Genomic DNA, 70,502 nt, shown 5'->3' with positions numbered 1-70,502 from the left:
ACCAGTTAATGGCCCAGTACCTGCATCCGCTTCAGATATATATATATGCTTAAGAATATTTAGCCAAGATACCCAACTGGATGACCCTCCTTATGTGATTTACTATATATACTGTACAGAAATATATCACATCACCAGTGACTGTTAAGATTACAAAAAATTAAGAAGACAGGAAGTCTTTTGAACCAGGGCCAGCTCCAGCATTTCTGCCGCCCCAAGCAAAAAAAAAAAAAAAAAGCTACAATCGCGACCGGCGGTGGCAATTGGGGAAAAAAAAAAAAGCCGCGATCAGCAGCGGCAGTTCGGCGGCAGGTCCTTCGCTCCTAGAGGGAGTGAGGGACCTTCTGCCCCCGAATTGCCGCACATGCCGCCCCTCTCCCTTGGCCGCCCCAAGCACCTGCTTGTTAAGCTGGTGCCTGGAGCCGGCCCTGTTTTGAACAAAGTCCACTCCACAGGGCACAAGAAGTGGAGTCTAACTTCCATGCCCTTTTTGAAGCTCTCATGCACTTCAATTAATGCCAGGTATAGTATTTATCTTTGGGGTTCCTCTTGGGATGTTCAGACACTCTACCTCACTACCATTTCTGGGCTCCTAACCTCAAGTAATCTCCCACCAATTGAGCTCCCCAGGTTCACCACTGAGGCTCAGTGGAAACTAATGAATGTATATTAATAATTCCCACAGTAGCCCATCTCAACCCTCGATGGGCATACTATACTAGAGGGTCTGGAGAGAGAGGGGACCTGATTGTATTTATCTCCCCCTAATTGGTCTCCTAGCATCTGAAATACCATGAGAAAATTAACTGTTCCTTTAAGTATATTCCACTTACTCCTGCAGTTTGTGGTGTACCTATAGGCATAGGCCACCTGAACCCGCAATGTGACAAGCATCAGCAACTGAGTGACACTTTTCCCATGGAGCCAGCACCAGAGACTAAATCCAAGGGATTAAAACATTTTAGAGCATCAATCTTTCTCCACCTTTTAGCAGCCTACATAACCCTCAGACCTTCACCTTCAAAACAGAACATGCTAACACCTTTCACTAGCGAGTAAGACTAGCTATGAGAAAGGACTTTACAAATGATCTCTTTCCAGGGCCTGGATGAAAGTAGCCACCATTCTACAGCGCAGACATTTACCCTCTGCCCCACAGCCTAGTCCAAATTGATGCCAAGGTTTCCATGGATCCTTAGATTATCCCAAGGGAAAGAGAGGAGGTTGTACCGTAATTAGCACCTGTATCCAGGGCTCTAGAGTTTCTGTTGTCACCCCCACCTCCCGCAGGGTGCCCCACCACCCCACGCCAATTTCACCCCATGCCACCCCCAGGTGCCGGGCTACTCTCTACCAGCACCCGCTGCCCCCCTCCCCCCACATGCGCTATGCCCGGGGGTCTCTCCCGCGGCCCCAGAAGCCAATCGGGACCCCATCCCCGCACGGGGAGGCGGGTCCGAGGCCTCCCCCGGCAGGGCGGAGCGAGCTCCGGCCGGCCCCGGCGGGGGGACAGTGGCGCCCAGCCGTGTGCTCCGAGCGGGGAGCCCGAGCCCAGGCCCCGGCCCTGCCTCCCGCTCAGCTGCGTACCTGGTCCAGGTTCTCCTCGCTGCCGCTGTCCTCGGTGTCGGAGTCGATGAGGACCCGGCCTTTCCGCTTCTTCACCATGGCGGGGCCGGCTCCGCCGCGCTGAGGGGCCCGCGGACGGTGCGGCACTGAGAGCGGCTCGGCCTCCCCCGCGCCGCCCGACCGCCCTGGACACAAAGGGCACCGAGCATGCGCCCCGCGCCGCCCCGCCCCCCGGGGCGGGGCCTCCGCAGCCACTGGCGGAGGGGGGCGGGGCCTGGGCCGGGTGCACGTGCCGGTGGAGGGCTGCTGGGACGCGGTGTCACCCGTGGGGCCGGGGTGTCTGTCACCGCCGCGCCGCGCCTGCCGCCACGACCCCTCGGCGCCCCGGGCCGCCCATGCGCTGCAGCTCGTGGCTACCGGGTGACTGCGGCCGACAGGGATTGCGGAGAAATATGTTCTCCTCCGTTTTCCAGCGCGGGCTGGGGTCTCAGTGCATCTGGCAGCGCTCTGAGCGCAGACACGTTCACTGCCGCCCCGGAGAGTCAGGCCGGTTGCCCCCGTGTCGGGGTGGGGCTTTCATACAGCAACTGGGGAGAGAAAACATTTAAAACACGGGAAAAGGTGACTCTGAAGTCTCCAAACTGCGGGGGAGGGGCGTTTGTGTGTGTGTAATACACAAAAATAATTTGAACTGAGGCTTGAAATTGACTAAATAGCAAAGTAAGCACCGACACCCTGGGCAAAGCCCCATTGACGTCAGTAGGGCTCCTTAGGGGTGCAAAAGTCATGATGCAGAACTTGTTTCAGGATTAGGGCTCAAGGGCTCGATCCTGCTTCCACTGAAATATTGAAGTCAGCGATCTAACTCCGACGGACTTCACTGGTGCAGGATCAGGCCCGAAATGAGGACAGACTGTATCCTGTTGTTTTTATATTATAACTGAATGGGTTCAATCATGAGAGCGGGTTTGCAGCACGTTTTATAAAATAACCGTTTAATAAGTAAAGGTATAGAGAATTGCAGCTTCATGACCACACAGACATCAAAACAGTCAGCTAGCTGTACGTATGAGAGTACAGCCTGAAGTTTTTACCTAGCTTGTACTTGGGCAAATTTCCCATTGACTTCAGAGAGATTTGACTTAGCGAAGTGCTCAGATACCATACCATGATGATAGGTACCATATAAGAAATATTATAGAATTCAAGATTTGCCCCTGGAGAATAGAATATAATCTTCTTTTCTAAAAACACAGATTACATACTTCGTCCCTGATTCTGCATGAGGCTCTGCGCAGGCACAAGATACATTTGTATGGAGCTCATTGTCTCTGTAATTGTCAAGACATTTTCTTAGCTGTACATAACTTTAGATAAGGACTAACGGTTGTAATTAATAATTATTTTTGTGGTCAAGACAAAAGTCTTAAATAAATGATAGTTAAGATTGTAAATCAGTATCTATAATCTAAGGGGGTTCCATTAAAATACCATTGATATTGGAAAGCCATGAACATTAAGGTAATGTTTAAAACCCCCCTACCCTCCCAAAAAAACAAATGTTGAGATGTATCAATGATATAGTTAAGGTACTCTAAACAGCCTTTACTCTGACCTTCCCTAACACCACAGAGTATCATCGTTACTCTGGATACTTTCAATGTACAGTAGTATAAATTAGCCTGTACTATACTAAGTATCACACGCCTAACTAGTTAACAGTTCATATAATGAAAAAAAATCCTTAATGCTGTTCATAGCATACAGAAAAAAAAAACTTTTGGTGTTCCAATAAAACTACATGTAAAAATTAAATAATACTTTGCACTTATAAATTTCATTTAAAAAATTTCAGCTGAGGATCTCAAAACACTTTGCAAGCATTAATGATTTAACCTTAACAACCTCTTTGTGGCGTAGGAAACGTTTAAGAGAAACCTGACGCACACCGGTGACTTGATCAATGTTTATCACACCTGGAGACAGTGATACAGTTGGGACTAAAAACCAGGAATCCTGATCCCAAGTCCTTGCTCAAACCAGTAGGTGATGCTGCCTCCTGGCAGAGGGATCTGTGTCATGGAGGGACACACACACAGTAGGGAACCCAGCAGCAGACAATGACGTGCAGGCTGAGCGGGGAATGCGGTGGGTGTAACTGTGAGCACTGAGGTTCCAAGTGCCTCGCTGAGTCCCACATGAAGCTAGACCGCCAAAGCGTTGCAACGCCTCAGGGGAGTGCGGAACCTTTGCGACGCGGCCAGAGTTCCCCTGACGGGGACTGAATTCGGCGGACCCGGTCGCTAGAGGCTGAGCGGCCTGCGGTGAGGGGGGAGCCTGCGGTCTCTGCTGTCAGGTGAGGCGGGGGGGAGCGTGGCTGTCCCACGGCGGGCTCACTCGGGAGCAGCGGGGGGCTAAGCTACCCCCGGGGAGTGGGGCTGGTCTATGGGGAGGAGGTTCCTGACTCTGGCATCGGCCCGTCTCTCCTCAGCAGCGGTCAGCGCCCCCAGCCTGGTGTTCCCCAATGAGCTGGTCTGGGCGCTCACCCTCGCAGATGTGTCTTGCTGCAGCTGGGCGCCATGTGATTGTGACAATCACCGTGTCGTGACACGATGCTGCCGAGCTAGCCCTAGAGTAGCGTCCAGGGCCGCTGTAATCATGCCTGGCAGGGTCGGCCCCTCAAAGGTAAATGGCGGAGCTCCTTTGTGCTATTTGGGCATAAGCTTTCGTGGGCTGAAACCCACTTCATCGGGTGCATCGGGTTTTAGCCCACGAAAGCTTATATCCAGATAATTTGTTAGTCTCTAAGGTGCCACAAGTACTCCCGTTCTTTTTGGTACAGACTAACACGGCTACCACTCTGAAACCTTTGTGCTATGTGTCATGTCCCCCTGCCCTCACACATCAAGGGGATTAGAAAAAGCAACGCTTCAATTAGGGCAGTGCTTAAAACGCATATGAGTGTAGAGGGGAGCATGGTGGGAGTGCTTGTGTGTTAAGGGTGAGTGAATGCATGGGAATTATTCAGCTATGGATGCATTTGTATAGTCACAAAATGCTGCATTCCTATGAAATGCTGCAGATTCAGTAGAACTCCAGCTCTTCAAATGTCTTTGAGGACTCCTGAAGACTGGGCAGTGAAGTGCCTGCTGAGGCAAACTTTAAAGGTAACCTGCAAAGAAGAATAATTGGGCTTTTGCTCTGATTTGCTTTTCTGTGATCTATATAAAAAAGGGCTGAATTTTTTTTATTTATTTTTTTACGATAGTTTTCTCACTTCTCCCCTTCCCTGCTTGTGTTTTACTTTAGAAATCTGGGTTCTGCTTCCACTGAAAAGTCTATGATGACCAGCAAACTAGTGAAATGGTATCATCACAAAGGTCAAAAGAGTAAAAACTGAGCCCTTTAGAGAAGGGGTTTTTAGCCATACTGTTTAAACTCTCTTTTGAGTTGTTTTAACATCTGTGATAAATTAACATTTTGGAAAAAGGATGTCTTTGCTAAAGAGTAAAAGAGCCCTCCACTAATATATGTGCTGAAATCTGATGTTACTTATAAAAATGTATGCAATAATTTCTACTTAACTGACTCAATTGAAGTTCTATAACAGTTAAGTTTTATGAGTACTCTGTCTCTTAGATCAGTGTTTACATGCTTTTAAAGTGGAGATCAGAACTGTCATGTAATTTATAGAATGAATAGTAAACTTGCCCATCACTCCCTCTCCAAAGCCTATGTGGGGCCAGGATAAATCTGTGTTGAGCCTGGCCTATTAATCTTCACTGCACTTCGGAAGGCCTGAGGGCTGCATAACATTCCCAGGACTGTCAATTCTCTTTTAGTTAGTAACTGTATTTTTACTTCATCCCTAGCCAGCAGGGAACTGCAAAACTTGAGCGCTTTCCTTGCCAGCCATTCTGATTGAACAGTAGTGTTTATGTTTATGGGGTGGGAATTCCTTGTCATGAAAATGATTTTAGGCTACAATACGTATTCCCTTGGTCTGTCAAGAAGCAAACATGGGACATGAGAATAAAAAACGGCTACTCACCTTTGTAACTGTTGTTCTTTGAGATGTGTTGCTCGTATCCATTCCAATTAGGTGTGCGCACGCTGCGTGCACTATTGTCGGAGAATTTTCTACCCTAGCAACACCCGGTGGGTCAGCTGGGGAGCCTCCAGGAGTGGCGCCTTCATAGCTCTGTATATATACCCCAGCCAACCCAGTGCCCCTTCAGTTCCTTCTTGCCGGCTACTCCGACAGTGGGGAAGGGGGACGGGTTTGGAATGGATATGAGCAATACATCTCGAAGAACAACAGTTACAAAGGTGAGTAACCATTTTTTCTTCTTCGAGTGCTTGCTCATATCGATTCCAATTAGGTGACTACCAAGCTTTCCTAGGTGGTGGGGTTGGAGTGAGACATCGCTGAGTGCAGAACCGCTGATCCAAATGCAGCATCGTCTCTAGACTGCTGTACAAGTGCATAGTGAGCGGCAAAGGAGTGAACCGATGACCAAACTGCCGCTCTACAAATGTTATGGATTGGGACGTGAGCCAGGAAGGCAGTTGAGGAGGCTTGAGCCCTTGTGGAATGGGCGGTGAGGCGCAGCGTCGGGGCACCGGCCAAGTCGTAGCAAGCACGAATACAGGACGTGATCCAAGAGGAGATACGTTGCGAGGAGACCGGTAGGCCTTTCATTCGGTCAGCCACTGCAATGAAGAGTTGAGTCATCTTCCTAAACAGCTCCGTACGCTCGATATAGAAAGCAAGGGCCCTCCGTACATCCAAGGAGTGCATACGCTAGTCTTGTTGCGTAGCGTGTGGCTTAGGATGGAAGACCGGGAGAAATATATCCTAGTTCACATGAAAAGCTGATACCACCTTGGGAAGAAAGGCAGGGTGGGGGCAAAGCTGTACCTTGTCTTTATGGAAGACTGTATACAGAGGTTCGGATGTGAGGGCTCTGATTTCAGAAACACGCCTTGCTGAAGTGATGGCTACAAGGAAGCCTGTCTTCCAAGATAGATAAAGGAGAGAGCAGGTAGCCAATGGCTCGAACGGGGGCCCTGTGAGCTTGGAGAGAACCAGGTTAAGATCCCACGCCGGAACCGGTTGACGCAGCTGTGGGTATAGGCGATCTAAGCCCTTGTGGAATCTGACGACCATCGGGTTAGAGAAGACCGAGGAAGCGTGTTCTCCTGGGTGGAACGCCGATATAGCAGCCAGGTACACCCTGACCGAAGATATCGCCAGGCCCTGCTGTTTTAGGGATAGGAGATATTCAAGTATAAGTGGGATCGACGCCCGCAAGGGGGGCGTGGCTCGCTGGTCGCACCAACAGGAGAAGCGCTTCCATTTGGCCAGTAAGTGGCCCGTGTAGAGGGTTTCCTGCTGCCCAACAGAACCTGCTGCACGGGATGCGAGCATCGTAGCTCCGCCCGAGTTAGCCATGCAGCATCCACGCTGGAGCGATTGCAGGTTGGGGTGACAGAATCGGCCGTGGTCCTAAGAGATCAAGTCCAGGCGCAGTGGAAGCGTGATCGGAGTCTGTACCGACAGCTCCAGGAGTGTGGTGTACCAGTGCTGTCTTGGCCAAGCTGGAGCGACTCGAATCATACGTGTCTTGTCTCTGCGTAGCTTGAGCAGGACCTTGTGGACCAGCGGAAATGGAGGGAAAGCGTAGAACAGCTGGTCCTTCCACGGTAGCAGGAAAGCGTCTGACAGGGAGCCCAGAGATCGCCCCTGGGGGGAGCAGAACACGTGGCACTTCCTGTTGGCGTGTGAGGCAAATAGGTCGATCTGGGGAAATCCCCACCTCCGGAAGATGAGTGGATGATATCTGGGTGAATCGACCACTCGTGTGTTTGGAAGGACCTGCTGAGACGGTCTGCTAGAGTGTTCTGGACTCCAGGGAGGAACGATGCCATGAGATGTATTGAGTGGGCAATGCAAAATTCCCACAGGCGAATGGCCTCCTGGCATAGATGAGACGATTGGGCTCCTCCTTGCTTGTTGATGTAGAACATGGCCGTGGTGTTGTCTGTGAGGACTGCCACGTAATGGCCATGTAGGAGACCGTGAAACGCCTGACAGGCTAGGCGCACTGCCATCTGCTCTCGAACATTGATGTGCAGAGCTAGTTCGGATGCGGTCCACAGGCCCTGCGTTTGGCGCTCTCCGAGGTGAGCGCCCCAGCCGAGAGATGTTGCGTCCATGACCAGGTACAGGGAGGGTTGTGGGGTGTGAAACGGCACTCCTTCGCACACCGACTTGTGGTTCAGCCACCAGTTGAGAGGGATCAAGACTGAATTCGGAACCATGACCACCATGTTGAGGCTGTCCCGACAAGGACGGTACACCGATGACACCCAGGCCTGAAGCGGGCGGAGCCGAAGTCTGGCATGCCTGGTTAGAGAAGTGCAAGAAGCCATGTGTCCCAACAGGCCGAGGCACTTCCTTATCATGGAAGTCGGGAAGCCCTGGAGGCTGCAGATGATGTTTGCAATGGTCTGAAACCGAGTGTCTGGCAGAAGAGTGTGGGCGAGTCTGGAGTCTAAGACTGCCCCGATAAACTCTATTCTCTGGGTTGGCTCCAGAGTAGACTTTTCTTTGTTGAGTAAGATGCCCAACTTGTGGAATGTTTGTAGTGTGATTTGGATGTGGGGTTGAACCTGTTCCCTGGTGTGGCTGCGCACCAGCCAGTCTTCTAGATACGGGAACACCTGTATCCTTTGTCGACGAAGGTAGGCTGCCACGACGGCCATACATTTGGTGAACATTCTCGGAGCCGTGGACAAGCTGAAGGGAAGGACAGCAAATTGGTAGTGTACGTTGTTTACTACAAATCGAAGGAAGCGCCGGTGCGGAGGGGTAGATTGCTATATAAAAATATGCGTCCTTCATGTCGAGGGCGGCGTACCAGTCTCCAGGATCCAGGGAAGGGATAATGGTCCCCAACGAGACCATGCGGAACTTCAACTTTACTATGAATTTGTTGAGTCCACGTAAATCTAAAATGGGTCGAAGACCCCTCTTTGTCTTGGGGATCAGGAAGTAGCGGGAATAAAACCCCATGCGCCTTAACTCTGATGGAACCTCCTCTATAGCCCCCATAGAAAGGAGCGTAAAAACCTCCTGTGTAAGGAGTTGCTCATGAGAAGGGTCCCTGAAGGATCTGTTGCAGTTCTGGCGGCAAACCAGACACCTGGAGCCAGGAAATGCGTCTTATGGCTATACCTGACGCCAGTGTCCTAGTGGCAAGTCCGCTATGTCTAGCGAGGCTTGTAAGGAGGTCCTAGCCACCTTTTTACCTTCCTCTACTAGGGCCCCAAACTCCTCTCTCGAGTCCTGGGGGACCAACTCCTTAAATTTACCCATGGAGTTCCATGAGTTGTAATCGTAGTGGCTCAAGAGCGCCTGTTGGTTTGCGGCTCTGAGCTGCAGACCTCCCACTGAGTAGCTCTTGCGTCTGAACAAATTGAACCGCTTGGCATCCTTCGATTTGGGCGCTGCCGCCTGTTGACCATGGCGCTCTCTTGCGTTCACTGAGGAGACCACTAGTGAACACGGGTGAGGGTGGGTGTAGAGATACTCATGGTCTTTAGAGGGGACAAAGTATTTCCTCTCTGCCCCTCTGGCAGTGGGTGGGATGGAGGCAGGGGTTTGCCATATGGTGTTGGCGTTAGCCTGGATCGTGCGGATGATGGGCAACGCCACTCGGGATGGGGCATCAGCTGAGATGATGCTCACCACCAGGTCCTCCACTTCCACTATCTCCTCTGCCTGTAGATCCATGTTCCGTGCCACCCTATGTAACAGGTCTTAGACTCATAGACTCATAGACTTTAAGGTCAGAAGGGACCATTATGATCATCTGGTCTGACCCCCTGCATGCTGCAGGCCACAAAACCGTCCCTACCCCTTCCCTTGACTCTGCTGTTGAAGTCCCCAAATCCTGTGTTTTAGTGACTTCAATTGGCAGAGAACCCTCCTGCTAGCAATCCCTGCCCCATGCTGCGGAGGAAGGCGAAAAACCTCCAGGGCCTCAGCCAATCTACCCTGGAGGAAAATTCCTTCCCGACCCCAAATATGGCGATCAGTAAGACCCCGAGCATGTAGGCAAGAGTCTCCAGCCTGACCCCTGTTAGCCATTATACTATTTACCTGCCATTGCTTGGTATTTCTTTGCTAATATGTTTTACTATTAAACCATTCCCTCCATAAACTTATCTAACTTAATCTTAAAACCAGACAGGTCCCTCGCCCCCACCGTTTCCCTCGGAAGGCCGTTCCAATATTTCACCCCTCTGACGGTCAGAAACCTTCGTCTAATTTCAAGCCTGAACTTCCCCACGGCCAGTTTATATCTTGATGGGCATGGAGGTCTATCGGGGGTGGGCCCGAGGTTGTCGTGCCCGCCACCGCCTCATCTGGGAAAGATGAGGAGGATGCCTCAGGCGGTAAAGGATCCAGAGGTGGGTCTGGGTCCGAGGGTCCCTGATGTCCAGGATCCCCTGTACCGGGGTCTGGGGCCTGCGTGGGTGTTGGCACAGGAGCCTCCATACCCCCTGGGGGAGGACAGGTAATGGTGGCCGCCGGTACCCTGGGCTCTGAGTGTGCCGAGCGAGAGGCCGCTGGTGGAGCCCCTTGTGCCTGGTGATATGCCCATGGGGTCCAGAAAGACCAATGTGCAGGGTCCTGTCTAGGGTCCTCTGCCCCATCCTGCCAATGGCCCAGGTTGTCCGCTGCCTGACCCTGAGCAGGATAGGCTGAGATCTGCTTCTCACTTCAGAAGAGTGAGACGCAGATCTTGAGGGCCAGGGCGGTGCCGAGCGTGATTGCATTGGCTCCTTCTGGAACGGTGCTGAGCAGTACCGGTCCACGGGAGAGTGGTCTCTGCGCGGTGCCGGGGAGCGGAACCGGGAGCGAGAACAGTGCCAATGGCCATGCCGGTACCAGGATCCAGATCTGGATTGCAAAGAAGACCGTCTGTAAAATCGGTGCCGGGAGTGGCCTCTCGAACGGGATCGGCACTCATACTGGTGCCAGGAACTGCATTGGGACTCTGAGCGGTACCGATGCTCGGGTCGGTGCCGAGAGGTGGACCGGCGCCGTGATGAAGACCGGTGCCGGGACTGCGAGCGGCATCGGGACCTGCTCCGAGACCGGGAGCGGTGCCGAGAGTCCATGCTCGGAGATGGAGGGCGAAGCAGGGCAGGCTTGCCCCTGGATTGCACCTTGCGGAGCGGATGCGGTGCCGCGGTCTGAGACAGTGCCAATTCCGTGAGGGCAATGAGGTCTCTCGCCGTTGTAAATGTCTCTGACGTAGACGGGAGACACGGCTCAACCACGGAACGGGGCGGGGAGCCAGTCCGCACCGGACTCAACGGCCCTACTACTGGTGCCGGAGTTAACAATGTCAATGATGGCGCCTGTAACCTCTGACGTTCCGATTCCGGACGCGACTCCGCGGCCACTGCATGGGGCGCCGGTGCCTGCTGTTGCGTGGCAGTCTCCTGTGTTTTATGGGGTCTCTTGTGACCGGGAGACAGGGAACGGCGCCGAGGGGCTTGTGGTGGACGCGGTGCCGATGGAGGACGGTGCCGTGGGGTCTTATCTGCGTCTCCTCGTGCTGCAGTACCCGAGGCCGCCGCTGGGGCACTGCGCACTGAGGCGTTTGGTGCCGGAGCTTGGCATGCCGAAGGAGGGTCTGGGCTAAGTGCCGCCTCCATAAGGAGCTGTTTAAGGCGAAAGTCCCGCTCCTTTTTGGTCCTGGGCCGAAAAGCCTTGCAGATCCTGCACTTATCAGTCTGGTGAGACTCCCCTAGACACTTTAGACAAGAGTCGTGGGGGTCTCCCGTTGGCATAGGCTTAGCGCAGGTCGCGCACGGTTTAAAGCCAGGAGCCTTGGGCATGAGCCCGGCTGCATGCCGGGGGAAAAGGGGGAGATGAAAACCCCCTTATCCCCGCTAACTACTTATAACTACTCTGTATCCGCTATTAAACTACTAAACTATACTAAATCTATAACTATACAACTAACAACTATCTACAACAATAACTAACAAGGAAAGCTAGGGAGAGTGGAAGACAGCTATGCCGCGCTCCACAGTTCCAACGACCGTCACGAGCGGTAAGAAGGAACTGAGGGGGCGCTGGGTCGGCTGGGGTATATATCCAGCGCCATGAAGGCGCCACTCCAGGGGCTCCCCAGCCGACCCACTGGGTGTTGCTAGGGTAGAAAATTCTCTGACGATTGTGCACACGGTGCGCGCACACCTAATTGGAATCGATATGAGCAAGCACTCGAAGAAGAATAATAATGCTACAATTTGTCTCTCCACTCTCGTAGCAGTTATGTGCTGGATAAGCAACACTTTCTTGTCTTGTCACACGTGTTCTTCTGCCATGCTCTCTCATCTTTGGTCTGCTACTGCCTGCATGGACATATCATTGATTAGGTGGCAGACTCCCACAGGACAACTAGCAACAGCTGCTGCAGAGTAGCATAGTGCTAGTGTTGAAGCTGGCTATAGAGGCAAATGGCAAACTAATTATAATTGATCTAGTTTCCTGATGCAGTCAGTACAACATGTAAAGTGCTTCTGTGCTTGAGCTCGTTGCTCCTATGTAACTGCTTCTGACGCTGCAAGGAAAGGAGAAGAAAAGAGGGAAAAGAGGAAGAAAATGAGAGGATTGGAGGATGAGCAAATGCAGAGGGTTGGAGATAGGGGTCCTACTGATGGTCCACAAAGATTTTTAACTTTGAATTATATGGGACATCAACATTCAGAAGAAACTCTGGGTTAGGGTGATTGGACTTTTTAATTAAGAATTCCCACGGGGAAAGAACAAGTACAATCGTCACATGCATTATTGGTGCTTTGATAATATTTATCTTGAACACCTCCTTTCTTAAAATCCCAGAGGAAATAATGTATTTTAAAATGTCAGGTCAATTTCTATAGCAAGTCCAATCCAGTCTAGTTTTACTTGTCTGAAATTATAATAGCCAATACATGGGGGATGTGAAATAGAGGGAAAAGTTTGGATGGGGAGGGTAGCAGTCTAAAAAGAATACAGAGAACACCCTTTCTTCTCCTAAGGTGAAAATTGTCATACTTTTTGGGGGGGTGCGAGGGGAGGCTTTAAAAGCATTTTTGGGGATTTTTTTCGGATGCAATCTGCCATCTTAAATCCTCCAGCCAGTTTAACTCTTCCTGGGATTTCTATGGTGCTAGCCTAAATGTGATCTGTTAGGCATATAAGGTGGGTGAGTGACGCTTAATAATGACAGGCAGAATGAGGGAAGGTATGGTATGACTGCTTAGACTTTCTGTATATTTGCATCTGAAAGGTCATAACTGAATGCCAGATGAAAGGACCATAGCAGTCCATATGGCATTATGGTTCAGCTGCTATGCTTTTCCCTATGGACTGATCTACACTTAAAATGCTACAGCTATGCTGCTGTAGTGCTTCAGTGTAGACACTGCCTATGCCGACGGGAGAGATGCTCCAATTGGCATAGATAATCCACCTCCCCAAGAGGCAGTAGCTAGGGCCATGTCTACACTAGAGAACTTACAGCAACACAGCTGTAAGATCTCTTGTGTAGCTGCTCTATGCTGATGGGAAAGAGCCCTCCTGTCAACATAATTACTCCACCCCCAATGAGCAGCGGTATCTATGTCAGTAGGAGAAGCTCTCCTGCCAGTGTCACGCTGTCCACACCAGTGCTTATGTCGGTGTAACTTACATCGCTCAGAGGTCTGAAAAAACATAAGTGGCATAAGTTATGCCAATATAAGTGGTAGCGTAGACATAGCCTAGGTCAATGGAAGAATTATTCCTTCAACCTCGTGCTTTCTACACAGCGGGTTAGGTGGGTATAGCTAAGTTTCTCAGGGATGTGGATTTTCACACCCTAAGAGATGTAGCTATACTGATGTAAAATTCTGTGTAGACCAAGGCTATGCCTCTTACTGACTCTGTCACTTTTCCCCCCAGGGAAGAATATTGTGCAGATGAATTCTGGGCTTTTCAGTTTTTCCATATCTGGCATTTGATACTGTTGGAGACAAGATAGAACGGGGGTTTTCAAACTTCATTGCACCGCAACCCCCTTCTAACAACTAAAATTACTACATGACTCCCGGAGGGGGGAACCGAAGCCTGAGCCAAAGCCCAAGCCCCACCACCCTGAGTGGGGGAGAGGGGGCAAAGCCAAAGCCCAGATCCCACTGCCCAAGGTGGGGAGGCCAAAGCTGAAGCCCAAGGGCTTCAGATCCAACAGGGAGCCTATAACCTGAGCCCCGCCGCCTAGGGCTGAAGCCCTCGGGCTTCAGCTCTGGCCCCGGGCCCCAGCAAGCCTAAGCCAGCCCTGGCAGTGCCATTAAAATGGGGTCGCAACCCACTTTGGGGTCCCAACTGACAGTTTGAGAACTGCTGAGATAGAAGATGAGATGGACCATTGCTGTCCTGTATGGAGTTCCTGTTTTTTTCCCCACGTTAAATGCCAGATTGCTTCAGTTACTGAAATGGCCAACATTGGATGATATTGTCAGAACAAAGATCACAAGGGACGTTGGACTGAATCTGGTCCTTCATAACCTTTGTTCCATGACTTCTTTCGATGAGAGTTCCTTCGGGGTTGTCTTTTGAGCTTGTGCCTAAATAAGGGATATAAAGCAGGGGCTGAGCTATTGCATTATGAAGTCTACCTTTGTCAAGTGACCTTCTCCTGTCCTGTGACAGAATTCAACACACTGTGGTATCTGGGTACCACAGAACTTAGAGTCAGAGACCCAGTCTTCATGTTAATAGCTAGGCTGTGAATATTTCGATGGAGTTACATATCTGCAATTTTCCTTTCACTTCCTGTCAGGTTATGGTGCACATATATAGTGATTATTCCCAGACATGTAGTTATCTTGAAATTGTGTTCAGATTTATTAATTAGAATTCAGGAGTCCTCTAACATTTATGGTAGGGTATTTAGGAGCTATTTATACAAAGAGATGAATGGGTATTTTTTTGAGCTAATGTGCCTTTTTTTTTTTTTTTTTGCTTTCTTCAATTCTCTCTTTTGCTTAGAGTATTCCCTGCACACTAAGTTCCATCTAGCTACAGAAACTTCGCAACTTTTAAAAATATTTTATAAGAAATTGTGGTTAGGTTATCAGACTTGAGCATCTTTCAGTCTGTGAGTTTCTTGTGGGATGCCTTTGATATGAACTCTAAAATAAATACAGTAATGAATTGGAAAATTAATAGTCATTGAGCTGGATAATAAGATACAGAAGCCAAAAAAAAAAAAAAAAAAGCGAGGAGGAAATTCCCTCTAGATTACTAGGTTTCATGCAATCTGTACTTAGTTGTCCTAAAAACACTGTTAACTATGTAATGATTCCATAACTGGTTTGGGTCAAAATTGTTCACAACATTCTGTTCACACAATGCTTTAAAGCAGGGGTTCTCAAACTGGGGGTCGGGACCCCTCAGGGGGTCATGAGTTATTACATGGGGGGTCGTGAACTGTCAGCCTCCATCCCAATTCCCGCGTTGCCTCCAGCATTCATAATAGTGTTAAATATAAAAAAGTGTTTTTAAGTTATAAGGGGGGGGGGAGAGTCACACTCAGAGGCTTGCTGTGTGAAAGGGGTCACCACTACAAAAGTTTGAGAACCGCTGCTTTAAAGGTACACCATCAACTTGAAAAATTATATATCTCTTTGTAAAAGTTGTATCTATTGTTGCTACAAATAGAACCTGAATTTACTATAATGGAAAGAAAATAAATGGGGAAATATTTTTCAGTTGATTTCCTTTATGCATTTGACAGTACTTTGTGTAAGTCAGTCAGTTTCTGCTGTTTGTGTGTGTCTTTCACACAAGGGCAGGCAAAAAGTGTTTTTCCTAATTTGTAATGTCACTGTACATTCACAGGAAGACTCAGCAGGTGTAGTACTTGAAACTACTTTTAACTCATATATTTTTTAAAATGACTGGATTTCAAGTTGGTGTCTCTTTTAAATTAAACTTGCAAGAATGCTTCAAGTGTAGCTTCTCTAATTGTTTCTTCTCATTACAGGTGGAGGCAAGCTACATTAACCAAAATAGGATATATCTAGTTTTTTTGTTTTTGTTTTTTTGGTTTTTTAAGAATTTGTTTCAAACCTGATAATTATCTTCAAGGAATTCTGATTATTCTTCAACCTTGTTTATCATTATGGCTCTATCTTTTAAACTGCTGGACAGCGTCTTTCTTTCTAGAAGGTGCCATAGGCAAAATGCCTTGCATCCTTTGCTTGGACCTCTCCTCACTGATTGCATCTCAAAATTGTACAGTAGCTATAGGAGACCAGGGACATCCCCTGATAACACTCCACCTTGGAAGATGAATTTCAGCTTTGAGAAGGGAGTGGATGTAATTAAGAAACATTTTGGCTTCCTAAAAAAGGAGTTGGTGGATCACTGGAAAGGGCCTGAGGGCTATCATTTTGACGAGTACTTGTTGCAACAGACTAGAGTGGTCTGGGAGTTTCACAGCCAGAAAGATTTAGATGAGTGGGTGGTTTCTTCTGATGCAGAGATCGGAGGGAAAAGTGAAACCTACCTAAAACTGGGTAAGAATAATCAGACTGCTCTGCTGTATGGGACCCTCAATACTGAAGTACCTCGTGATGGGGAGACAAGATACAGTGGATATTGTTCAATGAAAACCAAACTGCCAAAGGTGAGTGTGACTTAAGTTATTAACATTCAGTGTTGAATCAGTCAGCATTTCTCTGCAGTCAGGACTGGAGCAATAGAGACTTGGGTGGCGATTCTCTCTCTAGAAGAATACTTTTTTGTGTCATGTTTTTTTTCTTTCCTCATTTAAATTAAATTCTCCTGGATGCAAGAAAAAGAGAAACAGGCTGAAGTTACATACTATGCATCTCAATCTTATTGCACAAAATTGACTTCACTCCACGCACAACTGGAGAAAACTCTATCCCTTGGGTGTTTGTTCTTCTGAATATGATAACTGATGTATTTACTTGGCATGCTGCAGGGAGCTTACAGATGAACTTTCATTATTCCACACATTTCACAGTCTGTCCATTGAATAAAAAAATGCAAAACTCATATTATTGCGTTTTACTGGTGTTAGTTAATTAGGTTTCTGAATTTAAATTCATAACAACTTAATGTGTCAATTTGGCCAAAACAAAGGCAGCCTTTTCCCTAAGCTCAGAATCTCTTGAGACTTTCACAGGAAAATCTATTGCCCTGTGTTTTACAGCTGTACAACTGCTTGTCATACCAGCCAGAATAAAGTGGTCTTTTACTTGTTGCAAATGTATCAGAGCATCTGAAGGAATGAGACATTGCTGCATAAATCCATTCGGTGATGTAATCGCTGCCCTGCTCTGTGAGCAGGCTGAACGAAGCCTTAGTTCAGGGCTAGATCTTCGTTTTCAGGAAAGAAACAAATGACTCTTTTTTATCAGTATAAAGTGGGTTTCCTACTACACCTTGATAACTGAGTAAGAGACAACCTTGTGTATGGTCTCCCCACAAACCAAAGATCTCCTGCAACAAGTTTTGTATCCAGAATTGGTTTGTTTTAAATGACTGGTTTAGTGTCTAATCTGGAGTTAGTGTGTGTATACATATACAGCCAAATTGTCTAGGCCTTAACTCTAACGATGTGCATCCAAACTCAATTTTAGATCAGAGCACTTCTTTTTTTAGTGGAGTCAGGAGGGAAACAATCTATATTGGAATGTGCCTTTGTAAAGATCTGCACTTGGGTTCTGTAGTGTGTCAGAATATGCAAGGGACAAATCTTTTTCTGCCAAGAGACTGAACCTAGTTCTAACTTGAACAAAAAACAAAAAAGGTGATGTTGATATGGTTTACTATTGTCTGTTTCCTACACTCAGTGAGGAACTATTGCCCTTCCTATTTTACATTTACAAAAAAAGGTGGATGAACACCCAGTCAGAAAGTAGAGCTTAGAGTCAAATGTGTAAATAACACTGCTGTTGTAAAGCAGAATAAATAGGGTACACAGTTATCTCACTTTCTTAGGACTAGGGCCCTGGGGGATAGAAAGTATGTACAGGTCAGTCAAATGCTATGTTGACAGAAGCAATATAAGAACTAGAATAGGTAAAAATGGACCAAATTAAGTGTAGGGGTGAACACTTATGAACACGGATGAACTCATTCAAAGGGAGGCAACAAAGAACAGAACACAAGACTTTCAGACGTGGATATATTCCCCCATCTGCCACTTACTTGCTGTGTGAAGTTAGCCTTGTTGTTTAACCCCTCAGCTCCTCAATCTGTAAGTTACCCTCCTTTCCAAAGCAATTTGAGGCTAATTAATGAGGCATAAGGGCAAGGTATAATTTTTAAACTAAGGAGGATGCATACTGCAGCACTGCCACAAGCATAAAAAGAACAGCCCCAGCCTTCAGGCTAGCGTTAATATTATCTGTTGTCCATGTTACCTGAAAAACTAGTAAGCAGGAAGAAAATTGCTCCTAAGTAACCATGGAGTATGCCTCAAAACTGAGGGAAATTTAACATGTTTCTTTGGTACTGTCGTAGGCCCTAAGCGTGCAACTGTTCAGCAGAGGGAGGCTCTGTTTTCCCAGAGCCTCATTAATCTCAGTGGGGCTCCTTGTAGATGCTTGGGTCTGCCTGTGTGGAACCAGTTGCAAGATCAGGGCCCTATCTTATAAAATAAAGTGATGAGATAGGGAAGGTGTGCAAGATTCAGAGGAATTGAATATTTATATGGATAACAAGCGTCTTGGCATCTAACGCATTTTGGAAAGGATGGTAGTTATATAAAAGCTAGTTTCAGGGCTTAAGTCAATTTTTATTAGGGATTAGAATGTGACTTCCATAGGGGGCAGATTGTCCCACATCTGCCATCTGTGAGGTTTCTTGCACCTTCCTCTGAAGCATGCTGGATGGAGCATTGGTCTGATGTGCTATGGCACCCCTTTTTATGTGTGGAAGTAAAAACAGATGGTAGGTCTGCTACCTTTGAGAGGGTAATCTGATGCTGGGAATGAAGTGTCACTTGTTATTGTGATTGAAGAAACAGCAAGTATGAGCCTTTAGAGCATGCAATCCCATTTGAGGCCTCTAACACATTACTGAAATTTTGTGTGATTGAGTGTAGTGAAAGCCACTCACTCTAGCTTTCCTTATCCTCTAGTTTCCAGTAGGTCACAATAGATAGCTTGGATAAGGAGTGTCTAGAAAGGGGAAATTGATCAAAGTGGTAGTTACCTGTGGTCTTCGTAGTAGTAATTCTCATTGAAATATTGAACTGTAATAACATGCTTTATTTATATCTTCTAGGGAGCGTTTGGAACTAAGAAGTATTATGATTGGTCAAACTTTAATAGTCTGTATTTACGCATTCGTGGTGATGGTCGACCCTGGATGATAAACATCTATACAAACCCATACTTCTCCCATCAAAAGGATGACCTGTACAATTACTTCATGTTCACCCGAGGGGGTCCATACTGGCAGGAAATTAAGGTAACTTTGAATATTTCCTGGGGACTGAGGAAGATTAATTCTCTTCAGTACTGTATTGCTTTAAAGATTGCTGCATTTATGCATACCAAGTTCTTTGGCTTATCAATACGAATAGAAGTTCCCCAAACAGCTATTCTCTGTTTCTATTGAGAAAACAGCTAGTTTATATAATTGTCTAGTCACATGGTCAGGTCATGGAGTTCCACAGAGCAATCAGCAAGTCACCACAGAAGAATATAGGGCTGGAGCAAGCTTCAGAGGGAAACAAAGAATAAATTTGATCTGGTCTATCTTCTGTATATTAACTCCATGTATATGATTGGTACTATTGCAGGAGCTAGACAGAGCATAAAATGGGTTAAGCTTTATGGGGAAAGTACTTCTCCTAGTATTGTATGTGTACATGTAAAACTAAAGTCCGTATTTCTTATGGTCAGATTCCATTCTCCAAGTTCTTTCTCTCAAGTCGGGGGAGAATCCAGGATGAACAGTACCCACTCTGGTTAGATAAGGTAAGTTGTTTCTGCACCTTACACTACTGAAATTCTCATTAAATGATAGTAACTGTATAAGTGAAGATCATTTAAAACTTTTCAAGGTATCTAGAGCTATATGAATTTGAAATTGCAGTATTTTTATTCCACAGATATTAAATATATATAGTTTCTCACCTTTCTTCTTAATTTTCCAAATTTAATTAAAATCTCTTATCAAAATAAATTTGAAGAGATATAGTTACTAAGAATCAGTTGACAATTTATTGAGGCTTTCAGAGAGCCCTGAAAGAAACTACTGATGAGAGGAGGCAAAGTCTTGCACTGAAACAAAAAACTGTCAAAGAAAAGTAGATATAAATGGTCAATTATGGCAAGAAAGTGGGATATACTAGAACAGGTATTAAATATGTATTAGCAACCCCATTAGGGTGTGTAGTGAGGTGATAATTGTAGCTAACAATTCTTTAGGATAGTCAAGAGAGAAGAAACCAAAAATTAGGTGAATGGCTAACACTGTTGCATATGAAATTCACTGTTGGCAAATGCAAGGTAAAAGACATTGGAAGCAAGGAGCTATTTGTACATCTTACTGGATTCTACGTTAACTAAGTCGAGAGAATGCTGGTTATAACTGAGGACCGGTCAATGCAGTTTCTGTCAAAAGCAAACAAATAAACAATGTTAAGAGAAGAAGTGTCATTTTATGTAGTACCCATTACATAAATTAATGCTGTGTATTCACCTGGAATACTGGGTTCAATTTAAGTACCCAGTTAAAAATAATACATAGTAGGGGGTTCAGAGATGGGTGTTGAAAGTGATTAACAGCATGAAAACACTTCAGTAGTAAGAATGAAGAAATTGGAACTGTAGATGAGACATGGTAAAGATATACAAAATAGCAATTGATAGAGTAGGGAAATCAGATCAGATACAAGAACAAGGGGAATTCAATGAAATTAAAGCTTAAATGCAAACCTAATAGAATACTCAACATTACCCCATCAGACTCATTTCCACAAGATATAATTGAGACTACAGGCTTAAGGTTTAAAAAAGGATTATACCTTTTGTATAGTTAATGAGAACATCCAAAGTTACATTAGTGAAGATTAAAAATAAAACCCAGAATCTTGTAAGAGAGGCCTCACATTTCAAGGCATTAGCCACTCTCTGTTTGATGAGGGCCAGGAAGAAACGATCAGAGAGACTAACGTAAGCCATAATTGGCTACTACAAAATTTCATGCACTTTCCTTGGTCTAATTGGGTATGGAATTCTTGTATGTAATACCTGACATTTCCTCCTTACATGCCCCCGGCTCCCCCAAATGGCCTCCATCCTTTTACCATTTTTCTTTGTGAAAACCTTTAGTAGTCTACTTAAGTCTGAAATCCTAAGTTACATGGAAATAGTCATTATGTCACATGGGAGGTTTGCCATGGATAAGTAAGTCTGCATTTTTAACAGTATACTTAAAGGCAGAAACGGAGAAATTTGCAGCATTGAAGAATTTCCCAGGTTAAAAATTCCAGGGCTTTTCCAGGCTCAATAAAACACCCCTTTTTCCATATAGCTCAACATAGTTCAAAGACTTAATTGTTTAGAAAATACACAAGGGCACATTATCACTCTTAATCACATTCATAGATTCATAGATTATAGGACTGGAAGGGACCTCGAGAGGTCATCGAGTCCAGTCCCCTGCCCGCATGGCAGGACCAAATACTGTCTAGACCATCCCTGATAGACATTTATCTAACCTACTCTTAAATATCTCCAGAGACGGAGATTCCACAGCCTCCCTAGGCAATTTGTTCCAGTGTTTAACCACCCTGACAGTTAGGAATTTTTTCCTAATGTCCAACCTAGACTTCCCTTGCTGCAGTTTAAACCCATTGTTTCTGGTTCTATCCTTAGAGGCTAAGGTGAACAAGTTCTCTCCCTCCTCCTCATGACACCCTTTTAGATACCTGAAAACTGCTATCATGTCCCCTCTCAGTCTTCTCTTTTCCAAATTAAACAAACCCAATTCTTTCAGCCTTCCTTCATAGGTCATGTTCTCAAGACCTTTAATCATTCTTGTTGCTCTTCTTTGGACCCTTTCCAATTTCTCCACATCTTTTTTAAAATGCGGCGCCCAGAACTGGACACAATACTCCAGCTGAGGCCTAACCAGAGCAGAGTAGAGCGGAAGAATGACTTCTCGTGTCTTGCTCACAACACACCTGTTAATGCATCCCAGAATCATGTTTGCTTTTTTTGCAACAGCATCACACTGTTGACTCATATTTAGCTTGTGGTCCACTATAACCCCTAGATCCCTTTCTGCCGTACTCCTTCCTAGACAGTCTTTTCCCATTCTGTATGTGTGAAATTGATTTTTCCTTCCTAAGTGGAGCACTTTGCATTTGTCTTTGTTAAACTTCATCCTGTTTAACTCAGACCATTTCTCCAATTTGTCCAGATCATTTTGAATTATGACCCTGTCCTCCAAAGTAGTTGCAATCCCTCCCAGTTTGGTATCATCTGTAAACTTAATAAGCGTACTTTCTATGCCAATATCTAAGTCGTTGATGAAGATATTGAACAGAGCCGGTCCCAAAACAGACCCCTGCGGTACCCCACTCGTTACGCCTTTCCAGCAGGATTGGGAACCATTAATAACAACTCTCTGAGTACGTTTATCCAGCCAGTTAGGCACCCACCTTATAGTAGCCCCATCTAATTAGTATTTGCCTAGTTTATCGATAAGAATATCATGCGAGACCATATCAAATGCCTTACTAAAGTCTAGGTATACCACATCCACCGCTTCACCCTTATCCACAAGGCTCGTTATCCTATCAAAGAAAGCTATCAGATTCTGTAGTATTAATCCAAAGAGTTTCAGGAGTTAATTTTGCTGTAGCAGTGTTGCACATTTGGATAGATTCCTGTTGTAACATGAATATGCCTGTGCAGTCAATGCAATGTATGGAGAACACGGAAAAATTTCCTAGGCTTTACTACCTTTAATCTCACCATTACTTGAAACCGTATCCAAATGAATAACCAATTTCTTTTATCAGATTAGTACTGTTGGATTCACATTGGGAGACAAGGCAGATGGCCCTTTCCAGCTGGAGATAGACTTTATTGGATTGCTGAAAGACAGAGCTCACACAGAAGAATTTGCCTATGAAAAATATGAAAAAAATCCCAAGGCCTAGATGGGCCTGCAATCCTGTGGAATGTACTTCAGTAGCTCATTTTATTAAATATTTATACACCATGTTAAACTTGAGTTTCTTCATGCATGGTGGGAGACGGAGTTCACATAAATATTAAAGAGTAACTGCATGAAGTGAGTGGGATGGACTCCATAATAAACTGAGCAGACTTGCAGCTTAAGAACATATGGTTTTAAAGGTTTCTTGTGGCTTCCAACAGCCAGTTGCAGAAGTCCACTGTAAAAACAGACCACGCGAGATTATTGCTCTATTGTTGGGGAGATAGTTTCAAAGAGAATCAGGGTACAATAGTGCAAAGTTATGTTAGAAACTGCTGTCTGGATATATTGTTCAGGCACATGCCTATTCATTAGAGGCAGTTTCTATCCCAAAACTGACATGAATTGCACCTTAAGATAATAGGGGCTTACAATGCTGTAAGATTTCTTGGTTTGTATTTCATCTCACCTTTAGAATTAGAATAACCTTCCCTGTTTAATACTATTGCACACAGAAAACCATGGTCCTTTTCACAGCCAGAGGACTAACAGATGTTAGGACTGTTCCATAAATTGTGGAGCAAATTTCCCCAGGGCCCACAGAGGAGTAGACATGGGGGTGGACAGGAGTCCAGTCTCAGCTTTCCATTAAAAAAAAAAAAAAAAAAAAAATCTGCCATGGTTACAAAGCAAATCTTCAAAATGAGCTGTGTAATGAATGGAGAGAACCTGAAAAGAGGGGGTGGAGGGAGTTTGAGGTGTCAGCTGCCACATTTCAATGGGTGTAGAGGTCTGTGATGATGATATTGACACAAAGTATTTCATTACTCAAAGCCTTTAAGAAAGGAGGGGAAGTATATGAAGGGTTACACCAGGATTCTCCAAAGTGGGGATTCAAAAGCTGGGAAAGGCCTACATCTCTTAATTTATACAACACCTAGCAGAGTGCGGAGATGATGAGATTTTCCTGAAGCGGGTTTGGTTTTCAAAATGCATACATTTGTTTTAGGACAAGGAGTGCTGGGTTTCAGTTCTTCTGTAATCTGAGGAAAGGTTTATACTTAATATAGGATTTCAATCAAAATAGTGTTCAAAAAGTGCTCAACTTAAAGTATAGAGAGGTAGAACAGTTCAGATGCTGTACCTGCTTATATTCCCTGCCAGTTTTTGAGGCATATTTTCCTATTTAAGTGTCTTTCTTCCATTTGTGTCAGACGCAGACAGTAAACTGATAGAACCATACACAATATTGTCAAAAACAAAGTAACAGATATTCTGTAACATTATCCCTCTGTCCCTGCTAAATACTATCAGTAAGTGTTTCAAAATTCTAATTTAGGACATCCCAACAAGTGAACTGCATCAGTAAAAGTGATTAGGTGGACCATGAAGCTTGGCAAATGGTAATATATTCCTTTTCTTTAGTGGAAGAGAGGATATGACCTGTATGTATGAGCACACCTGGCAATTGCATATGGTTAAACTTTAAGTGTCTGCCTGCCTGACACTTATTATTTAAGTCATAATCAACAGCATTAAATACAAAAAAACATTTATTTTCCCCAATTAAACAGTATAAAATTTTATGTAAAAAGCTTTTCTATTTCTGAATCTAATGTTTCAGCAAATATCACAGGAAAGGTTAAACCTAAACACAAAAGTGAGCCTATTACTTTGTAAATATTTGCTCATAAGTCCAAAGAGCTGTAACGAAATAGCAACTAGAGTGCCTCCTCCCCCACACCTTCCCCTGCGCTTCCAGTCTATTCCATGATGTTTAATGATAAAAATCAAGATGATTTTCTTTACAGATTACCTTTGGGAAATTGCTGATATTGCTGCTACAGGCTTTCTAAATCTACTCTAAGTATATCATACTTCAAAAGAATTTGGTTTACTAATAGAGTATCTTGTAAATGCTTCAGGCTAGACAACAATTGTTCTATTATGCCAAATTTTATCCTGTAATAAATGTGGAGAGGGACAAAAAACTAATGACTTGCTCTTCACATATTGGATTAGCAACCTACCAAGGTTTGTATTAACTTCTACTTATTTTTTTTCCTATTTCATTCTAAAAGAGTACCATTATTTAGGGCTTTTAGTTCTCCAGAAAGCCCTTATAATATGGTTTTCCCTCTCCTAGAGATTGTTGTTTACTTCACAAAGGACTTAAATATAGGAAACTGCTCTAATTGCTGCTACACATACCTTACTTGTCAGCGAGTCTCCCAGTGTCTTAAATTTCTTGATAATGGAACATATTTCAAAGTTATTTAGAATCTCTAGAGAAATATGCCCAACTGATAAGTGACTCAGTGTGAATAGGCTTCATGATTATCCCTTTAACGTTTCCTCTTTTCCCTCCCCTCCTCCCTTAGTATCTCTTCAGTCTAATAGTTTTATGGACTCTGCTGACTTAAGAGGAAGCTTTTGTTCAAAATTTACAACCAAGAATATCCAGCCAATCTAAAACCTAACTGGATGAATGGCTCCAAGTAATTTGAGATACTCTGGGCTCTACTTAAAACATATTAAAAGATTTAAAGTTTCAATATTTTATCCAACTTGTAAAATCACTAAGAATGTTAAGCTCAACAGCACTAAGAAAGCCTGCCCTACATGGCTAGTAACATCCAGTCAACTCAGGTGACCTGACTCATCCTTTAATGCAAACATATAAACAGAAATATTTACAAAGGTAGGAAAGATTTTTCCTGAGAACAGTATTTACAGTGAGGCCTTAAGAAGTCACTAAATTCCTCCTAAGCCATGGATAGTCCTCTGCGGGTTCCAAGCAGATGAGCCTTTTTCTGCTTTCTCTCCAGCAAATGCTTCTCACGCCTCCCTTCTCTGAAAGTGAAAAGAAAAATCACACAAAATTGGAGCAAATGAGCAATTAGTTGCATAGGCATAGAGATAACTATATGCATAAGCAATAACCCTAAGCTGTGAGCTATACTTTGGCCATCCTGATGCTAAACATTTTGATAGATAGAAAAATTTCTCTAACATAAGCATGGTTCAGGACAGAGCATTTATTTAAAAGTGTTGGCTTGTCACATATTTAAGTCTTAGTGTTCTCCTACAGAGTTCTAGTATTAAAATGGCACCTAAAACACCCTTGTACTGACCTGGTCTGGAGACGTGGCTGTTTGTAATCTTGTGTGTGTGAAGAGACACTGCTATTCATAGATTTATTCAGGACAGTGTTTTCTTTTGAGTCACCCCAAGGTTTCAGTCTTCCTACATTGTAAGAAGCACAAATAAATAAATAAAAAACAGACCAGCTAGTTATTAACATTTAGTAATTGTGTGTATTTAAGTTGTTAATACTGACATTCTCATCCTCAACTCTACAGATAACATAAGTTGCCTGACTGCATCTAAGATCAAGCACAAACACCCTGGTCAATTACATCAATCTGGATACTAGCCAGCTATTTGGGGAGAGGGCTTTCTGCTGGGGGTGGCAGAAGCCTCCCCTCAGAACCCTGCCTGTGGGGTAGCATTAACTGGAGACTACCCCATAATGGAGCCCTCTCTGCTATTATGGAAGGCAGGGATCTGCCACCATGGTCTTTGTCTGACCAAATCCTTCCTGTTCCTTAATCTACTGTGCCCTGTTTTAGAGGGAGGGGAAGTGGCCTGGTCCAGGAGAAGAGCAGGCTCAGTTCCCTGCCATCTGAGCAGAAAGCTCTGAGTGGGGCTATCTTGACAACACAGCAGCAGACTCTAGGGTCAGCAGAAAAAACTAACCTTACTAACCTTGCATAACTGTTGTTCTTTGAGATGTGTTGCTCATGTCATAGAATATCAGGGTTGGAAGAGACCTCAGGAGGTCATCTAGTCCAGCCCCCTGCTCAAAGCAGGACCAATCCCCAACTAAATCATCCCAGCCAGGGCTTCGTCAAGCCTGACCTTAACCTCCAAGGAAGGAGATTCCACCACCTCCCTAGGTAACCCATTCCAGGGCTTCACCACCCTCCTAGTGAAAAAGTTTTTCCTAATATCCAACCTAAACCTCCCTCACTGCAACTTGAGACCATTGCTCCTTGTTCTGTCATCTGCTACCACTGAGAACTGTCTAGATTCATCCTCTTTGGAACCCCCTTTCAGGTAGTTGAAAGCAGCTATCAAATCCCCCCTCATTCTTCTCTTCTGCAGACTAAACAATCCCAGTTCCCTCAGCCTCTCCTCATAAATCATGTGCTCCAGCCCCCATTCATTTTTGTTGCCCTCCGCTGGACTCTTTCCAATTTTTCCACATCCTTCTTGTAGTGTGGGGCCCAAAACTGGACACTGAGGCCTCACCAACGTCGAATAGAGGGGAATGATCACGTCCCTCGATCTGCTGGCAAAGCTACTTATACAGCCCAAAATGCTATTAGCCTTCTTGGCAACAAGGGCACACTGTTGACTCATATCCAGCTTCTTGTCCACTGTAACCTTTAGGTCCTTTTCTGCAGAACTGCTGCCTAGCTATTCAGTCCCTAGTCTGTAGCAGTGCATGGGATTCTTCCTTCCTAAGTGCAGGACTCTGCACTTGTCCTTGTTGAACCTCATCAGGTTTCTTTTGGCCCAATCCTCTAATTTGTCTAGGTCCCTCTGTATCCTATTCCTACCATCCAACGTATCTACCACTCCTCCCAGTTTAGTGTCATCCGAGCATGCAGTCCACGCATCCTCCAGATCATTAATGAAGATATTGAACAAAACTGGCCCCAGGACCGACCCTTGGGGCACGCCGCTTGATACCAGCTGCCAACTAGATATGGAGCCATTGATCACTATCCGTTGAGCCAAACGATCTAGCCAGCTTTCCATCCACCTTATAGTCCATTTATCCAGCCCATACTACTTTAACTTGATACAGTCTCCCACAGTATTCTTGCTGGCAAAAGTTTTGCTAAAGTCAAGGAATAACATATCCACTGCTTTCCCCTCATCCACAGAGCCAGTTATCTCGTCATAGAAGGCAATTAGGTTAGTCAGGCATGACTTGCCCTTGGTGAATCCACGCTGACTGTTCCTGATCACTTTCCTCTCTAAGTGCTTCAGAATTGATTCCTTGAGGACCTGCTCCATGATTTTTCCAGGAACTGAGGTGAGGCTGACTGGCTTGTAGTTCTCCGTGTAGTGTCCATTCCATTATAGGTGGGTGTGCTCACCATATGCACTGGTGCTGAAAGTTTTTCCCTCACTGGTATTCATAGGGAACCGGCTCTGGTGCCCTCTGGAGTGGCCCACGTATTTGCCAGTATAAGAGGTGCCGCCGGCTTCTCCCTCCCTCAGTTCCTTCTTGCTGGAACTCCAAGAGAGGGGAAGGAGGGTGGTCATGGAATGGACATTAGCAACACATCTCGAAGAACAGTTACAAAAGGTTAGTAACTGTTTTTTCTTCTTCGAATGATTGCTCATGTCCATTCCATTATAGGTGACTCCCAAGCAGTACCTCTGGAGGCGAGCAGGAGTTCATGGACGTGTCAGTTGCAACACAGCTCTGCCAAATCCAGCATCATCTCTGGCCTGCTGGGTAATGGCGTAATGCGTAGTGAACATGTGTAACAAAGACCAGCTCGCAGCCCTGCAGATGTCCTGGACAGGGACATGCACCAGGAAGGCAGCTGAAGACGTTTGAGCTCTAGTAGAGTGAGCCTTCATTATCGGTGGAGACACAGACTGCGCCAACTTGTAACAAGTGTGGATGCAGGTGGTAATCCAGTTTGAAATCCTCTGAGAGTACACTGGAAGGCCTTTCATCCTGTCAGTGATCGCAGTAAAGAGAGGAGTCGATCTGCCGAAGGCCTTGGTGCACTCCAAGTAGAAAGCCAGGGCACGCCTGAAATCTAGAGTGTGCAGGCATCTCTCCTCATTGATCATGTGAGGCTTTGGACAGAACATAGGGAGGAAGATATCCCGATTGACATGGAAGTGCGACACCACCTTTAGCAGGAAGGCCAGATGGGGTCGCAGCTGAACCTTGTCCTTGTAGAATACCGTATACGGGGGCTCTGAAGTGAGGGCTTTAATCTCTGAGACTCAACGTGCTCAATAAGTAATGCAACCTTCCACAACAGGTAGAGAGGGAACAAGAAGCCATAGGCTCAAAGAGTGGACCCATGAGCCTGGAGAGGACCAGGTTAAGGTCCCACTGGGGAACCGGGCCCCGGATTGGCGGAAAGAGTCTTTCAAGAACCTGATTGTCATCTCATGTGAGAATACAGATCTACCCTGGACGCTGGTATGGAAGGCCAACATGGCTGCCAGGTGCACCTTGATCAAGGAAAAGGCGAGGCCCTGGTGCTTCAAGTGAAGCAGGTAATCCAGGATGGACTGCAGGGACGACTGGGTCAGGAAAATATTCCACTTCGACTCCCAGCAAGAGAAATGGTTCCACTTTTCCAGGTAAGTCACTCTGGTGGAGGGTTTTCTGTCCTTCAAGAGAACCTGCTGTACCTGACTAGAGAAGGTTTGTTCCTCTAGGTTCAGCCACAGCAGCCAAGCCGTGAGGTGGAGAGAGGTGAGGTTTGAGTGCAAGAGCTGACCATGATCCTGTGAGAGTAGCTCTGGGCGGCTGTAAAGTGGCCACAGGGCCGCTATGGCCAGGTCCACGAGCATGCCGAACCAATGCTGGTCCATGTCCATGATCCACACCTTGTCCCTCTTGATCTTCAAGAGAACCTTGCTCATGAGTAGAATCAGCGGGAAGGCGTACATCAGGTCTGCGGACCATGACAGGAGAAAGGCATTGGAAAATGAGCCTCTGCCTAAGCCTTGAGGAGAGCAGAACTGATGACACTTTCTGTTCTGTCTGGTGGCGAACAGGTCCACTCGGGGAGCTCCCCACTTCTGGAAGAGCATCCTGACGACTTCAGAGTGAAGGGACCACTCGTGGTGAGAGAAGAACCTGCTGAGGTGATCAGACAGCGTATTCAGGAAGCCAGGGAGGTGCGAGGCTTCCAGGTGGATTGCATACTGAATGCAGAAGTCCCATAGACGGAGGGCTTCTTTGCACAGAGCCGACGAACAAGCTCCCCCCTACCTGTTGACATAGAACATGGAGGGTGTATTGTTCATCAACACCTGCACCCCCTGACCGGACAGCTGGGGAAGAAAGCCTCCATAAGGCAGGCAAATGGCTCTGAGTTCTCTTACATTTAAATGTAACACAAGCTCCTCCCGAGACCATAATCCCTGAGTCCGCAGTACACAGAGATGCATTCCCCAACCGAGTTCAGACGTGTCTGAAATCAGGGAGACCGTGCGTCATGGGCTTGCGAACAGCACACCTTCCATTACCAGAGTTGGATCGGATCACTACTGCAGGGAGGTAAATACCTGTGGGGTGGGATCGTGACAATCTTGTCCAGGTGATATCTGTCCAAGGAGTAGACTGACGCCAGCCACATCTGGAGGAGACGCAGCCTGAGTCTCACATGACAGGCAACATACATGCAAGCTGCCATGTGCCCCAGTAGTCTGAGGCAGACCCAGGCAATGGCAAGCGGATGGGTTGTGATGCTGGCAATCAGATCTACCATTGCCCTGAACCTGGTCTCCAGCAGGAATGCTCTGGCTCGGATAGAATCGAGTACCGCTCCAACAAATTCTATCCTTTGAATCAGAATTAATGTTTATTTTTGTTCATTTATCAACAGGCCTAAAGCTTGGCAAGTGGCCTGCAACTTCGTGACACTGCGCTGGATCTGGAGCGGCCCTTGATGAGCCAGTTGTTGAGGTACGGGTAGATCTGGATACCTTAACATCTGAGATAGGTCGCTACCACTAACCTGCACTTTGTGAATACCATTGATGCCTTTGCTAGGCCAAAGGGGAGCACTGCAAATTGGTAGTATGAAACGTAGGAACCGTCTGTGTCCCTGAAATATTGGTATGTGAGTAGGCATCCTTCTGGGCTCCCGGATCCAGGGAAAGAATGATGGAGGCCAGGGAGACCATGCGGAACTTAAACTTCTTGAGATATTTATTGAGGCCCCGCAGGTCGAGGATGGGGCATAGACCCCCTTTGGGATAAAAAAAATAGCAGGAATATAACCCTTTTCCCCGTAACTGCAGAGGAACTTCCTCTACTGCTCCCACCTGCAGAAAGCCCAGCACCTCCTGAGTGAGTAGATGCTTGTGAGAAGAGTCCCTGAAAAGAGACATGGAGGGAGGAAGGGAATAGAAATAAACTGAAGGGTATACCCCCCTGCAACTATGCTGAGGACCCACTGGTCCGGTGTTATAGAGCCCCAGGCAGGGAAGAAGGGAGATAGGCAGTTGGGGAAAAAACAGGGATGCTGGATCCAGGACACAGACTGGAAGGTCGCCCTTGAGCGCACCCTCAAAATGCCTATTTACTACCCAATTGGCTAGAGCTCGAATAAGCTAAGGAGGCCAGCTGATGGCCATGCCGGTGCTTGTAGCCCCTGCCCTTTTTAAGGAATGGCTCTGAATGGGAAGAGACCCCAAACCTGTGGGACTGTTTTGGCTTGAACCACTTCCTCGTGGGTACCTCCGTGTACAGGCCCAGCGAGTGCAAGGTGGCCCTAGTCTTTTAGGCCATGCAACTTGCTGTCTGTTCTGCAAACAACACCAAGCCGTCAGAGGGAAGGTACTGGATGGATTGCTGAACCTCTGCTGACAAACCCGATGACTACAACCAGGATCCCCGCCTCATTGAAATGGCCGAAGTCATAGACCGGGACGCGGAGGTCTGCTGCATCTGCCCCTCATGGGTCTTTGCTGTCCTCTGGCTCTCTCCTTCCCTTTACAGGACACAGGATAACGCCCTCTCCCGGCATCTCTTTGCTTTTCAACCGGTACCCAGGGGTGGGGATCGGTGCCAGTCTGAGGTCGGTGCTGGTGGCACACTCCTGCTTGCCTGCCCTGACTACCGCTCTGCCCTCCTCCAGGATAGCCAGGAATTCCTTCCTGGGCTCCTCAGGCAGCGACTCTGCGAACTTGGCCACGGACTGCCAAATGTTATAATCATAGTGGCCAAGTAGGGCCTGATGATTGGCCATAGAATAAATCTTTCTACCGAAAAGATCGAGCTTCGTCACCTCCTTATTCTTAGGAGTTGATCCCGGTTGGCCTTGTCTATCGTGCTCATTGGCTGCTGACACTACCAGCGAGCTTGGGGCAGGGTGTTTGTACAAGTATTCAAACCCTTTAGTGGAGATATAGTACTTCTGCTCCACCCACTTAGAGATGGGGGCAGGGAGGAGGGGGTTTGCCAAAGGGCTTTGATTCATAGATTCTAGGACTGGAAGGGACCTCAAGAGGTCATCGAGTCCAGTCCCCTGCCCGCATGGCAGGACCAAATACTGTCTAGACCATCCCTGATAGACATTTATCTAACTTACTCTTAAATATCTCCAGAGATGGAGATTCCACAACCTCTCTAGGCAATTTATTCCAGTGTTTAACCACCCTGAAAGTTAGGAACTTTTTCCTAATGTCCAACCTAGACCTCCCTTGCTGCAGTTTAAGCCCATTGCTTCTTGTTCTATCCTTAGAGGCTACGGTGAACAAGTTCTCTCTCTCCTCCTTATGACACCCTTTTAGATACCTGAAAACTGCTATCTTGTCCCCTCTCAGTCTTCTCTTTTCCAAACTAAACAAACCCAATTCTTTCAGCCTTCCTTCATAGGTCATGTTCTCAAGACCTTTAATCATTCTTGTTGCTCTTCTCTGGACCCTTTCCAATTTCTCCACATCTTTCTTGAAATGCGGTGCCCAGAACTGGACACAATACTCCAGCTGAGGCCTAACCAGAGCAGAGCAGAGTAGAGCGGAAGAATAACTTCTCATGTCTTGCTCACAACACACCTGTTAATACATCCCAGAATCATGTTTGCTTTTTTTGCAACAGCATCACACTGTTGACTCATATTTAGCTTGTGGTCCACTATAACCCCTAGATCCCTTTCTGCTGTACTCCTTCCTAGACAGTCTCTTCCCATTCTGTATGTGTGAAACTGATTTCACACAGTTGATCAGTTTCACAACTCCCATGTGTACTGGTAATGCCACCTTCGAGGGGGCTGCTGCACTCAGCATATCGAACAGGGAGTCCCAAGGGCTCCACCAGCACCTCAGCTTCCAGCCCGAGGTTTGAAGCCACTCTCTTCAAAAGCTCTTGGTGGGCTTTTGTGTCATCCTGGGGGACTGTGTCAGAGGGCCCCGCTATCGCCTCGTCGGGCAAAGATGAAGAGGAGGCAGGTATAGGTGGGCCTGGTAACCCCATTGCCTCTGCCAGGCCGTCCCTGTGAGGCTTTCTCTGACTCCGCTTCCGAGTCAGGGGGTGGGCAGGAGACTGTGGCCGACTGTCTATCCGATGACCCTGAGACCAACTGATGCCCCAGCGACAGTTGGGGAAATGTCCAGGGGTTCCACAGATGCCAGGGGGTTGGCAATTGGCCTTGGGGCCATGCAGCCCCCCGGGGCCCAGAAGGAAATGCTGATGGTCCCGGCAGGTGCCCTTGGCCTGCGGGCAGGTCTTCTTCCTTGCTTTGAGCCTGAAGAGGGGGAGACTTGTCTGGGGGATCAGGACAGGACTGATGTCACCTGTCTACCCTGTTCCTGTCAGCTCTCTCTGTGGACCTCCACTGGGGAGTTGTACTGGGACGATGTCTCTCGGTGCCACAATTCCAGTGACTGGCGGCTGCATTCGGCGACAGTACCCTGGCGATCGAAGCCTCACACTGTGAGAGCGGTGCTGCTCCGTGGACCAGGAGTGAGAGGATTGACATCTTGGAGACAGTCAACGTGCCCATGGAGATCTGTACCAGTGAACTGAAGACTGGTAACAGGACTTGGGGGACCGGCGTACCAACCCTCCAGAATGGTACCACGAGTCTGGAGACCTATTCAGACGCTCTAAGCGCTGGGGTTCTGGGGATTGGTGATGAGTCTCCAAGGGTCTGTGCCAGACAGCCGGTGATTGATGCTGGGATCCCAGTGAACACTGCCTAGAGAGACTGGAGAACAACACCAGGAACTCTGGTAGGTAAGCTGACCCGCATCTGGGGGCTGGTGGCACTATTCAGGTGAGCGCTGCTGCACTGACAGAGACCGCTGGAAGGGTCCCAGGATGGGTTTTCCCCTTGAATGGTGCACCTTAGTAGCAGGCATGGGAGGCACCAGAAGGGACAATATATTCTTAGCAGCCTCTGGTGTGGACAGCACCGCCAGGTGCCGAGTGCCTCTACTGCTTTCTGGGGTGGTGGGCGGATCTCAAAGTGGGCCCAAACAGCTCTGTAGGTACTGGAGCCTGGCCACCATCCATAGAGAAAAAGCTGCCCCTCATGGGTCTTTGCTGTCCTCTGGCTCTCTCCTTCCCTTTACGGGACACAGGATAACGCTCTCTCCCGGCCTTTCTTTGCTGTTCATCCGGTACCAGGGATGGGGATCAGTGCCAGTCGGAGGTCAGTGCTGGTGGCACACTCCGCACCGAGGCTGCAGTGCTTGGAGCAGAGTCCGATCTAGTCGGCTCCAATGCCAGTACGAAGGTTGACTCAATAAAGAGCGCTCAACGACAAATGTCCTGCTTCTTTTTTGTTCGTGGCCTGAACCTCTTACAGATGCGACACTTGTCGCTCACATGGGTTTCCTCCAAGCACTTTAGACATCTTTTATGGGGATCACTGACTGGCATAGGTTTCTTGCAGCAGTCACAAGGCCCCGTCCATAGGCTAAGTCCCATCCAGAACTAACCAACTATTACTAACTCTAACACTAAGGGAACTGTAAAACTGTAAAAGTTTTTAAACTATATACAAAAAGTTCATAACTAGACACAGTTGAGAGAAGTAAGCTAGCTGAGGCGAGGAGACGTTCCAGCACTGTCACTGGTGGTACGAAGGAACTGAGGGAGGGGGAGCCAGCGGTGCCCCTTATACCAGCACATACGTGCACCACTCCAGAGGGTGCCAGAGTTAGTCTCCTACGGATACCACTGAAGGAAAAACTTCGACAGCAGTGCATGTGGCGAACACACACACCTACAATGGAATGGACATGAGCAATCACTCAAAGAACTTGATTTATGGGGGGACATATGTTGTTGTGGAGGTGTCCCAGAACTGACTTGTTTTGTGTGGTGGTGGTAGGAGGGCAGCATTAATTGGCAGCAGAGCTCAGTCAGCAGGAATCCAGCATCTATAGGCCCAACAGGAGGGTGTGTTTTTCAGCCTTGTGATTAGGTATTAGACAGGGCTTGGAAAAAGTTGCCTGTTTATTTGAACTTGATGTTCTGACACCTAGAATGCAGTATGTCTAAACACTTGAGAAACTAGAATTCCTCTAGCAGCAAACAGAAAGAACCAGTCCAGCTGTTAAAAGCCCAGATTGTCTTAGCAAAAGCCTCTCTGCTAGAGAACATACTTTGAATGGTTTAACTTCAGAGCACAAGCTATCATTTTTAAGGCTACATCCCCCATGTAGAGTGTGTGATCAGATATGTGGTATGACAGAGGTGCTTTGTTGCTGCACATAATGTAAGAATGCCCTCTTTCATAAGCTCAGTGCTTTTGTCTCCCCTATGGAAATAGCACAAAGTCACAGTACCTTTGTGTGGCTGATATCCAAGTGGCCTTGACAGACTTGCTTTCAGATCAAATGTTGGCTTCTTGGTACTTGTGGGTTCTGCAGTCTGAGCTGCAAACTTGAATGGTGTAACAGCTAAAACGAAAGCCAGGGTACCATGTTTAGAGAGAGGGAACAAGAATTTCTGCTCTTAAAAGCGAATAGTTGGGAAACTACATAAGGAGAGCACTACAACAGCCCAATTCTTTAAGCCAGTCAAACCAAAGTACCATAGGATCTTACAAACTACCAAGAATCCACACACTATAAAATGTACTCCATTGAAAACACATTTAACACTTTGGATAACAAGGAAGAGGTTGAACAATATGGGGCAAGAGTGTACGAAGGGCAGATGTGGACGGTCTCACTCTTTTGGTTTGGTTTTAAGTAGATAGCCCTGGTGTGTAGCAGAGTTGCTAAGCCATATATCTAGTTCAGTGTTTCTCTACTGGCCTGTGGTCTCCCAGTGGTCTATGGGGAGCATGCTGATCATTTCCAGCTGTCACCTTAAATCACAACTAAAAATACATTAAGTACTATTGCTATTTTTTCATGTAAGCAATTACTGTAGGTTACATAAGGTTGGTCTGCAATCATGAGGAGCATGGAAAGTGGTCCACAAAACTATGAATGGAAAGGGAAGTGTCTGTGACACAGTCTAGCACGTGGTCCACACTGGAAGACACTGAGGGTACTGGATAGCTGTTAACAGTTCTACTTGCACACCACTGAGAAAACTGTTAGTACCAAATAAAAGTTGTGAGTCACATGTATAATACAATTTACATGGTCATGTAGTTTGCTACAGAAACAGGGATTATTTTTAGAATGCTACATAATTTACTTCAGAATCTAAGTCTTCATTTAAAAACATTAATTCTCTAGCAGTTCAAGATTCTCTATGTCTTAACTAACAAATGGATACTGTACTGATTGGCATAAATGCCTGCATACCATTCTTGGGTCCTTGACACATAGGTCAAATGTGCCACATAGGACGTGAGGTGTGAATAGTGAGGAGCTCTGTCCTTTCTTAAGATGTTTAAGAAAACAAGACTACCTGGGGTGCCTTATCCCTTTATGTAGGCCAGCTATTATCCCATACAAACTTTTATCAACGCTTCCAAGAAATGTTGAATTTAACCCTAATCCTGAACTACCCAAAACAAAGTAAACCACTCAAGCTGTTCTAATACTGATTTCTTGCTCAGGATTGATTTTAGCTATCTAATATATTTCTACCTCAGGACATGACCTTCACATGCTGTCCCAACACTTGCTTTCCTGCTCTCAACTTCAGTACTCTGTAGGATATGAACGGTTAATTTTATTATCAGAAGTGGGACTTCTATACAATTGTATGGGTATATTTTGAGACTGGTAAGTCATGCATCACACCATACATGGTTTTCCACTTCTCTAGAGCAAGTATGATAACCATGCAATGGAATAGGTAACAAGTTATTTGGTGGTCCAGGGAGCTTTTCTACAATGACACTTAAACCTCTTCTGGAGTACTCTAGTACCAAGTCTGCAATGGTGCTTTTATGTTTCCTTGTGGCACTTTTATCTGCTAATACAGGGGTGGGCAAACTTTTTGGGCTGAGGGTCACATCTGGGTGGGGAAATTGTATGCAGGGCCGGGGCAGGGGGTTGGGGTGTGGGAGGGAGTGCAGGGTGTGGTGTGCAGGAAGGGCTCAGGGGAAGGGTTTGGGGCAGAGGAGGGGTGCAGGGTGTGCAAGGGGGCTCAGGGCAGGGAGTTGGGGTGCAGGAGGGGTGCATGTGCAGGCCGGGGGCTTAGGACAGGGAGTTGGGGGCGGGGTGCAGGAGGGCTTTGGGGTGGCAGTGGTGCACACTAGGGCCAGAGCAGGCTTCCTGCCTGCCCTGTCCCTGCGCTGCTCCAGGAAGTGCTGCGGCCCTTGGGGAAGGGGGGGCGGAGGGCTCTGTGTGTGCTGCCTTTGCTGCGCCTACAGGTACCTCTCCCGAAGCTCCCATTGGTCGCAGTTCCCTGTTCCTGGCCAATGGGAGCTGCAGGGGGCGATGCTCTTGCCTCCAGGCAACGCACAGAGCTCTCTGCCCCTCCCCGCCCAGAGGCCGCCAGCTGCTTCTGGAGAGCGGCGCGGGGCCCGCTGCACCACAGGGGCAGTCCCACGGGCCAGATCCAAAGCCCTGAGGAGCCGGAGCCGGCCTGCAGGCCGTAGTTTGCCCACCCCTGTGCTAATAGCATAATACAGAAACTGCTCAACCACACACAATAAGAACAGCTAGACTGGAGATTTCTTGCCTTTTATCTTATCCAAAGATTTTTAGCACCTACCCTTTTCAGTTCAAAGAAAATATACATTTAAAACACAAGATATTGCAGTCCCCTGAAGAATCACTCTAGTCTTGGAAAATAATATATCTCCCCTTGCCCTTTGCTAAAGCATTAAAGCTCGTTTCCAAATATTATGTACATTTTATAGCATCAGTTTCTCAGAAGATTACCATTAGGGTTGGTCTTTGATGCAGTCAGCTCATGGTTTGTTGCATTTCCATTAGTGCTCTTTCTAATTGTGGGTTTGCCACTTTTCTGGCTATCAGGTGTGCAAATCTCCAAGAATGGTGACTTTCTAGATGGAGTCTTGGTAAGGGAGCGCTTGTGTTCATTATCTTTTGTAGCTTCTGAGAATCTAAAAGGAAGTAGTTATTAGTCGGAATAAAGATCTGAACCTTCCTGCATTAACAGGTGCTCATTAAAAACATTTTAACCAGTGTAAATCTCTTATTATCCATCAGAGAAAACATGAAACGCTGTAATACATAATCCTTTGGCACATTCCTTGTCATGAATATGGAATTGCTATCAACAACTAATGCAACAATCACACAAACGATGTTTTTATTGCAATTAATTTTCAAGTTCAATTTTTAAATTTCATGATTTAGTTCACTGTGTTGTTTATATATTATACCAAATACTTGACTGATATTTTTGGTGAGTCCTTTTTACCTGACATTCATTTTGGTTGTTGAGAGAATGGAGGGATTGAATAAAGATTTCTGAGATAAAATACTCAGATTTCCGGTGCCTACAGAGATGCGTGGGGAGCGCCGCAGGTTGCCTGGAGTACAACTGGTAGAGAACCTTCCTCTTTGGGGATGTGGGCTGAATAAAAACACTCTGCCGCCGGAGCGTTTCTAGAAACACAGAAGTGGGCATTTAGCACATTCTACGAGAGTTTAGCATTCGGATAGGCACTGCTGCCTGGATTGTGCTGGAGCTACAGAACATAATACATTTAATCACAAGTGCACAGATCAGTCTGCTTTAAAGAATAATATTTCAAAAAAGAAAAGATCTCCCTCGTAACTAGACAGAAAAGATTATCTGGGTGGGAGGGGCGGGCGGGGAGGAAGAACCCTCACCTTAGAATTGCTGTGTGGAGTTCCTTTCTCACATGCCTTTGGGGGGTTAGCTTTTTTAGCCAACATCTGCAAAAATAAAATGTATGGGGTCTTAAATAGATACCAAGTGTATGGATGAGTATCAGCAAGATAAGAAACGTAACATTCAGAATAAGTTTCAATGTTCTTGTTTTGACCATATTCATTGGTGTACTTTGCTGTATATCTTGGCATGTGCACACATTTGTTACATCTGGAAATGCCATTATTTTGGAATTCTCACACGTTCAAGTTTAGAATACAGAATTTGAGAGAGATCAAGGGCCATCAAAAACCATTTACATGCCATGTTTTATTGAAGGTGAGTTAAATGCCTTTCCCTAAGAAGGTATATTAAAAGCACTTAAGTTTTCCACTTTGGATGGGCATTAACAGGTCAAGACCACCAATTAAATCCCACTTTTTAAGATTCTCAAGTTCCATGGCAACCCAGACACAATTAAGAAGGAAGACAAAAAAGCCAAACAACCCCACCAATGTAATTAGGAGTCTACTTTTTTTTTTTTTTTTTTTTTTTTTTTTTTAGGAACTACTTATAAAGTATTTATGCTACCACGAGAGTCAGAGAAAGGTCAGTTCTGTGGCAGGCAGAAAGGGACAGTCAAAGTACTCAGGATAGACATATCCTCGCAGTCTATGGGATGTTAGGATCGTTGAAATTGCATGGGCCCCCTACCAGTAAACTACTCCTCAAAAATGGTTCTTTAGCCACATGGGTAAATGCATGACTCATACTGAGGGACTGTGGGGAGATAATGCAATAAAGAACCCTCTCTAGATTTTAGAATAATGTAGGGATGAGGGATATGATCCTCTAATGATTCTTACCTTGACCTCATTGATAGAATTGCTGAAGTTTTCAATCAGTTTATTTTTTCTCTCAATGTAGGCATCAATAGACTCCATTTTCTCGAAGTGAGCCTCATGCAGCTTCTTGAAATCTTCAAAATTCCAAAAATATGAAAGAGAAATTGTCATTTATAGGCAAAGATTGGTCATTTATAGGCAAATTTAAATGATCAGAGGATGGTGCAAACCTGGAATTATTGTCAGTAGGGGATAGGAGGAAAAAAAAAAAAAAAAAAAAAAAAATCTAAGTGCACTATTTTTCCTGACTGTATCCTGTGAGTCTAAGTCAGTGGTTCTCAAACTGCGGCCCCATCAGCACACAGGTGCGGCCCATGTGACATCCTCAGGGCCATAAATATATGTGTATAGATATGTATACAGGCAGTATATAGATATATATATTTTAGTGTAGATTTGGTCCACATAACAGAAGCGCTTCATATGTGGCCAACAATGGTAAATAGGTTGAGACCATTGGTCAAAGTGATTAAAAACAAGTGAAAGTGGTCGCCTATCTCTGCCTTGACTAGTCCTAAACAAATGGCAAGTCATTATTACTTCATTTACTGGTCATCCATTTTAGGGCAGATCATTAGTTCAAAGAAAAAAAGATAGTAACATAATTTAGCATTCCTGTCTGTTAAAAAAAATCCTTACATATATAAATGCTTTTCACCCCGAAGGGTTCCAAAGCACTTGACAAACTGATTTTAAAACTAAGCACATTTATCTACTACCAACACACAACCATCTCTTTGGAGAAACACAGGTAGATATACACCACACTGGAACACTTCAGAGCCACGACAATTGCTTTATAAAAGAGCAAGATGTTTTCCCCCAAGCAAGCCCTATGAAATTTCGAGCCCCATATTAAAAAAAACAATGAGATTGGATTCATTTAGGCAGTAACAGGCAAGTCTCCTTTCATACATGGACAATAAGCCTATTTTCAGAGATAGTAAATAACTTACTTGGTGTAATGGGTTTCACTCCTGTTTTTCCGGTTTTAGACAGACGGTCTACATATCGAGGGATCTTCCCAGCTAGAGGATGGGCTGGAAGAGTGTCATCTGGTACAATCAAATCAAACAAGTCTTAAAACTACTGGAAGGTTAGCTTAACGTTACTAAAACTCAAGCTATTCTTTTGCTTCATGAAACTCTGGAAGCTTGTATGCCAAAGAAGTACTCAACTCCCTTAAATTGGGCTCTAGTATGAGAAGTAAAAATGGAATTGTGGAGTTCTATGTTTATAGTCTCTCAAAGGCCTCCACATCAAAGGTGTACCCAAGTAATAGGATGACTTTGCCAACTGCAAGCTCAATATGTTATCGGAAAGTCAAGGCAGGTTATTTCCTTCTCATGCATCACCATCAGTAAAGGTTCTGCAGGCCAAGTTCTGCTCTGAGTGGCAACCCAATTGCCTGCACAAAGTGTAACTTTCTCTTAGCGGTGTTGGCTCTGCAGCACTAATACTAGTAATAATAAAAGCTTCCATGACTATTGTAAGCAGAGATGCCTGAATGCACATCTGAGAGCTTATCTGTTTAAACAGGGGGTGACATTTTTACTTAGAGACTTGAGAGCAGAACCACACAGTGACTAAAGATTTAGCCAATAAGTCTTAAATCTTTTCCTAATTTGTATGGTTTGAATTCAGCTTCTTTTGTATCATGTTTACACCGATATTTCTGTTGAGTTCAGTTAGTCTTCTTTCTTCATTTTAATACAATTCACAAACAGTTGTATTTTTTAAAAAGACGTTCGATTAGAGTATGATAGCATTTGTATACAGAAAGCGAATGCTCAATTATTCCTTATTTCAGGTCTGTGTTGAAGCCAGTATAGAATAGCTTCATGATATTGGGGGAAAAAAAACAAACTACCACAATGGGACCAAGGGGTGGGAAAATTAGTGATTTTTTTTACCCCATGTGTGTAAGTTTCTCTGTAGGCTTGTAACAGAACACTTGTTGTGTCACTAGAAGGAACCATTGCTCAGACAGAAGGCAGCAAGTGTAAACTCAAACAAGAACTATGATCATGATGTAAGAGAGGGATACTGCAAGTTGTTTCTCAATCTGAAAGCTCAACTTGTTGGGTCAAACAGAAGGCTCTTATATATTGTGTGTTGCTTGAAAAACTCAACTGGGTGTGTTGAATGGTGTATCTAACTTGGGGCGAAACATTAAAGTTGGCTTCCCATAACAGTTTTCTTGCATACTCTACTGAACAGCAGTTATGTCCATGCTGCAACTCAGGGACTGTACATACCTATTGTGCCATCTTCCTGGAGCAGAGCATGGGGTTGTATATGGCTTAGTGTTGGGTTCTCAACCTTTTTCTTTCTGAGCCCCTCCCCACAGCATGCTATAAAAATTCCATGGCCCACCTGTGCCACAACTGTTTTTCTCCATATCCAGTAGATTAAAAGCCAGGGCTGGCATTAGGGGGGTAGCAAGCAGAGCAATTGCTCAGGGCCCGACATCATAGGCGGCCTCGTAAAGCTAAGTTGCTCAGGTTTTGGCTTCAAACCTGGGTGATGGGCTTTGGCTTTCTGTCCTGGGCCCCAGCAAGTCTAACGCCAGTCCTGCTCTGTGGTTTATTTTAGCAGATCCCCTGAAACCTGCTCACGGCCACACACACCACAAGTGAGGAAAACACCAGTTCTGATTTTCAGTATCACATCAAACACAGCAGGCGGGGAATGATGAAGTTTCACTTGCCTGGACATGTTTTTTGCTGTCTAAGCTGCCCAACAATAATGTTTTTTTCCTAGCCTGAGTATAAATTTATACTAACTACACATCTGGGAAAGTTGAGTCATATGCAAGCAGAGGTCAATGAAGTACAACACATGAAGTACTCTTCCCCACCTCTTTCCTCAGGAAGCGAGTACCACATTTATAATAATCCAAGAGACACTGAATTTAAAGGTGACCTGTAAAGGAAAAGAGTTGGGATTGTGCACCCCATCTTCGTCTTCTTCTTCTAAACAATATACAAAGAAGGCCTGAAAGGTTTTTTTAATATTCAGCTTGCTTTTCACATAAGAAATGCAGGTCTTGTCTACCCTGAAAGGCTATGATGACTGGATTTAAATAGTTAGCAAAAAAGGTTTTGAACAGCCTGATCCAAAATCCCTTCCATTCTCAATTGCTCACATTTCACTCGCTTTAAACTTATGAAGATTATTTTACTAGTTCTCCAAGAAGTAATGTTTGGGAAATGGACCTTTGCTAAAGATTTCATACACTAGCTTATTTAAGTAAGGGCATGTTCAGACCCCCAAGAAGTTCTTCACCAAAACTATGGAAGACCAGACTTGACAGTCCCAAGGAAAAAACCTAAGTAGAACCCTCACCCTCTTCCAACTTTCAAGCCTTCTTTAAAATTCATAAAGAAAAATGCACAAGTCCAAATTTTAAAAGATTCTTCACATATCACCCTTAAGTGAAAGGTATTCCTCAAACAAACGATCTATCATGGGACAACAATCTGGGCTGTTAGACCACCAGGACATTCCACAATATTTTTACGGACATAGTATATAAATCAAAATTCCTGTTTGAAGTATTGTAAGTAACCAAACTAAGAACTACTTGCAGTTTCCCCTTACTTTCAGCTCCATTTCGTTTAGCAGAAACCATCTTCTCCCTTTGCTGGCTCTGCATGGGATGCATTGCTGGGTTCACAGGAGCTTTGTTCTTAGCTACAGGTTCCTCGGTTTGGTGTTTTTTGCTTGTCTTTGTCGTCTTGCTGTCTCCATCCCGGGGTACTTTTTCTGTCATTTCTGAATAATTCTGGAGTTCAAAGATGTTTAGGTTAGGCCTTTTTTTCCAAGGATGTTCTGCCTGTTCTTTAGGACAAGTTCTACAGTAGAAAAGGTTTGCCGGTATAGCTATACCATCAAACCCTAGTAGTGTAGATGCAGTTTAGACCAGCAAAGAAGTGATTTTTCGGATAGCTTATATTTGGCAAGCAAAATAAGCCTACCGACAGTCACTTTGTTGCCACTATACCTGCATCTACACCAGGAGTTTTGCTGGTATATGTGTTGCAATCTCTCACCCCTTATAAACAAAACCAAACCAAACCACTGACATTGCTATTGTCACAGTTCTGGGTTTAACTGCACATATGCCCCTTTTGTGGTCTCCTCGAGAGCATCCCCTTAAGTGTCAGGCTGGGAACCTCCATGTTCTTCTCCCTCCAGATCAGAGTTTTAGGGATGCAGTCCCCTTGCAATTCACTGTGCTTGCCCCAGCAGCTCTGACTTTAGTTTAACACTTGCAGTTCTGCTCTCTCAGGAACAGAGTCAGTGATCAACCAGCTTTCGCAAAGTACAGTACATTTATTTCAGTCAAAAGCATTACAGGTCTGTCACATCTTACGCGCATTTAACATGTGGAAATTCAGCTTTACGCAGTCGGCAAAAAAAAAAAAAAAAGAGAACAACAATTTAAGTACTGTTCCTGTACTGCGGGCAATTCCGCCCGCCATTACACTCAATGTAATTTTGACTATACACGGTTTTCGCTTTACGCGCTGACCGCGGGACATAACCCCAGCATAAGATGAGACAGACCTGTACAGAGAAAAAAATTCAACAATCAATCTATATGCATCCTAAGCTTACCAGATATGACCTATCATCTGCATGAGATCCTGGTAGGTCCATAAGTTTGTCAGTTCTCTATTCCAGAGTGACTCTCTCCATGAATCAGATCAGGCTGACTCTTTATATATTTTTTTGGCCTGTGTCTCTCAGGGCCTCCTAAACCAGGTAAAACCAGTTAATTCTATTTCTCCTACAGGGAGAAGCTTCCAAGGGCTGGGTATCTGCATAGTCAGCACTGGAAATTTGCATTAAACTTCCACCCCTCGCTAATTCTAGATTCCACTGCAAACCCATCCCGTGAGTCAGAAACACAAAGATACATACACCACTTATTGATACAATGTTCAATCACTATTCCATGTGTGCATAGCGTCTGACATCTCCACGTAACAGTCTTTCATGTTTCCAAGGTCTCACATCTGCCCCAGCTATACCGGCAAAAGCTTTTAGTTTAGACCTGGCCTAATACACTATATCTGTTTGGCACCTTTCAAACAAAAACTCCTTCTGCACCCCTTTTCTCCCCCAACTTTTTTTGTTTTAAACAAAAAGTCTCACATTCCAACCTAGAGAGAAAGTCCTATACAAAGGGAGACCTACTGTCTATACAAGGGAAAGTGAAACATTCCACACACCAAATGCTGTTAAATGCAAAAGCAAACCAACTGAAGAAAGTTTTTCTTTCAATTCTGGTCATCTTAGGTGTTGCTTGTATATACTAGTTAACATTTCAGAAAGCGGCGTGACTTAAACTGAAAACATCCTTTACTCTATTTTTCCCAAACTGACCCACGCTCTTTAGGTTTAGGATAAAGAGTGAAATCACCTAGTCATCTCAGCAACTACATAATGTTCCAGGAACACTAGGAAAAGATTTTTACCATTTTATTTTAATAAGATGGACTTCTTATAAACAAGGTGGGGCAAGCAAAGTTCTTGCTAGAACTCCCTTTTCATCAAGGTAGCCAGCAGAGATAAAGAGGATCGCAGAAGCACGGAATTTAATGCAAGTTGATTGGCTGGATGATGAACATGCTTGGCACCAGTGCTGCGCTGGATGTATCAGGTACAGCATAGAGTTCCACCCTTTTGTTGGAATACCCAAGAATGTCGCAATACACAGATGTGGGAGAGGAGAACACAGAAACTCTTATTTATCTGAAGAGCACAAACGAAGGAAAATATTTTAACAAAGATAACAGATGAGAAGGAAAATTCTTGATTGTCATTAGTTGTCATTCTGCCAGAGTAAGGGAGGAGGAGGAGAAATTCAACAGCTGCAGGACCAAGTTAAGAAATAGTGATGTCTCTGCAGCCTTAGTGCAACTGCACCTGGAATACTGTGTACAGCTCTGCTTCAGACTGCACAAATACAAGCAGAAAATTGGTTGTTTCCTCAACAATGACATTTCAAAAGTTATGTATAATTTTAAAAACTGACAAGAGATGGACCATCTTTGAGAGCAGCTTGGTTTTAATCCCATTAGGGACAATGGGGAGGAAAGGTGGTGGCCATTTTAAAAGAGGGCAGTTCATATATTCAGAATTCTCTAAAGAACAAGCTTCGTCAACCTCTGCTGAGGAAACCTGCAGTTATGAAGAACAAGAAAAAAAAAGTCTAAAAAACGTTTCTTCAAATTTAAGACAGTTTCAGCAAGTTTAAACTATATGGGAAAATTGAAGAGTTTGCACTATTCCATTACTAACTAAAAGAATGCCTTCAAAGGCAAGTCAAGCACAAAGTGTAATTCTGTCTTGTTTATGATTATATATAGAGAAATTGTGGCTTTATTCTACAAAGCAATCGAAAAGCCATACTTAGAACATGATGTCATACAGAGTACAGAAAGGAAGAGGATATTTCAATGCTTGAAAAAAAATGGAAAGATGGCTACTACACTCATCTGGTGATCAGAATGTCTATTAAGAAAAAACCTTCAAGTGTTGAGTGCATTTAGCCTGAAAACAGAGTGAAACATGATTATAGTGTCCTGGGACTTAATCTCTAATGAGGTTAAACTGCACCCATGCAGATTACGGGTGATCTGAAGTTGATCAAGAATAAGCTTAAACAACAGGAATAGTTGATCGCAGCTAGCAGTTGACACAAGTTTCAGAAAACTAGGGTACCAAAATACAAAGTCAATAACATTACTGGTTTCAAAGTAGCAGCCGTGTTAGTCTGTATCCGCAAAAAGAACAGGAGTACTTGTGGCACCTTAGATACTAACAAATTCCACCTTTTCATGTTCTCTGTATGTGTATGTAGTAAGGAGGGATATATGTTCCGTTCTATGCATCCGATGAAGTGGGCTGTAGCTCACGAAAGCTTATGCTCAAATAAATTTGTTAGTCTCTAACGTGCCACAAGTACTCCTTAACATTACTGGGTTTGCCTATTGAAAGGCAGGCATTTCCTGCCAAGTGGTGGCAGAATAGACCAAAGGTTCTATTTAATTTGTGTTTCTCTTAATAAAGAAATAAAACCTGAAAAACTTGAGTTACCTCTTTCTCAACAGGAAGCGCCATATCTTCTTCATTAATATTAATTTCCTCCTTGGAGGCCATCTTTCCAGTTGCTACCTTCCTCCCTTTCCCACGCCTTTTTGTGACAAAGGACACTGGAATAGGTTTGACCTGCTCTGGACTGCTGAGTTGCTCTGTGTCTGTGGAGGAGGATGCGCTCCTTCCAAAGTCCTGTATAAGAGAAATGGGACCATTGTCTAACATCCTTACATGTGCATATTCATGTCAGATGCACTAACGAGAAAGCTTTACAGGTTATTAATGGAACACAGATATGTCACACCCACTGTTCACAAGCAACCCTGTTGGCATTCTCACTGTTCACTGGCATCACAATCAGTGTGCTGATGTCAGCTTTTTCCTCAAATACTGAAGTTAGTTTTTTGAGGGCAGTTTGTTAGCCTTCTATCTGAAATCCTCTCCTTTGTTTTTATTGTATGCATAGCATTCTGTCAAGGTATTTAACACATGCAGCATTTTGCATTTGACACCTGACTGGGAGAATCCTGGGGCTCTCCAAGTTTTTAAGATCTCATAGATCTTTTTAAAATCCTGCAAAAGATCATGGCATCTGTGCTCCTCCTACAGAGCTACTCTGATCCCTAGCAATGAAAAAGCATATCTGTGCTGTTGCTACTGCATACACCACAGTCAGCAGAAGAAGAGTGAATCTGGCAAGGATCATAGCAGTTCTTAATGGGTTCACAAAAAGGGCCACAATAAAAGTATATGCAATATATAATGACAGAAAAAAAAAGTTTCTGAATTACCTTGTTTCATAATATAAAAACAAGGGGACATTCAATGAAACTGAAAGGCAACACATTTAAATAAAAGAGGAAGGTTGTTTTTGTTGTGCCTTTTTTTTTTTTTTAAATACACACAGCGTAACAATATATTAGGATTAAAAAAAAAACCTTTTTCTCTGGGATGTCCTTTGGTTATTGCATCCTGATGAGTAACTAGTAAGTACAGTAGGCACAAAATGGCTAGACAAACTAGGATTAGACATTCATAGAGGTGAGAACCTCCAGTTAGAGAATATAAAAGGTAGATAGGATAAACAAACAAAAAAAGGAAGGGACACTCCCTCCCACCCCAACTGCCTAGGTTTAGCAAAAGGCTTCCCATACAAGCTGGTTTATTCCATATAATAATTGTCTTTAGCGGGTTTCTTATACCTTCCTCTGAAGCATCAAGTATTGACCACTATCAGAGAGGATAGCAGATTTGATGGACTACTGATCTGGCATGGCATTCCCTGTTTGTAGGCTATCCTGTGAAAGCATTATTTGCAGAAGCAGCACAGGTGTTCCCTGGTGGTGGGTTCAAACCTTCACAGCTAGTATTTAAAATATTGAGATCTAGGTTGTCATTAGGCTTGGTTCAGCTCCTGAAGATGATTTTCTCTCAAAGGACACAATGGAGAATTTTGTACATTTCCCATTGCTAATATCTGGAGCTGAACAGATCAGAGCAAATTTGAACATTAGCATATCAGTTTCCATTTGACCACATTTTAGTTCACACTAAAGATAAGTCTGTGTAGGTACTGGAGCACAAGTTAAGTTTTAACTCCAAATTGTTTTGTCAATTCCATTACTAGGATGGATACTGGCCTAGTCATATATGGAACCATTTCTAAACTAAATATTAAAAATGTCAATTTCCAGCAGTAGGTGAACACATTAAGCATGAGGCACTGATTTTAAGTAAAAATTTCAATTTATATTACCATGTGCACTACGTGAGAAGCACTTTTCATTAAATGAAATGCACTGCAATTATCAAAACAGGAGCAACTTTCTTAGAAAGAATGGTTCTGCATATTGTCTTTCATAAGATTATAAGAAGTCAGCAGACATCTGTTCTTACCTTACTTCCATTTTCTTGTTTTGGCTCATGAAAGTGTTGCTTCAGAGCTTTCAGCAATTTGTCTGCCTGCAGAGGAGTCAAGAGTATACAATGTGACCCAAAGAAGACACTAGTCCATTACACAAAATGTTGCATAAGCCAACCCTGTATACCGACCAATTCAGCAAAGCACTTAAGCATCTGCATAAGTCCATTTCTATTCACCAAAACACATGTTTAAGGGTATGTCTTTTGACAACATGTAGAGTACCTACCTGCCCAGCCCCCCAGCACAAGTATAAATAAGCAGTGTAGCTGGTGAGGCATGGCTTACGCAAGTAAAGTAAAAGAAACATCTGGGGGGAGGTGTGTCTGTCTGCAGTACTAGCCTACACGCTCTCTGCTGGCCCAAGCTGTGCCTCCCCGTCTACACTGCTGTTTTTATCAGTGTAGCGTCCTGCTGCTGGAGCCTTTTCCCTCTGCCGGAAAAGACTCCCACAGCAGGGGTGCTGTGGGGAAACCTCTACCAGCACCCCGCTGCTACAGCTCTTCCTTGCCACAGGAAAACACTATGGAAGCTATAAAAGGCTCTGGCAGGAGGGAGGCAGCAGGGAAAGATAGACTTCTCCTGCTTCCTTCCCCCTGCCAGAACTTTTCCTTGCCACATTGAAAGGTTCTAATGGCAAGGAGTTGCTGAAGCTTTTTCTTGCTGTCTCCCCTCTGCCAGGGCATTTCACTGGCACATGTAGCAATGCACTACAATGAGGATGCAGATGGCTTTGCACTGTAGCATGTAGCTACATATACACTACATGCTGTTGCCAGTGGCGTGTAATGTAGACATAGCCTAATTTTAAGAAGGTATTTGAGTCTCATTAAAATCAATGGGACTTAAGATGTGCTTAAGTACTTTGCTGAATAGCTCACTTGCTTCATTGGAGCGGAGATGTAGATTTTCCTGACCAGAGATCTTACAATCCATCCGTTTTCCAGAGAAGCCAGTAGTTTTAGGACAAGGTATTTTGACTCATCTAGTGAAACATAATCCAATTAAAACTTGTATCTAATTTCTGCAACAGCATCACTTACTTTGAGCCATGCTCACATGCAGATCATACTTTCCTAAGTAATCAATGCCAATAGGGAAAACACTCAATACAAAAAAATTGCACAATGGAATTTTTAAGCTGCTTAATGGCAATTTTCCAATGACCTAAATGGGAAAAATCAGCATAATACCAAAGTTTATCTCCTCCCTTATGTAAAAGTTCTTATTGAATGAATGTTAAGGATTAACCATTGATTTATATAGTTCTAAATCTGAAAAACATGGCAATGTGCCACTTTTGCAGTACTGTAAATGAGAACATTAGTACTTCCATAATTTTATTTTGTTTGTTTAAACTTAATTAAACTAATTTTCAGAGGTTAAATTAACCCTAACCCAAATTATTTAATTTTATTTTAGGCAACTTGGCAGGTGAAGTCTCAGCCCAATACAAATTTGAAGATATTATGGCTCAAAGAAAGCTATAAGCAACTTGAAAACAATAGCCATGCATAGTATATCCTATAGCCTTTTAAAAGCCCTTGCAGATTTTATACATATACCAATTTTTTTTTCCCCCCAAAGTCAAGGGTGCTCATCCCAGTTGGAGATGAAAGGGTCAAATTCAACTTTGATTTGGCATGACTTCTTTTTTGCTCTAAATACACAGCTGGTTTAGCATTTTAAAAAACAACATTAGTTCCAAACACATTATAGGAACAGCTTATTCTCTATTCCTTATTGGTTGTATAATGAGACAATCAAGTGATTGGTAGAAGCTTTCCAAGATATTAAACTGAGTTTGAAGTTTTTAGGAGATTCCAAAGTAAAGGGAAAGCTATGGAAAAGTTTTTGAGGGATTTTTGAAAGGAGTGACTATTTTCAGTCCAACACCATGTTTAAAGTAGTTGTGAAGCCATTCATTCTAGCAAAGGTGCCAGAAGTCAGGGCAAGTTTCTCGGAATGTAAAAAGTTGATAAAATTAAGGCTGTTGAAATGCACTACTAGTTACATTTTAAACACTTATACTTCTTCCACACAACCCACTTTGTAATCTTAGACCGTATCTTGATAGGCAAAAATGCTGTGGTTTTTCCATTGTGTTAAACCTTACAGATAAGGCAACTTTTTTTAAGTTTGCATCAGATAATACTGCAAAGAAGGTAGTTTGAAGATGTGCTCAGCCCAGAGATAAAAACAAGAACTGGCTAAACACTAAGTTTCTGGGAACAGGAAATTAAAGTACCTGTTTAAAATCTTGTACAGACGTGCTCTCTCAAACCACCACAAAACAGCAATAATTCAGTGATTTTAGAACAGGACAATTTTATGTACAAGCCTGATACAACAATTTAATGTAAATAAAATAGTCAAGAGTGAAACTTGCTTGGTTTGTTGCCATGAAAAACTGAAGCAAACTTCTGGCCTCCTTTTGGTCACAAAAGGCAGTTTACTCCAGTGTCTTCCTGAGTGGCATTCTTACCAAGTATTCCCTTCCTCAATACCTTCTCCCACTTTTTCTTTGTCTAAAATGATAGTTGCAAAATGAAATACTGCAAGGATTCTCAAATGTGATTACTGTACAAATACACATTTTGATACAAAAATGGTCTCATGAATCATTTCCTCTCTCATGTGCAGTCACCGTAATATCCGTGAGGCACCTACAACATTTACTGCATAGGAAAGTAATATTAGGAAAGTATTAATTTTGTTTATTTCTTTTAATGCAATTTAATAAATGAAAACAAGGCAAGTCAGCATCATGAGAACAACACAGCCTCCATGGATTACAATTTAAGAACTGATGTATATTATATTTAACTTTGGGGATGCGTTATTGTCACAGATTTGATTGGGCTCTCCCCTGCTGGTGACTCACCAGGTTGCTGTGAAGGGACCCAATTGCTGAATCCTCAGGTGTTTTTAACTCTGTTAAGACTCCTGGTAGCTTTACAATTGTTCTATCATAGAGAGCTCCTGTGTCAATGTATATCAAGCTATTCACTGGAGCAGAAAGAAAGACTCCAGATGGGCCCAATGGCCTCTGACCCCAGCCCTCAGAATACCCTGGAGTAGTAAGGAAATGGAGGCAGTGAAATGCATGTAGAGTTTGCTTGTGTATAGTTCTGTGCATTCCTCGTGTGCTTAGGTAACAAGCAATAATGTGGTATAATTCTGTGCAAAGCATCTCTGTGCTATATTCTCCACTTACAATGTGGCCCCTTGAAGAAGAAAACTAGAAAGCTCACTCTTTTGGGTGGAGTTCTGGGAGAGGCTTTGTTTAAGCTATGGGGGATTTCAGGGTTTCAGGAACTGGGCAGAGGGACCATGTGGTCACAGCTCTGAGGATGAGGTGATAGAGGATCCAGATCACAAGAGAGGGGCAGTGATGGGACTGGACTACAGGTAAGAGATATGCCTGTAAACTGTTGTTTCAGAATCCCCTTTTTCTCTAATGCTTTGTTCCTAGTAGTAAATACTACTTTTGCTTTAAGAAGGGTGTTTAGGTCACTATATGCCACTGATCACAAACTCCTGAAAGGAAGGCAGCAGATGACTGAATTCAATTGAACCAGCAGGATAATACATGGTGGATATGTGGGGTATCATAGCCTAGGTCCCACTTAAAAGTAGAAGAATTGTATACGTAAAGACCTGATATCTATGCTAAAACAATGCACTCAGAGAGGCTAAAAAAAGGGGACAGAGGTGCAGCTAGCCCTGTAACCATGATGGTCCACATCCCCTCTCCTTATGTCTCTAAGCCCTAGGTACACTGATGCTTCCCCTAGTCTACAGCTTTGAGCTGTTCCCCGATAGCTGCCAAGTTCTGTGCACGGTAGTTCCTCCAGTGATGTTTTCCATGGAAGTCAACTAGTGATGATAATGTGTGCTTCCTGGATAAGCTTACCACCACCACCAAGGGTCACTATCAAAGGCAAAAAACCAACACACCCTGCATGTGCCTGATGTTATCTATCACATGACAGCAGACAGGCGAGAAGAAACGCTTCCCTCCAGATTAATCATAGGATATCAGGGACCTCAGGAGGTCATCTAGTCCAATCCCCTACTCAAAGCAGGACTAATCCCAAACTAAATCCCCAAATGGCCCCCTCAAGGATTGAACTCATAATCCTGGGTTTAGCAGGCCAATGCTCAAACCACTGAGCTATCCCTTTGTGCCTTTGACAGCACCTTCTTTATAACCAGAAAGCATCTGGCCTTGTGTTGCAAGTTACTGACATGTAGGGGGTGGGAGGAATCAGAAATAGCAGAGCACAGAATTCTTTGAGGGGAGTCAACAAACATGCGGACAAAGAGAATCCAATGGATATAGTGTACTTGGACTTTTAGAAAGCCTTTGACAAGATCCCACACCAAAGGCTCTTAAGCAAACTAAGCAGTCAGGGAATAAGATGGAAGCTCCTCTCCTGGATCAGTGACTGGTTAAAAGGCAGGAAAAAAAGAGAGGAATAAATGGTCAGTTTTCTGAATGGATAGAAGTAAATAGTGGTGTCTCCCAAGGATCTGTACTGGGACCGGTGCTGTTCAACATATTCATGAATGATCTGGAAAAAGGGGTAAATAGGGAGGTGGCAAAGTTTGCAGATGATAAAAAATTACTCAAGAGAGCTAAGTCCAAAGCAGATGGCAAAGAGTTACAAAGGGCTCTCATAAAACTGGGTGACTGGGCAACAAAATGTCATATGAAATTCAATGTTGATAATTGCAAAGCAATTCATATCGGAAAATATAATCCCAACTAAATATACAAAATGATGGGGTCTAAATTAATTGGCTTCAGAGTAACAGCCGTGTTAGTCTGTATCCGCAAAAAGAACAGGAGTACTTGTGGCACCTTAGAGACTAACAAATTTAAATTAACTGTTACCGCTCAAGAAAGAGCTCTTGGAGTTATTATGGATAGTTCCCTGAAAACCATCTAATCAATGTGCAGCAGCAGTCAAAAAAACTAACAGAATGTTAGGAACCATTAGGAAATGGATAGGCAATAAGTAAATATCATGCCACTGTATAAATCCATGATATGCCCATACCTTGAATACTGCGGACAGTTCTGGTTGTCCCATCTCAAAAAAAAAACAAACAAACAAAACAAAAACACACATATAAGAAATGGAAAAGGTACAGAAAAGGACAACAAAATGATTAAGGATGTGGAACGCCTTCCATATGAGGGGAGATTAAAAAGACTTTTCAGCTTGGAAAAGAGATGACTAAGGAAGGCTGTGATAGAGATTTATGAATGGGATGGAGAAATCAAATAAGGAAGTTGTGGAAGTGGATAAAGGGAATTTGGATGTAGACATCTGAGTTTTCAAATCAGAATAGAGCAAGAGTCAGGTTAACTCTAACTCTAATAACACAAGACTTCAAGGTAGGGCCTGAGCGAGTGGGAAAAACTGTAAGAGATGCTGTTTTGACCTTGTGTTAGATAAGACTGGAACGCAGACTATAGCAAGAACTAGTAAATAAAAGTAAGATATCAGGAAGGAATATGTATAAAGCAGACACGGTTGTTGATCGTTATTGTATGTAACAAAAGCTATAAATGCTTGCCCTAATTGTTTATCTGGCGGAGACCTGCCTAGGAAGGGGGAATCCCTGTCCATGCGCACTCTCCCCCTTGCAATTGCTTGAGAATAAACTGTCTCTGACACGTTACAACCAACCTAAGAGTGAGGACTGCGTTTTCCTTTGACAAAGTGTTATTTATCCATTCACATAACGAAAGAACCAGTGGTCAGCCGATTAAATTAACAGGCACCACTTTTACAGGCATCACATTTAACAGTAATATAAGGAAGTACTACTTCACACAAAGCAGTCAACCTGTGGAACTTGCAGCAGGGGATGTTGTGAAGGCCAAAAGTATAACTGGGTTAAAAAATTAGATAAATTCATGGAGGATAGATTCATCAATGGTTATTAGCCAAGATGGGCAGGGAGACAATCCCATGCACTGGTTGTCCTTAGCCTCTGCCTAGTTGGCCCAGCCAGGGGAAGATCACTTGAGAATTTCCTGTTCTGCTCATTCCCTCTGAAGCACCTGGCATTAGCCAGGGTCAGAAGACAGGATATTCGGCTAGGTGGTCTGTTGGCCTAACCCAGCGTGGCCATTCGTATGTCCTAGAAGTTCACATGGAAGCTTAGGGGCTGTGGTCCCACCTCTGCGCCCTGTAAACCCACGTTTGATAGGGATCAGACTGCAAGTTGGTCGCCTCCACACATAGCGGTGACCCGTGCACCCTGCGTCCCCACGGCTCTCCACCGCGCTCGCTGGCAGCCGCACAGAGAACTGGAGCGCTGCTAGGACAGGGGCCCAGGCCTCAGCCGCGCCCGATCCGCCACCCTTAACCCAGGTCCGCTCACACCTTTGCTCGGCAGTATCAGCCCCCGCTCAGGGAGCAGACCCTGGCCCAGTCCCGAAGCCGGCTGCCCCGATCCCCTGTGCCATTCTGCCCCATCTCCCTTCCCAGCGGCTGAGGGACTCTCCCCGGCCGGGACGCCACCTCCTCACCTTCAGATTGGCCCGGAGGCCGGCGGCCTTGGCCACCTGCTGTAGCTCGCTGTACTTGAGCGACTCCAGCTGCGGCAGCGAGGGCGGCTCCATGGCGGCAGGATTATGGCAGCGACCGGTCTGTGAGCGCGGCCCGCGATAACCGCCGTGCCCGTGCTTCGAATCTCGCGCTCAACTGACGCCAAACTACTTCGTCCCACCCCCCACCATTCGAATTCACCCTTCGCGCCCTGTCATTGGCTGAACAACCTACCAGCAGATGGACCGTGAGACACACCGTTAGCCAATGGCATCCTGGGGAATAGGATTTGTTTTGTTTAAACACGATAGGCACATGTAAACAGTCTATCAAATTAAAGCCCCTCCCTAGCCCAAATTATCGCTATCTGATTGGGAAGGAGAATGATTGGTATCCCCCATCATCCAATGGCCGGAGGAAATTGTTTCAATGTTGCGAACACCCGGTGAAGTGATTGCTTGTATTCCGTCCAATCGGAGCGCAGATTTATAGGTAGTACTCCAATTGGAATAGCAAGGGGGCGGGCGTTGGATTCGAATCCGGGCGGGAGCGGGAGGTCAGGCACCGCGAGAGAAGAAGATGGCCGTGCGGAGATGTATCCAGCAGTTGTTCCAGGAGCCTCAGGTTGATGGCGTCATCACCTTCGAGCGGCCGGGCCCTGTTCTGCGGAGCTGGGGCCGCCCATCGCAGGAGGACGCGGGCATGCCGCGTGGCGCGGAGCCCCAGCGGGAGCCGAGCAGCCTGGATGGCGGGACGCTGCTGCGCCGAGGGCTCCGGCTGGAGGAGTGCGCCCTCTTCCACTGCAGGGGCTGCCGCGCGGTGCTGGGCGACTCGCTGCATCTCTGCGCCCAGGAGGACCGTTGCTTGCAGGTCCTCGTGTGCTTCAGTGAGTCCCCGGAGCGCCAGACTCTGTGCCTGAGCAGCGGGGCTGCGACTGGACGGAGCCTGGGCCTGGATTCACTAGCGCTCCCTTGGCCTGGTTGCCTGTGGGAGCCCCTGGTCAGCCCCGTGGGCTGGGCTGGGCAGGGCTACCCTGCACGGGCGCTGACGTGAGTCTGCGGAGAGGGATGCGGCTGCTGCGGTTGTGGTCCTCAGTGACCTAACTGCGGGCCTAGCATCCCCTCCGTGGAGAGCAGCGTAACCAGTGGGTTATCCCTGCCCGAGTGAGCAGGTCTTGCAGCGCCTTGTTTTCTGTGGGCCACCAAATGGCCCTAATGCGTGCTCGGAAAGCACGAAATGTTGGGAGACTTCATAAAACGTGGCGTCAGTTTCGGTTCCGCTCTGAAGTGACACTAAAACAGTATTTCTCTCTCAGCTCTACTCAGTTTGCAAGTGAATCAACAGTCCTATAAACTCAGTCGGAACATATGTGGCTGTAAAACTGCTTCCTTCCCCGCACATTGCCACTGCCCAGCGACTGTTAATTTCTTTCCCACTGAGATCTGCCCCACTGTCTGCCAGCTGCGAGCTGTCCTTTCCCTTTTCCTAGTGCTCCATTACAGGATAGTCCCACTAGAGTAAAGTGGAATTGCAAGAGTCTTTAAATAGACCCGTTTTTGTGCTAGTGGCTGGCTCCAGCAAGAAGTCAGTATTCTATTATGCTTACACAAATTAAATATTACAAAATATATTTGAATCTGGGATTCAGTAGCATAGTCTGAATAACAGCATTGGAGGATTTTAATTTTCTATGAATGCAAACATTTAAGTCAACACAAATTTTAAAAAAAGCTACTAGGATTGAAATGTGTTTTTCCATTAAAATAAATATAGAACAAAAATGAATCCTTCCAAGCCTAAAGATAGAAAGTTCAGAACCTAGTGTTGGGGACAAATAAAAATATTAGTCATACGCCACTGATCATTCACCATCTATGGGTTTATCTTCTCAGAAGTCACAAATGATGTTGTTTTGGACGATTCTTTAATGGTCGGTATTGAAGGACCTCTTCTAGGATGGTAGGTACCTCAGATGTTGCTTTTTGCTTTTGGTATTAGTTCTCAATTTGAGATGGTCACAAAGCAGAGCAGAAAGGCATTAATGTGTTGCTTCTGAATTTTAGAAATGTGTCTGTGCCAGAAGAAAATAAGTTTCTAAAATCCCTCCAGCTCCCTCTTAGAGGTGTCTCATATAATTGACAAATAATCTAGTTCAGTTTTGGACCTGTCCACTGCTTTTTCAACTGAGAAAGCCTTTGTAAATTGATAGTCTATATTCACACCCCCAAATAAAACTAAGTTTTTGCTCTATTTACTCTTGAGATGCGGCCGGGGGGAGGGGGAGACATTTGAGTAAATCAAAAAAGGAAGCAACCTCTATCCAAAAATAACGGTTTATATACCTGTTAAGATGGAAAGTCTTTTTATATTCTTTAATAGTGAAAGTGAACAAGTTTTGCTGGTAATGAATTAAACAATCAGTAGAAGCGGATTCACCTAGATATAATAATGCTTTTTCTTTACCTATTATGAATCTAATGGGAGGGAAATAATTTGAGTTAATCAAAACTCTGCAGAAAGGGAAGTGGCTAGAGGAGAGTATCTTTGTCAAGCATGGTTTACAGTGTTTTTATTAGACTTCATAGAAGAAAATAAGAAACTGAGTTTGAATCAGGGGTTGCTACTTTCAAAGTTGAGTAGCTGCAGCTGCTTGAGCAGCCTGCAAATTTGAGGAGGCAGCCCTGTATCTGTAATTGTGCTTGATTCATATTTGGAAGGTTTGTCACAATTATAAGGGTTAGAAACTTTTTTTAAAGGCAAGTTTGTATTCTGCGGAAGGTGATGGTACTTACTTTCTGCTCCCCATGGGGAAGTGAATTTTTCATAGGCATCTTGCACAGCTTGTAATTCTTACCTGTTACATTACGTACTGCATTTGTGTATCCCAAACCACCCTTGTGGCCGTTTTTAGCTTTTCTACTCTAGTGGGGTAGGAGGGACAGGACAAAAAGGAAAACTTAATGGTTGTATAGCTAATGAGTTGATGATGTTATGGGTTCACATACCTCAGTTTCCTCTGTGCATCTCTCTCTTTTTTTGTTTTAATTTTTAAGTCTGTCTGAAATTATTTTCTCTTTAAAATTCACAGATGTGTTTCAGTAGCAGCGGGGTATCCTGAACTGACCTTTTAAGTTAGATTTCAGTTTTCAGATTTTAACCTCAGCTTCTGGGGTTTTCCAAACTTTTGAGTGGGTAACTGCCTTTAATACAAAGACTATCTTGTGGACAACGTACCCCAGTACTTTGTCACAGAGGTTATGGGACTCCTATTATAGTGCTTGCTTATATGGAGAAGTAATACTACATTTATTGTTATGTCCTGATGGCACCAGTAAGCAGTGTTTGGACTACAGTTTGGAAACCTCTGCTCTACTGAAATCTTTTCTCTCTCTTTTCAGTGCTTACTATGCATTGTACTGTCATTCGTGTGGATTAATGGTGGGCTTCAGCCTCTATTCTGCCTTCGCTGCCCTGGTTCATCTGCGAGGCCTCTTTTGTCTTTTCAAGGACAATATTCTCTGGTTAGTACACACCAATATGACAGAGAATGACGAGTTAGAAATTAAGTCCAGAGCAGAGCTCTTCATAGGAAGGGAAGAATACCAATATAAGGAATAATATTTTGATTTGTATAAAACCAGAATGGCAAATGCAGGTTGGTGATATTTTCTGCTGCCAGTGAGAACTGATAATATCAAAGCAAATCCTGAACTGCTTGTTCATAGTTTCTCTTTCTGGTAGTAAATGCAGATCAATCAAAAGCTGTGTGAATTCTAGCAATAAAAATGCTTCCTGTGGAAGTCCTTACTTTGTCCATAAATAGCAAAATCCTCAGCTACCAGTCTACCCTACATTTTTTTAATGTAGTGCTGAGAAGCTTATAAGAAAGCACATTAAACTTGTCTTCTACAAATATTCCAGTATCATTACAATCCTTTTGTTTAGAATGACACTGGCTAAGTTTTTTATAATGTATTGATTAATGTACATTATATTACTCTGTCTTATACCACCATTAGAATGTAGCCACTGTTGTGCACTCTCCACCTGCAGCATCTATGTAAATTCTTAACTTGGAGAAATTATTTCGCCCTTGCTTTCTATTGCAAGGGTAATAGAAGTAGAGAGAGTGCAACTTTCCAGATTAATACATCTCAGCTAATACATATGTATTGCTTGAAGACTGTTTCTAGCTAGCTTAGTCATAAACACTAAGTTTTGTTCCTCACAGTACAGAAATATATCACAATTGCGTATCACTTAACTAGAATTGAGTCAAACTTACTAATTGTTATAATAGCATGCTGGTTGTAGAGCAAAAGTGATCTTTTTAGACTGAGGGTCTATCTGTGGCAGCTATAAATTGTAGTTGTTGAAAGAGAGTAAACAATGGAGGAAAATGAAAGCTTTATTATTCTATTTTAATATTAATTAATGATTATATTGACTATTTTTGGTCACAGGTTGGCACCTGCATTAGTTTCTGCATAAACTACCTTTTTATACAATGAATGTTTCTCTGTTTTTTTATTACTATTCTCTCTTTTTTTACTTTTGTTTTTCAGTTATCTCTTAAAAACTAAAACCATGATAGAGGTCTCTGAGATGAACTTTCCTGCTTTGAGCCTAAAGGAACATCTGGGAAAAGTAAAGTTTCTTTGTGATTTTGTGTGTGTTAAAACGGGTGAAATGCAAATTAAGTTTTCAGCACCACTGCAAATACACTAAACTATTACAACAGTCATGCTTAATAATCCCATGAACAAATGGATGTGCATGTTTTTCTGGCACAGGACAGCAACTAATCTTTAAAGGGGATTAAAGGAACACAAGCAGGTTTAATTTAACCGATAGTTCTTATCTGCGTCAACATCCTGTTATTGAAATTCATTTTTCTTCAATTTATTCTTCACCACTGACATTTACCTTCTGCATCAAACTTAGGATGGACAACAATTAGTCACAGTCTTATCTAATTGACTTCTATGTTCTGATATATTTCAACGTTTGGGCTGTGCTAAATGTAGGAGAATGCTGCTACTCTAAAATTTGGTTCTACTGTCTTTCAGTTTCATGGGGACTCTTCTATTTAAATCCTGTAACTGCTTTTACAGTACCTATATTTTAGGCCTATGTTAGTTTGAATATCCCTTTTTCTTCAACATTTATTCCTCCTAAGTTGTAAACCACTTCTGCTTTTGTTTTTGTCTGTTTTCTGGTCTGAATATGAAATTGGGCCTGATATGTTTTCTGAAGACTTCTCTCCTCCTGCAAGTCATCTTCAGGCCTTTCTGGGTACATCTACACAGCAACTATATACCCCTGCAGCTGGCCCGGGCCAGTCGACTTGGGTTTGGGCTGCAGGGCTGTTTCATTGCTGTGTAGACTTCCAGGCTTGGGCTGGAGTCTGAGTTCTAAGACCATGTGAGGTGTGAGGGTCCCAGAGCTCAGGCTGCAGCCTGAGACTGGAAGTCTACACAGCAGCGAAACAGCCTCACAGCCTGAGCCCCATGAGCCAGAGTTGGTTGGCCTGCGCCAGACGCAGGTGTCTAGTTGCTGTGTAGATGTACCCTCTGTGACCTGAATAGAGAGCATTCTGTTTTTCATGTTCACTAAACACTTTAAAGAGTCAATTGTTGCAGCCCTCGTTCAAGCAAAACTGCCATTGAAATCAATCAATGTTTTGCTCAAATAATGGTAGCATTTGATCAGAAGTGCAAACGATATTTTTGAAAGGTTTGCTTACACGGGATGTTGCTAGAATGATCATAGGATTGAGCTCTTTATGGAATGTTTGCCATTCATAAAATAATGACATGTGCAGGACTCTGTTTACATTGGTAACTTGATGGTATCTCAGGTTCTCCTTCAAATAATTGTCCACACAGATTCCGTTGGGGGTGTTCACTTGTGCGAGATCAGACACTGCTTTTAAAAAGAATCCTTTATGACTGCACCTATATCCTGGATGTCTTATTGCCCTCTGTAGTTGGGGACATAAAGGGTGGAGAAGCCTCAACCATCACTCAGTTCCTTCTTACCACCTGTGGCTGCAAGACAGAACCCCTTTAGTGTCTGCATCCTATGCGGCTTTAGCTTTAGCATTTCAATAGTTACTACTTATTCTGTAGGTTACTTTTACCCACTGGGTTTATTTTAAAAAAATACCCCCATACAATACCTTAAAATGCCTGACATCAAATCACCAGGGTTCAAAACGTGTCCCTCTTGTGATGCAGCAATGCCCATTATTAATGGATATTCTAGGTGTCTAATTTGCTTAGCAGGGGGATACATCTCGGAGTGCTGCTCTGTATTCCACTCCTTTTCTAAATGTGCTTCAGCAGGCGAGGGAGGCAAGGCTTAAGCTCTTCCTCCTGGAAAAGCTGATGTAAGCCTCACTGGATTGGCAGACCCCTGGCATAACTTCACCAATTAGGTCAGTCACAGGTCTGCAGAGGCCCAGTGAGCCAAGACACCACTCTGAGCTCCTGGGCCACCTTCTAGGTTCTGTTTGTCCACCACATTCACATCTACTTCCAAAAAGGGGCTTCAAGGAGAGCCGCTCTTGGGATCAGGGCAGGTACCACCCCCTTTCCAAGCAGGAGACCGAGATCCTTTCCTAAAATGACTTCTATTAAGAGCTTGAAATCAGAGTCCTGCTTCAGTACCTCCATATTGAAATCGGACTGATGGTTCCTTTTCAGCATAAGGACCTGTCAGCACCAAGTGCCCTACATGCAGTACTGGCCTCTTCAGTGCTGGGCCTAAAACAAGGTCTCTTGGTGCTGTGGAGTCACCTCTTATTGAGAGACTTGAAAAGGTGATTACCAAATCCTCAACTTCTCACCCAAAGGTTCACTCTTTTTTGTCTTACTCAATGTAATACACCAGGCTTCCTCCCCTGAGCATCCCCTTCCACCCCTTGTGAGTAGCACAGTGGGAATTGGGCTGGGAGTCTAGGGATTAATTTCTGAAGGGTGTCAGGAAGTCATTGGGGAGGGAGCACTCCATTGGTATCCACCCATGTGCCATCCGTCCCACTGCTCTTACCAGGTCTGGCCATACTTGTCCCCTTCAGCTGGGCAACCATATTCTAGGAAGTCAGAATCCTTCGCAGTCTACAATGCCAGAGCTCTATCACCAAAGAAACAACTCCAACCTGCACAAGTACCTGCCTAGCCACAATTCATGAAAGTTGAGGAAGAATATAATGGAGACAACCACGCTCCTGAACAATCACCTTATGCCGTATCCTTGTGCTCCTCCAGATGAAGCAGTTAATTCTCTATCTGTTGCCTCATTGGATGAGCTAAAAGTCTTCCAAGACCTGATGAGATGAATGGTGGAGATGCTGGATACCATGATATCCTGCAAAGTTCATCTTCAAGGAGATGGGTTAAAATAAGTGCTGGACTGCTTGAAACAGCCAAGATAATTTGGCATGCACATGCCTCAGTTCCACTTACCTCCAAGAAAACTGATAGGAGGGTACCAGTTATCAGCCATGGGATTTGAATATTATCAGCATTCTACTTTAGGCAATCTGATGGTATAGGCATTTCAAGTAAATCTAAACATCAAGGCCGGCTGAAATCTACCCCTCAAGAGACGGACCCCAAAAAATTAGATCTCTGGCAGAAAAGTCTACTTGTTGAGTCTCCAGGTGAGAATAGCAAATTACCAGATGCTACTCAAAATATGATTCTTTGATTTGGGATCAGCTTTCCAACTTTCTCAATAAATTCTTGAAGGAGACCCAAGAGAATTCAAAATCTCTAATGGCAGAAGGTCCGCTTATAGGCAGCCTGGTACTTTAAGCAGCACTAGATATATCTGATATGGCAGCAAGAACCATGCCCACTGCTGTTACAATAAGAAGGTCCTCTTGGCTGCAAGCAGCTGAGATCCTGAGGGAAGTCCAAGTTACCACTAAGGACCTCCCATTTGAGGGAAACTAGCTATTTAACAGTGGCACAGATGAGCACTTCCCACCCAGAAAGACTCGTGAGCGATCCTGCAATCCTGGGGACTGGAACATACAGCCTCAAAGAGAGCAACGGAAGCATCAGCTGTTCTATGGTCATTTGTCTATCACAATATTATTCTTACATTTTCAGTGCCCCAAGAAAGAGGCAGAGACTTCACCTGAGGCAAACCGCTGCCTCTTCTTCAGCTGCCTCACAGTCTAGGGCATCAGACAGGAATCAAATTGGCAACACTGTCAAGGGGTTGTCTGGACCACCTTCAGATCCTTCTTTTTTCATCCCTGCCTGGCAGCTGCCTTACTTCCAAGAAGCCTGGGTTAGAATAACCTCAGACTGATTGGCCCTTAAGATAATCATCAATGGATATCACTTCCAATTTTAAACTGCTCCTATGCCCTCCTAATCCTCCTAGTCTCCCTTCGGGAACCCTTCCCATGCGGGAGTCTACCTCCTGCTTCAACAAGTCTCTCATATGACTGGGAGCAGTGGAGGAAATGCCCCCGGATTTCTGTGGTAAGAGCTTTTATTCCCATTGAGGTTAGGAAGTAAAGAAGAGGATGGGTTTCTATTTCCCTGTCTTTGATGTTTTAATGCTTTCATCCATCATTTCATGTTCCACATGCTTGCCCTAGATTCTATAATACCGTCTTAGGATCCAATGGTCTGTAGTTCTCAACTTCAGGATGCCTATTTTCACACTTAGATTTATTCAACTCACAGAAAGTAGCTGAGATTCATAGGACCATCTCATTAACAATACAGGGTCCTACCCTTTGGCCTCTCCACCGCCCCATTAGTCTTCAAAGTTCTTACTATGGTGGCAGCTCATCTGAGAAGGCAAACAATCCAGGTATACCTCTACTTAAACTGGCTCATTTGAGGGAAATCCCCATAGCAAGTGATCAGCTCTGTTCATGTGTCTTCTAAATCTTCATCTCGCTGGGCCTCAAGGTCAGAGACAAATCCACACTAGCACCAACTCAAAGGATAGAGTTCATCATGGAAGTGATTAGATTTCACACTTGTAGGCGCATACCTCCCTCAGCAGAGATTCCAAACTATGACAGATATCAGACAGCTCCAAGCACTCCCCAAGACATGAGTGAGGACCTGTCTACTTTGTATAGTGTGTTGTAATTGAAATCAATATATTTGAAAATGTAGAAAAACATCCAAAAATATTTAATACATTTCAGTTGGTATTCTATTGTTTAACAGTGTGATTAAAACTGATTAATCACAATTAATTTTTTTGAGTTAATCGCATTAATTAACTGCGATTAATCGACAGCCCTATTATTTACCTTACAGTAACACAGCAGATTCCATGCCTTGCCTGTTGTTATAGGATTCTTATTAGTGAAGGGTGGTTGAGGCTGCTCTCCCATTTATGCCCTCTGCTGTAGGGGCGAGAGGGCACTCAGGGTGTAGGCACAGCTACAAAAAACACTGCTGTTGAAAATAATTTGATCTTTGGCACAGGCGCACCAACAGTGGAATCTGGACAACACGTCTCAAAGAACCACAGTTACTGTAGGGTATATAACTGTTCTTTACATACCCTTAATTTTTTTTTTTTCCTTCTAGCTGAAAGAACAACTTGTGGGGGTCCATGTGCGCCTAGAGGTACTGATTAAGAGGCTGGAAGAACTGAACCAACAGATCAACATGGCTGACAAGCAGGGCTATGCATCAAGGACAGTTGGCCTAAAGCTAGGGTTTGCAGGAATCAAGTCAAGCAATTAATATGCCATCATAGAATATAGAGCCATTTGTGTATCATTGCAGGTTTCTTCATTGTGGTGAACAAAGTGGTTTGAAATCACCACCACCCTGAAAAATGTCAGAGAAAGCTAATTTGCCACTTTGTAATATGCGTGAAAATATATTTTGCTGAAATATAGCTCAGACTGGTGAAGTGGACTGGACTTTTGAGGAGCAAGAAACTGTTTCCTCCTTCTGTGACTTCAAAACAAATACCTCATCCTTGCAGCACTTCTTCTCTTGGAGGTGTAATACAGCTTGTACTGTGGTTCTTCCTGAGCAATATATGGTTTAAAAACCAGCGGTTGGAAACTAAGATTTTAAGTTCCTGAGAGTGATTCAAAATATGCTACCATGTGATGTTATTCAAGATCAGCCATTATACAATGTTCTTAGTGGGGGCTGAAAGCCTGGTATCATCTCTTCATGTAGAGGAAATGTTCACAGGAGGTAGGCCTTGATTCAGATGTCTTCCTGTTGAGTCTTGAATGGGTTCTTTCTCTTGTTGTGAATTTTTTTATGTATTTAGTATGTGTGAGAGAGTGAGAGGACTCTTCTTCCTCCCTGGCTGTGGGGGTAGAAGCTTCTCTCTATACCTGGGAAGATGAAAGGAGCTTCCCTTTTCACTCCCCCTTCACAGAAGGCATACTTATGTTTCTAAAGCCTCCATTATGTTGGGAAATTATGCCGGAAATTTTGTATCAGGCATAGAGGGGAAAATACTTACATGCTCATTTTAATTCCATTGATAATTGATTTTTTTTTTTACCCCATGCCCTGAGCAAAAGACTACAATCAGTATTGGTTCTGGCCTGAGTTGCTCATCTCAGCAACCCTAGTACCTCATGCTTTTTCAGTTAGTGGTTTGTTTGATTTTTCTCAAATCTGAGCTATGTAAGGAAACTGCAAACTTCTAAATGAGAGAAGGGAGTCTGGGACTGCTGGAAAATAGCCCACTCCATGATACTAGAACGGTCTGGATCAGCAGCCATCACATAATAAATCATGTGGAGTTTTTTGGTTAATGATCATAGGAAGTCTTTTGAAGTATCCATACTGGTTAGGCCAAATACTTGGCAATAACCTAGAATAGCAACAGCTATGTTTTGAGGTACTCAGACTGAAATAGGAGAACTTAATATCTCCTAAACTAGTGCTAAATTCAAATCTTGTAAATTACTTACTGCATTTTTAAGATGTATAATTGTATATGCTCCACAACCATCACAGGAACTGATACTCCAATATATCATAGCACTTTTCAATAGTAACAGAATTGGTAACTAAAGGTGAAGTCGAAAACTAGGTGTTTGATGTAAATGTGAGATTTTTGTATACGTATTTTGCATGTCAACCTATTTGTTTGAGACCAGATAGGTGCAGTAATATCTTTTATTGGACCAACTTCTGCTGATGGAAGGTACAAGCTTTCAAGCTACACCAAGCTCTTCTTCAGCTTGGTGTAGCTTAAAAGCTTGTACCTTTCACCAGCAGAAGTTTGTCTAATAATTTCTTGACCTACCTTGTCTGTCTCCTGTTCAAGGACTAACACAGCTACAATAACACTGCAAACAACCTATTTGTTCATGCTAGCAGATTTTAATTTTATTTCCTCCTCTATAAGAGCTGTAGTCAGAGCAATTTACTCTCAGAGCAAATTGTTCTTTTAAATAGCAAATACTTCAGAAGTCCTTATTTTTGTTAAAGGTCCAAAGTTACTGAATACTACTTCACTAGTGTAGGAATAAGGGAATTTCTTGGGAGTTGTTCAAGCAGTGGAGATGATATATAAAATACTATTTTAAGGTCTAGGCTACACTACCAGTAATACATAGTTGATCTCCTTTTGATGTGAATAGACTACCCTTGATCTTTGGACAAGGGTATGATCTTAATATTGTAACTTCATTTTTCAGTTATTTGTTCAGCCTCTTAACTGTTGCATTCAGCATTAGTCTTGAAAAAATACCTAACTGTGGGACCAATTCTCTCCCCCCTTCTCCATTTCCCCTCCCTCTTTGTCTCTTGTCCCCTCTATCTCTGCAGTAACTCCAGTTACCTCCCATGGGCTTTAGTCCTACCTCCTGTCTGCTAAGATTAAATAAATAGTTGATGTTTATAAAAAGTGCCATGTTTCAGAATCAGCAAGCGGGAGCAAGGGTATCGACACACTCACCCACTGTTTCGTTGTTAACTTGTAAGAGAAGCCTCTGTCAGTTATGTTTTGTTCAGGTATTCAGCACTATCTTTGCCATGGATAAGTCTAGAATTTTTTAATTTTTGTTTTTTGAAAGCTGAAATTCAGCAGAATCTGATTATATTCTATAGCTCATGTGTAAATCAAACAAGTTTGATCTGATCTCCGGAGTAAGTCTAAATCCCCTTTCTCTTAGGCCAGTGGTTTTTAACCTTTTTTAAAATTTATTTACAGACCCCTAAATTTTTAATGGAGGTGCGGACCCCTTTGAAAATCTTAAACATAGTCTGGGGACACCCAGAGGTCTGCAGATCACAGGTTGAAAACCACTGTCTTAGGCCATGTCTACTCTAAAGCTGTAGAGCCATAGATGCTTCCTACATTGACAGAAGGGGGTTTCACTTGGTATGTAGTTAATCCACCTCTAAGAGGAATTCTTCTGCATGTACACGGGGACCGGGGATGGGGGAGGTGCAGGAGGTCAACCTAACAATAGTACCCGAACGTGACCTAGCTCAACCTAGCTAACTTTTCAGTGTAGAGCAGGTTTCAGATAGTAAGCTCTTTGGGGCAGGGATCATCTGTTTTGTTGTCTGTACAGCAGCAAGGGTGACGCTGTCCTGGTCCATGAGTAGGGCTCCTAGGTGCTATAGTTACAGAAATAGTGCACTGTTGCAATATTTTACTTTCCTGGGGAGAGTAACTGTTCAATGAACAAGTAAAACTAGCTTTTTCTTTTTCTACGGTGGAGTGAATAGATATTGTACCTGGCCAAATAAACTCATGACTTTGTAACAATGCTGTAATGGGAAATGCCTTAAATAGTAGAGGATGTTCTGCCATGCTAATTCCCCATTATACTTCACTAGCCTCCAGTGCTGAGGAGAAACTAATCCTGCTTGATTAGACTGCAGTCCTCTTTGTGGACAATCTGTTTCAGCCTTAGCATGTTTCTTCAGTTCCAATTAAAGCCTGCTGTATTCTATGGCACATTCCTGTTCTAAATTTCTACTTACAAAATCCCACTCTGCTGTTTGAAGAAATCCTTCTATAGGTGAAATGAATGTAAATTAATAGATTCAGGCAGTCATTATTGCAGACAACTTAATACAATAGCTGTGAGGTATGAACTGCCCCATACATCTTAATAGGATGTTGACTTTTTAAACTTAAACACTGCACTGTGTCAACATTAAACTATTTTATCAGAAATGTCCAGTGCTTTGTGCTTGTTCCACAATGCTGAGCAGCCCCTGCCACCCAAGAACTCTAACTGTACCGTGAGCAGCTTATTTTGAATGTACAGTCAATCTGCGATTCCTTGTGTTATGTAGTGTACTGTGTGAGATCTATTGCAGAACAGTCTGCTGTAACAAAAGGCTTGCTAAAGAATTCTGCTCCTGCTTCTTAGAGTACAGAGAGGCCTATTAAGTCTATCTGTAATACTACAGTTACAATGTTTAGTTTCACTGTGCAATATGTAGTCAGGGATGGGAGAAATTAAACTACACATTGCTGAGATATTAATTCTCTACTTCTAGAAGTGAGACTAATGCAGCTGCACAGGGAAAGCTTTGAAAGGAGCTATAACTCTCTTCTTACCATGCTATTTGCACGTTTAATGCTGCCTATGAAGGTTAAATAATTGAAGGGGAGAATGACAGTGACAACTAAGCTTAATTGAATGTTTATCTCCAGTCCTCTGGCATAAAAGGAGAAACAGACTATTGGCATTTTTCAGAGGTGTTAAGCACCCCCAGGTCTGTTTGAAATAACCTCTGAAAGTCAGGCCATACGGGTCTGTGTTTAGTGTAAAGGGCAAACAGGAAGACTACACCTTACTGCTACAGCTTGGTAGTTTTATCCCTAAAGATAAAAGATGAGAAGAAAATGGAGCAAGGACAGAGTGGTAAAAGATGACTGATAAAGCAAACAATCAGACTAATGATTCTGGTACAACATTTTTCATAAATTAGCTGTTTTGGAGTTGCTAAGCAAAATCATATCTCCTGTTAGCTTTGTATGAGGAAAATATAAATACAGAGGCATGACTAATGCTAGCTGGGGCCATAATTGCACATTCATCTGCTTTTATGGAGTGGCAAATGGTCATTCTGTTTCAGTGGTTCCCATACTTTTTGCCAACCTTTGGCATCTGAAGAAATTTCCTGGACTCTTCACTTTTTTTATACACAAGTTTCATGTTGTTTTATTAGATTAGTTTATTTTTAAAACATTTTATAATTAAGACTCCCAAAGGAACCAAAAAAAAAAACCCTCTGCAATTATTACAGGTTATCACATCACCCCTTTTTCACTTTTAACTAAAATTTTATGATGTAGTCTTGAATGGGCAAGTACTGGTAATACCACAGTGCCCCTCCTATCAGCATGATTTCTTGTGTGGGAGAGGTAACACTGTGCAGGATGTGCTAAAAGTGCCTGAATGCCATTCTGGGTCCACTGCAGTACTCCTTAAGGGACAGACCCCCTGCATAACACATGGTAAGACCCCACTTCGGGAACCACTATTCTATTTTGTATATCACATGCACAAGCTACATTAAAAGAACACTAAGACTGCAAAGTCAAGCTCTAAAAAGTTAGGAACTACCACTTTTAAGAGGGCCTATGCAAGGAGAGGTTGTTACTTGTACAGTAATAATTCTTTGACATATTTGGTCTGTAGGGGTGGTTCACATGAGGGATGTGCACAATCCTGTGCACTCAAATGTGTTAGGGAAGCCTGTGGGTCTGTACCTGTGCTGTACATCTCCCCTTGCTTGACTACAAGGGCATATAGGGAGGAGAGGACCTGCACCATTCTAGTTCCTTCTCAGCTGTAGAGCATGGTAGACTCTGAAGCAGAGGGGAAAGAGTGGGATAGTGGAGCACCCCATAGGGACAAAATATATAACAAAACCTCCAGTTATGGTACAAAGTAAGTAACCTCTCCTTTTTCAGTTATTGTTCCTTGGGGTGCTCCATGTGACAAGACTCCTGAGCAGTACCTTGAGGAGGAGGGTGATCCAGTATACAGTGTAGAACAGCTTCACCAAAGGCCACGCCCATTCTGGAAGCATGGAGTAAGGCATAATGCTGTGAAAAAAGACGGTTACTCACCGTTGTAACTGTTGTTCTTCGAGATGTGTTGCTCATATCCATTCCATTAGGTGTGCGCGCGCCGCGTGCACGATCGTCGGAAGAT

General features: G+C 44.1%; 4 protein-coding genes across 8 annotated transcripts in view; 2 read left to right on the top strand and 2 right to left on the bottom strand.

Annotated features, from left to right (window-relative positions):
• Positions 1-1,770, bottom strand: part of RTF1 (RTF1 homolog, Paf1/RNA polymerase II complex component) — a 44,856-nt gene extending 43,086 nt beyond the window's left edge. For both annotated transcript variants that reach the window (XM_034769112.1, XM_034769113.1), the window contains exon 1: positions 1,588-1,770. In XM_034769112.1, the coding sequence (XP_034625003.1) occupies positions 1,588-1,665 (78 nt within the window). In that variant the 5' untranslated portion in view covers positions 1,666-1,770. The remainder of the gene's footprint in view (positions 1-1,587) is intronic.
• Positions 1,771-3,742: 1,972 nt separating this feature from the next.
• On the top strand, positions 3,743-22,897 carry NDUFAF1 (NADH:ubiquinone oxidoreductase complex assembly factor 1). Of its 4 annotated transcripts, none has more exons than XM_034769108.1 (6): positions 3,743-3,922; positions 4,876-4,932; positions 15,663-16,307; positions 18,941-19,126; positions 19,564-19,638; positions 22,695-22,897. In XM_034769108.1, the coding sequence occupies exons 3-6, from the start codon at positions 15,801-15,803 to the stop codon at positions 22,833-22,835; spliced, it is 909 nt and encodes a 302-aa protein (XP_034624999.1). In that variant the 5' UTR covers positions 3,743-3,922; positions 4,876-4,932; positions 15,663-15,800; the 3' UTR covers positions 22,836-22,897. The 4 variants fall into 4 exon arrangements, with proteins under 4 accessions (XP_034624999.1, XP_034624998.1, XP_034625001.1 ...); XM_034769107.1 differs by having other exon boundaries at positions 4,876-4,946; XM_034769110.1 differs by lacking the exon at positions 4,876-4,932 and adding an exon at positions 4,649-4,733.
• Positions 22,898-24,369: 1,472 nt separating this feature from the next.
• Positions 24,370-55,488, bottom strand: NUSAP1 (nucleolar and spindle associated protein 1). The gene is made up of 12 exons (XM_034769105.1): positions 55,327-55,488; positions 48,752-48,817; positions 46,856-47,047; positions 43,349-43,532; positions 40,702-40,800; positions 39,707-39,819; positions 38,840-38,905; positions 38,424-38,611; positions 37,919-38,103; positions 35,411-35,524; positions 25,969-26,080; positions 24,370-25,687 (listed from the first exon to the last, which is right to left on the bottom strand). Exons 1-12 carry the CDS (start codon positions 55,417-55,419, stop codon positions 25,600-25,602), a joined length of 1,500 nt encoding a protein of 499 aa, XP_034624996.1. The 5' UTR covers positions 55,420-55,488; the 3' UTR covers positions 24,370-25,599.
• Positions 55,489-55,898: 410 nt separating this feature from the next.
• OIP5 (Opa interacting protein 5) lies at positions 55,899-69,417 on the top strand. The gene is made up of 5 exons (XM_034769111.1): positions 55,899-56,231; positions 57,238-57,304; positions 58,744-58,866; positions 59,911-59,992; positions 64,921-69,417. The coding sequence occupies exons 1-5, from the start codon at positions 55,925-55,927 to the stop codon at positions 65,077-65,079; spliced, it is 738 nt and encodes a 245-aa protein (XP_034625002.1). The 5' UTR covers positions 55,899-55,924; the 3' UTR covers positions 65,080-69,417.
• Positions 69,418-70,502: the final 1,085 nt, after the last annotated feature.

Source organism: Trachemys scripta, chromosome 4 (assembly GCF_013100865.1).
Source record: "Trachemys scripta elegans isolate TJP31775 chromosome 4, CAS_Tse_1.0, whole genome shotgun sequence".
Taxonomy (NCBI): Eukaryota; Metazoa; Chordata; order Testudines; family Emydidae; genus Trachemys; species Trachemys scripta.
The sequence above is the reverse complement of the archived record's forward strand: the minus strand, read 5'-3'. Positions and strand labels throughout refer to the sequence as shown.

What these genes read in the sequence shown, in the direction of transcription:
- NDUFAF1 (XM_034769106.1), top strand. Translation starts at nt 15,801, where the DNA reads ATGGCTCTATCTTTTAAACTGCTGGACAGCGTCTTTCTTTCTAGAAGG. An exon ending in TGAAAACCAAACTGCCAAAG is followed by an intron (nt 16,308 to 18,940) that starts GTGAGTGTGACT and finishes TATATCTTCTAG; the next exon opens with GGAGCGTTTGGAACTAAGAA. An exon ending in ACCCACTCTGGTTAGATAAG is followed by an intron (nt 19,639 to 22,694) that starts GTAAGTTGTTTC and finishes TTCTTTTATCAG; the next exon opens with ATTAGTACTGTTGGATTCAC.
- NUSAP1 (XM_034769105.1), bottom strand. Translation starts at nt 55,419, where the DNA reads ATGGAGCCGCCCTCGCTGCCGCAGCTGGAGTCGCTCAAGTACAGCGAG. An exon ending in AGTGAAACCCATTACACCAA is followed by an intron (nt 39,820 to 40,701) that starts GTAAGTTATTTA and finishes GGAATTTTGAAG; the next exon opens with ATTTCAAGAAGCTGCATGAG. An exon ending in CAGCCACGTCTCCAGACCAG is followed by an intron (nt 25,688 to 25,968) that starts GTCAGTACAAGG and finishes TTTCACTTTCAG; the next exon opens with AGAAGGGAGGCGTGAGAAGC.
- OIP5 (XM_034769111.1), top strand. Translation starts at nt 55,925, where the DNA reads ATGGCCGTGCGGAGATGTATCCAGCAGTTGTTCCAGGAGCCTCAGGTT. An exon ending in GCAGGTCCTCGTGTGCTTCA is followed by an intron (nt 56,232 to 57,237) that starts GTGAGTCCCCGG and finishes TTATCTTCTCAG; the next exon opens with AAGTCACAAATGATGTTGTT. An exon ending in TAAAGGAACATCTGGGAAAA is followed by an intron (nt 59,993 to 64,920) that starts GTAAAGTTTCTT and finishes TTTTCCTTCTAG; the next exon opens with CTGAAAGAACAACTTGTGGG.